At 41.4% G+C, this 72,089-nt stretch overlaps 1 protein-coding gene across 6 annotated transcripts; it reads right to left on the bottom strand.

The window, feature by feature from the left end:
* Positions 1-12,465: 12,465 nt before the first annotated feature.
* RRBP1 (ribosome binding protein 1) lies at positions 12,466-64,994 on the bottom strand. 6 transcript variants are annotated; one of them, XM_072140666.1, is made up of 25 exons: positions 49,862-49,989; positions 36,450-37,190; positions 35,918-36,410; positions 32,240-32,388; positions 30,637-30,759; positions 30,095-30,247; positions 28,488-28,606; positions 27,929-28,082; positions 27,680-27,818; positions 25,283-25,464; positions 25,119-25,156; positions 24,250-24,340; positions 23,273-23,365; positions 22,324-22,416; positions 21,233-21,322; positions 20,917-21,006; positions 20,544-20,636; positions 19,046-19,117; positions 18,430-18,525; positions 18,193-18,276; positions 17,577-17,642; positions 16,542-16,610; positions 16,288-16,377; positions 15,324-15,467; positions 12,466-12,932 (listed from the first exon to the last, which is right to left on the bottom strand). In XM_072140666.1, exons 2-25 carry the CDS (start codon positions 37,167-37,169, stop codon positions 12,894-12,896), a joined length of 3,480 nt encoding a protein of 1,159 aa, XP_071996767.1. In that variant the 5' UTR covers positions 37,170-37,190; positions 49,862-49,989; the 3' UTR covers positions 12,466-12,893. The 6 variants fall into 6 exon arrangements, with proteins under 6 accessions (XP_071996767.1, XP_071996768.1, XP_071996766.1 ...); XM_072140667.1 differs by having other exon boundaries at positions 35,918-36,488; positions 36,528-37,190; XM_072140665.1 differs by lacking the exon at positions 49,862-49,989 and adding an exon at positions 64,853-64,994 and having other exon boundaries at positions 35,918-37,190.
* Between the last annotated feature and the right edge of the window lie 7,095 nt (positions 64,995-72,089).

Here is a 72,089-nt window from a genome sequence, read left to right as displayed (position 1 = left end):
CTTTTGTTAAGTCTTTCATGTCTGTTGTTTAGGTCTTCTGCGATCTGTTCTATCCCTATGAGTTTTAATTGGTGAAAATTTTTATTATGTGCTAGGGTGAGGTGTTTTGATAGACTTTGTTTCAAAAAACCTGACTTAGTTTTTGAGCGATGGCCATTCATGCGCATCCTTAGGGATTGAACGGTGCGACCTACATACTGGAGACCGCATTTGCACGTAATCAGGTACACCACGTATGATGAATCACAGGTGATGTGTTGTTTACACGGATGTGTTTCTCCGGTGCTTGTGGATCTAAAGTGCTGTTTTCCATTGTCGATTATATTGCAACATAAACATTTGGGTTTATTACATTTGAATGAACCAGGGGTTTTTTTACAAGAATTGGACACTTTTGTGTATTGGCTAATATTTTTTAGCTTGCTGGGAGCTAATATGTTTTTGATTGACCTGGCCTTCCTGTAAGTGATACTGGGTTGAAGTGGGAGTTCATTTTTGAGGATCGGATCTTGTAGTAGAATGTGCCAATGTTCTTGTAAAGTTTTTCGTATGGCGTGATGACCTTTGTCGAAGGTAGTAACGAAATTGTAGTTGAAACTATTTGTGTCTGTCTTTTTTTGAGAGGGATTGGGTTTCTTTTTTTCTTTATTAAGTTTATAAGCTGTCTGGATGAGTTTTTTCGGGAATTTTTTCTCATTAAATTTTTTGGATATAATTTTTGCTTGTTCGTGATAGTCCTTATTTGAGGAGCAATTTTTTCGAATCCTGGCAAATTGGCTAAAAGGTATATTTTTAAGCCATTTGCTATAATGAGCACTTCTATAGTCGAGATATCCATTGCTATCGACTTTTTTAAAATGATTTTTTGTAACGATGGTGCTCGAATTGTGACTTATTTCTAGGTCTAAAAAGACCATAAGGTCTTTATTGATGTTTGCCGTGAAATTGATGCCCCAGTTATTATGATTGAGTTCTTCAATGAATGTTTCTGCCTCCTGTACTGTACTTTTTGCGATCAAGAAGATGTCGTCGATGTAACGACGATAGTATACGATTTTTTTGGTCCAGAATTGGGAAACGAATATCACAGAGGACTCGAAGTGGCCCATAAATAAATTAGCGTAACTGGGTGCCACTCGAGTCCCCATGGCCGTTCCCAATATTTGATGGTAGATTTTTTCTTGGAAGGAGAAGTAATTGTGTGTAAGGATAAAGTCTAATCCTTGTAGTAGGAATTGGATTTGTTCTGAGGGAGCATCCAATTGTTGGTTGAGAAAGAATTCTGTGGCTCGTACTCCCAAAGTGTGGGATCCCACACTTTGGGAGTACGAGCCACAGAATTCTTTCTCAACCAACAATTGGATGCTCCCTCAGAACAAATCCAATTCCTACTACAAGGATTAGACTTTATCCTTACACACAATTACTTCTCCTTCCAAGAAAAAATCTACCATCAAATATTGGGAACGGCCATGGGGACTCGAGTGGCACCCAGTTACGCTAATTTATTTATGGGCCACTTCGAGTCCTCTGTGATATTCGTTTCCCAATTCTGGACCAAAAAAATCGTATACTATCGTCGTTACATCGACGACATCTTCTTGATCGCAAAAAGTACAGTACAGGAGGCAGAAACATTCATTGAAGAACTCAATCATAATAACTGGGGCATCAATTTCACGGCAAACATCAATAAAGACCTTATGGTCTTTTTAGACCTAGAAATAAGTCACAATTCGAGCACCATCGTTACAAAAAATCATTTTAAAAAAGTCGATAGCAATGGATATCTCGACTATAGAAGTGCTCATTATAGCAAATGGCTTAAAAATATACCTTTTAGCCAATTTGCCAGGATTCGAAAAAATTGCTCCTCAAATAAGGACTATCACGAACAAGCAAAAATTATATCCAAAAAATTTAATGAGAAAAAATTCCCGAAAAAACTCATCCAGACAGCTTATAAACTTAATAAAGAAAAAAAGAAACCCAATCCCTCTCAAAAAAAGACAGACACAAATAGTTTCAACTACAATTTCGTTACTACCTTCGACAAAGGTCATCACGCCATACGAAAAACTTTACAAGAACATTGGCACATTCTACTACAAGATCCGATCCTCAAAAATGAACTCCCACTTCAACCCAGTATCACTTACAGGAAGGCCAGGTCAATCAAAAACATATTAGCTCCCAGCAAGCTAAAAAATATTAGCCAATACACAAAAGTGTCCAATTCTTGTAAAAAAACCCCTGGTTCATTCAAATGTAATAAACCCAAATGTTTATGTTGCAATATAATCGACAATGGAAAACAGCACTTTAGATCCACAAGCACCGGAGAAACACATCCGTGTAAACAACACATCACCTGTGATTCATCATACGTGGTGTACCTGATTACGTGCAAATGCGGTCTCCAGTATGTAGGTCGCACCGTTCAATCCCTAAGGATGCGCATGAATGGCCATCGCTCAAAAACTAAGTCAGGTTTTTTGAAACAAAGTCTATCAAAACACCTCACCCTAGCACATAATAAAAATTTTCACCAATTAAAACTCATAGGGATAGAACAGATCGCAGAAGACCTAAACAACAGACATGAAAGACTTAACAAAAGAGAATCGTTCTGGATCTATAAGATCAAAAGTCTTCAACCAGACGGACTAAATGAAGTCATTGAATATGTATAATTATTTCACATAATTATCTTCTTCACATACAAACATCTTTTTCTCCCCCTCCGATACAACCCATAGGGTCTGCTTCATTCACTCACCTTCACACGCCACTACTGTCCATTCGGGTCTCTCTAATTTGCAGACAATTCCAAATACATATACATATATATATTCAACGATCTCTCTGCCCTTTCACTCCCAGATGTGCATCCCACTCACACCGTCTCTCCCTCCGTGCGCCACACTCCCGTGCGCCACAATTCAGGTCCTTTTACATACCCCATCATCTATGCCCGTAGGTAACACACATTGATGTTCTTAATCTTTTATCAAGAAATTTATTCGATTTTATATACAAGTCTTATTATCGTTATTATGTAATTTTTTTTTTTTTTTTCCTTTTTACATTTTTTTACAATCAATCTTTATTAACGTTGTTCACGTCACTTCCGACTATGTCATCAGTGACGTCAACCTTTTATGTATTTAAATGCCTATTGTTCCTTGGAAATGTATGTTTATTACTGCACCTGACGAAGGCCCCAGCCCGGGGCCGAAACGCGTAGTGTCTCTCAAAAAATAAAGAAGTTCACATCGTACCGAGTGTATACACTCACTCTACTCCAATAGCAGCGCCTCCAAGAAGCGGGACTACTCCTCCAGCATCTCGTGGTTCTACGCTTTCTCCGCCTAGTCCGACATCTGCTATATGCCCGGACCTGGCCATCCCGCTGGCAGCAGCTCTCATTTGCTATTTACCACACGCTACATTTGTCCATTCCACAAGGTGAGAACCTGACTTTTTTACCTTGCTTACGGTCTTTTAGAAATACACTTGAATCTTTCGCTATTTTTGTCTCCCGCACCGTGGTGAACTGGTGCACTACGTGCACCAACCCATAGCATTTCGTCCAAGAAGTAAAGCTACACAAGCTTGCATGTAAAAATGACACATCTCAGGCAAGATATTACTCTTCTATGCTTAAGTTTAGAGGCTACAGGGGAAGTGTCACCTCAACCCCCCCCCCCCATCTTTAGGTTCTTTATTACCTAGAACAGTAATTCTTTTACCAGTAATGATAGTTTCTCGAACCATGACAGCACCACCAAAGAGAGAGAAGGGTCCCTTGTCAGGAAGAGAAAAAAAAACTGAGCATAAAAAGTAACTTCTCTTCTCTTGGTTCAGGATTTTTAGAGACTTAGAAGAACATCTTTTGATGTACTAACCAAATGGCTCTTCTATGTAATTTTTTGTTTGCTGCAACCCCCATGATCCCAACACCAACGTAACAAAGAACAGCTGGGTGGGATATACCAGGTGCCATCATGGTTAGGGTAAACAGTTCCCAGTAATGGTAATAACCGTTTTCCCCATAAACACGACAGCTACACAAGAGAGAGGATTTTCAGAGAAAATTAGAATTAAGAAGGGATAATGGAAGAGAGCACTTTCCTCCCAAAGAACACATCAAGAGAACCCGCCATATTCAACCAATAAAGTTTAAAGAAAGTGTGTGGGGAGGAACATGTGGCTGGCTGACAGCTCTGTAGACAGGGTGTGGGCAGTGCCCTAGTAGAGTGAACATTAATGTTTTCAGGGGCAGATTCCCCGGCCAGTTCATAAGCCTGTTGGATGTTGTTCCTTTTATTCCTTTCTAAAAAAAAAAAAAAAACTATTATTGTAATATTGGAGAATACTGCATCTAACGTCCAGATTACTGAAAGTTCTTCCTTTCTCTATCTTACGATTTGCACAAAAGGACGGAAGGATAACCTCTTGAGACCTATGGAAGTTAGAGACTACCTTGGGTAGAAATTCAGGATCTGGGTCTAATCCTATCCTGAAATATGGAGGTCTAGAGGAAAGGGCAGCTACCTGTAGTAATGGTCGTCAAAAAGGCAGTCTTGAGAGTAAGAAGTCTAATGGAAATATCACTTAAAGGTTCAAAGGGGGGAGGGATATGACAACATTTCAGAAAGAGAGTTAAATACCAGGGGGAATACTTGACCGAAGGACAGAGTCTCCGTCCTGCTTTAACAAATCTAGAGACCCAGGGATGACTTGCTAGATCTAAAAAAAAAAAAAAACCACATAGGCTGAACTTTTAAAGTAGCTAGTTTCTGTCCTTTTTCAAATCCCCTTTGAAGAAAATATAAAATAAGGCAAATATCTGGGTCAGACATATTCAAAGAATCCTGGCCTATTAGGAGCCCAACTAAGACCTACTTCCAAGTTTCCTGGTACCAACCATCAATAGAACTGATGTTGTATGTCTGAATGGAATTGGGCCCAGGGAACTGATGGAATGGTGGCTGTCAAGAGGGCTCATAGGGACATCGCCACTCTGAGAAAGATGTAAGGGGATCTTTTGACTTTTAGAACACTGGATCTTATTTTTTCGATTTTTTTTCCTAAGGAAGAAAGGATTTTGACACTGGGAATCTAGCCGGAAAAAGTTTGTTGGGTGAGGGGTCCGATGGGTCCCTCGCTGGACCCCCTCGTCGCTCCATCAGACTAATGGGGCAGACGGCCGCACATGACCATTCTGCTTCATTAATCTCTATGGAGCTGACGGAAAGCTCCTAGAGAGGCCCTTTTCTTTTTCAATCAAATACTTTGAGTGTTTACAACTTTTTTTTATAACACAGAATGTACACTAACATCCCAAACCCCTATCTCATCCCTCTCTAGATAAGCACATATGTTCATTGTCTTAAATATTAGCCTTAGTGATCAACGCTAGTATGATGCCATCCCATAGAGAGCATCATTTTCTGTCAGAATAAACACACATAGCAATACATCTACAATTGAAATATACATCTAGTATAACTTTAGGTACAATAATATACTTTAACATATGAAGAGCCAAGGCAAGGCTTTCGTAAGAGCCACAAGTTCTAGCAATATGATACCATAAGAGTTCAACCCAGGAAGTTGCAAAATATTCTATACCTCACCAGCGTTACTGGAGCCAGACCTGGGTGGGGTCCCATAGAGCCTGAAACTTCAGTATAGCATTACGTTTTTAGTATACATGTTTACTAATGTTAGTATGCAAATTTCTTCAGCTGTAAAGACAGAATTTAAAAGTAGAGTTAATCCAAGATAGTGGGAGAGAGAGAATCTTTCCAATGGAAAGCTATCAAGTTACGGGCAAAATATAAGCTCCGACCATTCAATACATTTCCAGTATCTTCAACCGTAAATAAAGGACGACCAGGAAGTTCATCCTCTGAGGCTGAGGAGGCAGAAGAATCATCACATCATAATAGTTATAGCAATCCTTATTTCAGATAAGAGAGGCCCCAGGTGGAATAGGGGAAACACGGGATACATAAGCCCCCACCCCCAGATATCCAAATCCAATAATAGCTCAATATACAAATCAAAACCCAATAAATAACAAATGGATCCTGTCTGACTAAAAACGTTTAAAAAGAGAAATACATTTAATTAATTTTATTTAAAAACATGTAGAACTAGTCCAATAAAGTGTGTAAACAACTTTATTTTTCAGCAGGGATCTGGAGCGACTCTATATCACTGATCTGTCAAAGTTCATCAGCTGAGCCAGGTGGATATAGAGAGAGCAGAGGGAGAGACAAGAGGCGCTGACCTCGTGAAATACGTAATGAGACTGAATGATGATGATGAAAAGTTGCTCACCTTGTGATAGGTAGAAAAGGCATAGGTAATCCCATGTAGCAGCCGACGGTCCCCTGGTGGTATGCAATCCCCGGTCCAGAGTACGGGGTTGTACAGACAGTATACTGGTAATCCCAATCGGAAGACAGGAGCAGATCCGGCGCTTAGGGAGAATGATACAAAACCTCTAGGAACCAGTGTGTGTTCCAAAAATTTAAGGTTTATTATATCATAAAAAGGGTTTAAAAGGGTTAATAAAAATACAAATACAACGCGTTTCGGCTCAGTACATGAGCCTTCGTCAGGTATGGGGTTACATGGTGTATGACAGGTTTATATACAAAGACTGCTGAGAGATAATGAGTACACCGGGATTATCCCGGGCAAAAGCACGAACAGTTACGTCACAAGTTTATGTAACCAGTTTTATACATAGGGATAAAAAAAATACATAACCAACAGGGGGGATATATACATATGGTTCTAACTAGATGTTGAGATGAATGTGAGTGTGGTGTTTTAAAACTAAAATGTGGGGTCTCACCGGGAATTCAAATCGAAGACCGATGCCACCGGAAGTTGATCTGTCAAAGGTACATTGTTGTGCTTGACAGCGGGTTGCCGTGGTACCTTAGACGCTTGCTCTGACGTGGGAGTTGCTAGGATATCCAAGAAGCTTGCTATGACGCGGGAGTTCTACGGAAGCCTAAAGGGGCCAAAACTAAGAAGGAGCTTATGCAGCGCAATATGAGGAACAGGACCGGTTATGTTATCAGGTTTCATCAAGAACAGGAGGACGGAACGGGTAAGTGGTAATGTGAGACATATAAAGAAAAGAGACTAAGGATAAATTGGTGAAAATAAAGTATAATTCAGGTAGATTCTATCATGGCATTTAGACCGTTTGGGTGTAGTGTCCCTAATTTGAAAATCCATTAGGACTCTCGTCTATTGAGAGTTTTCACTCTGTTGTTACATTCTGCAGGTATTTGTTCAATGAGGTAAGGGTTAGTTTTTCAAAGGTACAGTCATTTGCCAATGTAAGATGTTTAGATAGACTTTGGTCTTATGCCTATGGCCGTTCATCCTTACCCTTAGGGTTTGGATGGTACGACCCACATATAGTAGGCCGCATGCACAGTTGATCGGATATATGACATAGTCAGAAGCACAGGTGAGTTCTTGTTTGATTTTGAAGATTTCCCCCGTGTGGAATGATTTGAAGGATGAAGTACCTGAGGTGATCATATCACAACAAAGACACTTTTTATGGCCACATTTCTTTATGCCTTTTTTCCTTTTTACTCCAAATTTATTTTGAGTATTAGCCGGCTTTAATTTACTTGGGGCAAGGATGTTTTTTAGCGTTGTAGCTTTACGGAAGGTAATTTGGGGTCTTTTTGGTATAATACCTTCTAGGTGGGGGTCTTTCAGTAGAATTCCCCAGTGTTTAGTGCGGATTCTTCGTATTTCTTTATTGCCTTTATCAAACGTAGTTATGAAATTGAGTGTGAAGGATTTCTTTGGGGTTTTTTTTTCGTGGGTATCTGTTCTATCTTTCTTCTTTTGTAGAAGTTCATTTTGCTTTAGCATTAAATTCTTTTTGAAGGCTTCTTCTACAAGTCTTTTCGGGAATTTTTTATCATAAAAACGTTTTTTTTAAATAAGAGACTGTTCTTCATAATCATTCGTTATAGTGCAATTTTTTCTGATTCGATGAAATTGGCTGAAGGGAATATTTTTTAGCCATTTTGGGTAGTGTGCACTACTAAATTCTAGAAAGCTGTTGCTGTCTACCGGTTTGAAATGTGTCTTTGTTATAATTTTATCCATGTCTGAGAGTAACAGTAAATCAAGGAATACTATTTCTTTTTTGTTGAGGTTCATGGTAAATTTGATACCCCAGTTGTTGTCATTGAGATATCTCACAAAGTCCTGAGCTTCACAATCCTCTCCCTCCCATATGAAGAATAAATCGTCTATGTATCTTTTGTAGTATTTGTTCATAGACCAGTTGTGTTGAGAGTAAATGAAAAGGGACTCGAAACTCCCCATAAATAAATTTGCATAGCTAGGGGCGGCTTGAGTCCCCATTGCAGTCCCCTTTTTCTGGAGGTAAAACGTATTCTCAAAAAGAAACATATTATGTTCCAATATGAATTTCAGACTATTGGTCAAAAATAAGATTTGGTTATCAGGAAGGGACGTCTGGTTTTTTAGATACCAATTGGTGGCCTCTATCCCCAGGTGGTGTTGAATATTTGAGTATAAAGAAGTAATGTCAAGGGTTAGGAAATGTAGGTTGTCTTTCCATTGAAAGTTGTGTAGATCATTAATCAGAGAGGAGGAGTCTCGTAAAAAAGACGGTAGGTCAGCCACAATTGGTTGGAGGTACAGATCCAAAAAATGTGATAAGTTGCAAGTGAGTGAGTCTATACCAGATATTATCGGATGACCAGGTGGATTTGTGAGGTTTTTGTGAATCTTTGGTTAGTGGTAAAAAATTGGTATCGCAGGATGGTCAACCAACAGAAATTTTTATCTTTTTTATTTAGTATTTTTTGGTCATATGCTTCCTCAATTAGGGTATTATAGCTCTCTGTGTGCGTCTTGATTGGATTAGCATTTACTTTGGTGTAATAGTTACCAAATTAAATGCTAAACCAATCAAGACACACACAGAGAGCTATAATACCCTAACTAAGGAAGCATATGACCAAAAAATACTTTTTTAATTTTCTGTTGGTTGACCATCCAGCGATACCAATTTTTTACCACTTACCAAAGATTCACAAAAACCTCACAAATCCACCTGGTCGTCCGATAATATCTGGTATAGACTCACTCACTTGCAACTTATCACATTTTTTGGATTTGTACCTCCAACCAATTGTGGCTGACCTACCGTCTTTTTTACGAGACTCCTCCTCTCTGATTAATGATCTACACAACTTTCAATGGAAAGACAACCTACATTTCCTAACCCTTGACATTACTTCTTTATACTCAAATATTCAACACCACCTGGGGATAGAGGCCACCAATTGGTATCTAAAAAACCAGACGTCCCTTCCCGATAACCAAATCTTATTTTTGACCAATAGTCTGAAATTCATATTGGAACATAATATGTTTCTTTTTGAGAATACGTTTTACCTCCAGAAAAAGGGGACTGCAATGGGGACTCAAGCCGCCCCTAGCTATGCAAATTTATTTATGGGGAGGTTCGAGTCCCTTTTCATTTACTCTCAACACAACTGGTCTATGAACAAATACTACAAAAGATACATAGACAATTTATTCTTCATATGGGAGGGAGAGTATTGTGAAGCTCAGGACTTTGTGAGATATCTCAATGACAACAACTGGGGTATCAAATTTACCATGAACCTCAACAAAAAAGAAATAGTATTCCTTGATTTACTGTTACTCTCAGACATGGATAAAATTATAACAAAGACACATTTCAAACCGGTAGACAGCAACAGCTTTCTAGAATTTAGTAGTGCACACTACCCAAAATGGCTAAAAAATATTCCCTTCAGCCAATTTCATCGAATCAGAAAAAGTTGCACTTTTTTACGAATGATTATGAAGAACAGTCTCTTATTTAAAAAAAACGTTTTTATGATAAAAAATACCCGAAAAGACTTGTAGAAGAAGCCTTCAAAAAGAATTTAATGCTAAAGCAAAATGAACTTCTACAAAAGAAGAAAGATAGAACAGATACCCACGAAAAAAAACCCCCAAAGAAATCCTTCACACTCAATTTCATAACTACGTTTGATAAAGGCAATAAAGAAATACGAAGAATCCGCACTAAACACTGGGGAATTCTACTGAAAGACCCCCACCTAGAAGGTATTATACCAAAAAGACCCCAAATTACCTTCCGTAAAGCTACAACGCTAAAAAACATCCTTGCCCCAAGTAAATTAAAGCCGGCTAATACTCAAAATAAATTTGGAGTAAAAAGGAAAAAAGGCATAAAGAAATGTGGCCATAAAAAGTGTCTTTGTTGTGATATGATCACCTCAGGTACTTCATCCTTCAATCATTCCACACGGGGGAAATCTTCAAAATCAAACAAGAACTCACCTGTGCTTCTGACTATGTCATATATCTGATCAACTGTGCATGCGGCCTACAATATGTGGGTCGCACCATCCAAACCCTAAGGGTAAGGATGAACGGCCATAGGCATAAGACCAAAGTCTATCTAAACATCTTACATTGGCAAATGACTGTACCTTTGAAAAACTAACCCTTACCCCCATTGAACAAATACCTGCAGAATGTAACAGAGTAAAAACTCTCAATAGACGAGAGTCCTAATGGATTTTCAAATTAGGGACACTACACCCAAACGGTCTAAATGCCATGATAGAATCTACCCGAATTATACTTTATTTTCACCAATTTATCCTTAGTCTCTTTTCTTTATATGTCTCACATTACCACTTACCCGTTCCGTCCTCCTGTTCTTGATGAAACCTGATAACATAACCGGTCCTGTTCCTCATATCGCGCTGCATAAGCTCCTTCTTAGTTTTGGCCCCTTTAGGCTTCCGTAGAACTCCCGCGTCATAGCAAGCTTCTTGGATATCCTAGCAACTCCCACGTCAGAGCAAGCGTCTAAGGTACCACGGCAACCCGCTGTCAAGCACAACAATGTACCTTTGACAGATCAACTTCCGGTGGCATCGGTCTTCGATTTGAATTCCCGGTGAGACCCCACATTTTAGTTTTAAAACACCACACTCACATTCATCTCAACATCTAGTTAGAACCATATGTATATATCCCCCCTGTTGGTTATGTATTTTTTTTATCCCTATGTATAAAACTGGTTACATAAACTTGTGACGTAACTGTTCGTGCTTTTGCCCGGGATAATCCCGGTGTACTCATTATCTCTCAGCAGTCTTTGTATATAAACCTGTCATACACCATGTAACCCCATACCTGACGAAGGCTCATGTACTGAGCCGAAACGCGTTGTATTTGTATTTTTATTAACCCTTTTAAACCCTTTTTATGATATAATAAACCTTAAATTTTTGGAACACACACTGGTTCCTAGAGGTTTTGTATCATTCTCCCTAAGCGCCGGATCTGCTCCTGTCTTCCGATTGGGATTACCAGTAAACTTTATTTTTCAGGCATTGGCCAGCAACTATGGACTAGTATAGCGGTCCTATATAACGGGACAGCCCTTTTATGGGAATTGTATTGCACTGCCCTGATTGTGCGAGCCATAAGTGGTCTAGTAGAAAGTGCTTTGGGTAGCTACGCTAGACCTATAAACAGGCGCTGGAGATTGTCAGTGGCCTAATCTATATATATTCATTTACACCTAACGCCTTTCTGCATCCCATAGTTTATATTTGGATGCGTCCTCAGAGGTGCTGTATAGTATTAGTAGGATGGCGCAGTGTTGTTTAAAACCCAATGTTGTGACCCATGTTACAGAGTATTTAGTAGACATTTACACACAAAGATCGCAGGTACCTCCTGGCTTCAGTATGCATAACCATTAAGTTAACACTCAACCAAAAGCATAATGAAAGAGGGTAGGTGACAATCCAGCGAGGCCCAATGTAAACAATGAAAACTAACACACACATATACATACATACATATATTACACACACATATTGCCAGACAGGCTGCTGTGAACTTGCTCGATCTACCCGACAGGCTGAGGTAGTGTGGATTGCCAGCCTGAGAGAGAGAAGAGTCACAGATACCAGACACGAGTCAGAAAAGCTAATTTGCATATCAGAAAATGTCTGTAATTCAGGTTCAGTGCCCCACTGGCCACTAATATTAGACGATATGGGTAGGACTTGTAACCCTTAATCGACAAGTATTGTTAGTCAGGGCGGTCAAAATCTGGTGACAGGTCCTCTTTAAAGTTGATTTTAGAAGGAAGGCTGCCATGAATAACAAATATAAGAAGTTACTACAGTCACAGTGCCTGGTTCGATAAATAAGTGCCCCCAGCTTATCTTGCTTGATTTTGATGGTAGGTTTTTTTTTTAGGCTTTTTTTAATTATTTCAATTGTTTTTTTTCTAAGTTTGTTTGCAAAAGGTACAGTAAAATTTTTAAATCAAAAGAAGAAAGAGACAGCTTTCATGGCTACATCGATATTTAATGTAATTTGAGCAACCATTAAGTCACATGATTTTATACTGGAGACCAGTTACAATACGGCATTCTCATCTTATTTTACTGCCCTTTCGTCCAAACATTGTTCACTCCAAAAAATAAACAATAAAGAAATTGCACAGAGTCACATACAGAGCACACAGTCTGTCCCTTTTTATAGGCGAAACAATCGATTTAGTCCATTGCTCTGGAAGGTAGATGTGAAGATATGGCGGACTGACACAGTCAGTGGTTTCATCATGGAATGTCTCTTCTTCAGATTAACAAAACATGGATATTATTGGAACTAAAATAATTGGAAGTATTTTGGCTCGCTAAAATATTATTATTATTGAATGTCAAGATAGGAATGTTTAAGGCATTTTGGTAAAGAAAGAAAAAAAAATTGGATCAAACGGATGTTCCACCAGTGATGCCCGAATCTTGCTCCTAGAAAGAAAAAAATGAAAGTAGTAAGAGACATTAAGAGTAAAGTATCTCAGCAGTATAGAATATTTCTTTCCATTCAATAATCCGCGCTAACTGAGCCATAATTGGGAGGTCTATTCCTAGAGACGACCCTTAAAGAGCTGCAAGTCTGGAGGACCTGGCAGGTCCATCCTCTAGAATAGATCACATCTAAATAAGGTTTTATGATCTATTATCAGAACAGAGAAATAAGAGAACCAGTCACTTGATGGGGTCAAATAGGTTTTAGTTTACTAGAAAACGGCCTTAAGAGACTGATGTGGACCCAGTGTTAAATGGGTATTATTCTAGGACAGCACAGGATATGCCAAAAATGAACAATAGATGCAACAGCCACCAAGGGTTGTACAGCTGCAGTGAATTAAGAAGTTGTCATTCATGTACAAAATGTCCATTCGATTCTATGCGACTTCTAAAAATAACCAAAGGGAATTTTATTTATTCTTACAAATCCCAGAGAACTGAATGGTAAGAGCCACATATGAGTGGCCTCTCTCTATTCATTGCAGCTCCAGATAAGGGTTAGGGTCCCAAAAGGTGTAAATCGCATCTATTCAAAGGACATCTGCCACCAGGATGAAGGACTGTATGCAAATGAGGCAGAGGAGCTCCAGGCTCCAGTAACACCTATGGAGCCAGGAGTCCCTTAGGCTCATTTCTATTTATCGTTCAACCTGGTGGTACATGCCCTTTAACACTACTGAGAGGGCACTGCCCCTCTGTATATACATTAGACAGTTCATGAACACCATGAAGTGCTTTACTTCTGCTGCAGGGAAATTGAACGCTTGCCATCAGGTGTCACCAAAACTACCCATTGCCCACATCAAACACTGCCTAATTTTTCTTTTCATTACTATTAAAATTCTGTTTGAGAATTAACAGAGACCCTGCTCATTTATCTTAATGTACAAATCTTTTCCAAATATCTGATTTTTTTTCTGATGAACAGGTCAGCAGAGGCAAAAATCAGCTACTTCTGAATGGTATCTGCCCAAAATGGGTCTGCCCTACTGACATAATCCAGTCAGATCTGTAGGAAGGATCCCTGATTAATAACCCCCCAAATTCTGCTTTACCCAAACAATATCAAATATTTGCCGAATGAAAAGTTATGATTTTCCAATATACTTTCTGTATCAATTGCACACAGTTTTCTACATCTCTGCTTGCTGTCATTCTATGGGAAGCTTCATTGTTTACTTCCTGTGGATAAACACTGATCTGGAGATCTAGATCAGTGATACACAAAAGGGCACTTGTATCATAAGTCTGGCTTTTTCAGTCTTTTTTTGAGATTTTTCTTAGCTTCTCTGTTGGTCAGGTGTATCTTAGTGGGTTTTTTAATTAATACATGTAGTGTTTAGTCTGTAATGATTTTGCGACTTTTCAAAACAAAAAGTCCCAAACAGTCTCCAAAAGAAGCAGAAAGTCTTCAAAAATTGCAATCAGTTTACCAGCCAATTTCTACGCCTGGTTGGGGACAGTCGTAGATTTGCACAAAAATATTTGCAACCTTTTTTAAAGGTCACAACTTTCACATCTAGATTTAGGGGATAACTCCGGGAACACTGCAGAAAACTAGACAATGGCGAACTTTGAAAGGAGACTGTTTTAGGTGCAAATAAAGTCTCACAAGAACCATGAAAAGTCTCAAAAATTAAAGAAAGGCAAGCCAAAAGTTTGAAACCTGTACCCCAATATATATTGAAAGAAAATTACAACTTCTTATTACACAAACAATATCAAATTGTTTGCTGAAAGTGGACAACCCCTTCAAAGAAAATCTTCCCTCAATGTCAAGCCTGTCAGTGACTGTGGTTATCTTATATGTGTTATCCATGGCCTCCTTCCAAAAAAAACTTTTAACATTATGCTAATGAGCACAAGGGTGGTATTTCCAGAGCCCCTCAGTAGTGTTTTTTCACTCATTATTACAATGAGCAGAACAGGTCTCACCCTCCCTTACGGTCTGTGTAATCAAGCAGTATCAGGAAATATGGAGGACGGCGAGATCTTCTGTGCTCATTGTAACAACCAGTGAAAAAACTTCACTAAGGGCTCTGGAAACATCCCCCAAAGACCCTCAGACTCATAAGCATATTTTTTAAAGTTTATTTTAGAAGGAATAAGCCATAGATAACAAATATAAGAAGATTATCACAGTCACGGTGCCTGGATCTGTGAGTAAGTGTTCCTGGTTTATCATTCTTGATTTTGATGGTAGATTTTCTTTAACTCGTTAATGACAAACCCAGTAAAGAAGAAGGCAGGCAGGAGAGCGGTGCTGACAGAGGTAAGAGATATTAGTTAATAAGAAACGGACAGGAGGAAGGAGGAGGAAGTTAGTACCGTCAACTGGAGTCGGTTTTGCAGAAGTTTATTGTGTTCCTTTTCCTTAGTTAGTTGTTCCTGAGAAGCCTTCAGGAGCTGTAACATTTTGTTAGCTGCTTGACCTAAATCCCGTGTTAGTTTTTTTTCCTTGTCAAGCCTCTCCTACAACAATTTTCAGTAGAAGCACAATGTTAGTAATGACCAGACTGGGTGGGAGGACAGACACGTTTCCTGTAATGATGGGCGATTTGTAAAATCCACAGCGGATCTCAGTCTTGGAACTTTAAGAGTATATCCCTGGGACCCCATCACATTGAGGGTTACAAGTGTGGTTTATATTGGCATAGCTGTATACAGGTTATGCTCAGGAAACACAACAAAGGGTAGGTTGAATAGAATGGCAAATGTCAGTGTGTATACATACAACAGTGTTTGATTGCAGGCTTTTTACAATCATACACATAACTCATTTAACAATTTTTGGGGTTTTTCCCCTTGTAAAGTAATGGTACTGAAACCTGAAAACAAGTTACTTGTTAGATAAAATATTTTATGTAGATTTTAAAACCAAAAAAGTGTTATTGAAAGTAGGACTGAGGTTGCTGCTTTTTGACCACAAGATCATACTTGTCAACCACTGAAGTGGTTAATAGTTTCTCCCCCCATTAAGCTCTAAAAAAAAAAAAAAAAAAAAAAAAAAAAAAAGTCCTAGAATTTGATATCTGACGCAGTACATTTTCTGGAAAAAAAAAATATGTATCCTCCCATTCAGCCCTTGCAAGTGTTTGTATTGTCAGGTGCCACCAGTAGGACATAAAATCCTACAGGACTAATGACATCTGACATACAAGTCCAAAGTCACAATGATATGCCTTTGCTTTTGTTACAGGCCCGTACAGGACACAGTTATTGGTGTAGAGGGATAATTGATTTCTACACAGTGATAAAAAAAAACATATGAAATAAAAAGACGACCCCTGACCTTCAGCTGCTGGGCTTCCTCCGTACCACTTGAAGAGTCTTCCACAGTTTTCAGTTTTTCCAGCTCTTGTTGCAAACTATACATCGATTTCTGTGCAATGGAAAATTATGAAACAATTTAGAATTTCAGCATTATATGGTCCATTGTTCTAAATTTCATAATACTGTACACACCAAGTATAACACCAGGCACATACACAACATACAAAACCATATCCAACACTACAGAAAAATAACACTACATTCCATATTCACCTCTTCCAGCTCCTTTGATATATTTTGATCTTCATTCTGATCATCGATACTTGATTGGGGAGCCTTCAGCTAAGTAAAAAAAAAAAAAAAAAATTACAATTAATATTATTGCAAGGCACATTTCTGGATTTAACAAGAAGGTTGTAAAAATCTATCAGCTTAGAATAGAGATATTCTATGGCAACAGCATTAGGGCAATTGCACATGGTGTGGGATTATGTGTGGATTCAGTGTGGACCTGTCACTTACTGCTGCAGATCGTGGTGTGGAAATCAACCTTTGCAATGGGGCCACAGCAGATTCTCTGCATCAGCAACAAGCCAATAGCAGCTTGATTCTGTGGAATGGCTGCAGGATTATCACTGCATGAAGGCATCCTTCATTCCCAAAAATAACTACTACAGTTTCATACATGAAGGTCTATTGGGAGTCCATCAGGACTGCCATTATAAAGTAGATTTAAAGGGGTTAAATGACATCTACAATCAGTTTAGTGATGGTAGATGTGTCCTAGTAAGAAGTTCCTGAGGACCATCTTCCAGCAGGGCCTCGAGCGCTACGGGGGGAGTGCGAACATTATGATACTAGGTTCCGTGAGGCACTTGGATGATGTAGCCTTAGCGTCCCAGGCTAATTTACATAACCTTTACAACGCTATATTTCCACACTCGCAGTTTATAGAGTTATAATAAAAGAAGTCTTGCGGAACTTCTCACTAGGACACATCTACCATTACTAAACTTTAACAAACTATGAACAGTAAAAAGGGGATAAGAGCCAGATAATTAAAATGGGGACCTGCAAATCCCTTGAGTGCCCATGTAGTTCTCCATTCACTTATATGGGACTGTAAGAGATAGCCGACACAGAAGTGACTGGAATGAGCACATCCTTTAGATTTAATTACAATAATTTGCTTCTTCTATAATGAACAGTGTCAATCACATGCTGCCCTCATCAGGTGGCAGCCAATATACAAGAAAAGAAAACAAATGAGAGCAGTGAAGTCCCCCTGGAGGGTGGTCGTTGACTAACCTGGTTGACTTCGGAGCCATGAGAGTCGTGTACGTGATTCTGCATTTCACTTAACTGCTGCCTGAGCTGTAAAAGAAACAAAATCCCTTCTAAAGACTTGTGTAGGAGACCATGCATGTCACATTATGATCTTAGAATGAGGACTGGCAAGCCAAGCCACCTATAAACGTCCCGGAAATATAGTATACCTCTACCGGGGTTGTCCAAGGTTTGCCATTCATTACAAAATTTAACAGGGTTAAGTACAAGACCCTAATAGGGTCACCAATATAAAAGTTACCCTTATAAAGTTTGACATTTGCTGCACGCCTCTTCAACTACTGATAAGAAAGTATATGTGACATACAGTAATGACTGCACGGCCCCTTTAATCCAGCAGGAGACCGCAAGTCTCTGGAAGTCCTGTGGGACAGCAAACTAAGAAGTTTTATAGGGCAAGTAAAATACAAGTGACCCTATAACTATACTTGCCCTGTTAAAAGTTTGCTATAAGTGACCAACCCCTTTAACCATGCCATTGCAAATTGGGGAGGGTAGTTAGGAGGTATATGTTTTTGGCTAACTATGATTAATGCACACATCACTAAATATCATAGTAAATGTTCGTAAATGTTACCAGAGAAAGCTCTTTGCTCTGTTTTCTGGCTTCCGCTTTTGTAGATTCCAGCTGTTCTTGTGATTCCGACAAAAGCTGCCTTAACTACAAAGAGTGGAGATAGTGGGGGAAGAGAAGAAGAAAAAAAAAAAAAGCAATGAGACCTTCAGGTTTCTATCAGTACAAAGCCAATTGCTGGATCCAATTGTACATAAAATGTATTATTAATATGGTTGTAAGCAAGGATGTGATACATACACATTCCACTTCCTTGGAGTATGTCTGACACTCGCTGCTGGATGTATTCATCTGGGTTTCCAGTTGGGCCTCCATAAGAGCAATGCATTCCTTCAACTGAAAAAGCATAATCCATAAGTCACCTGATGTACACACAATGTAAGTAATGCTACGAGTAACACCACCCCCAAAATCAGAATCCTTAGGAATACAATGATACTCATTTTTCCAGAAATATTTCAATATCAATTGAATAGGACTAAATTCCTCTATCAATTTCAATGCCAGATGCAGTCAGACATTGTGCTACTTCTGTAAGGAACATCTTTATTTTAATCTAATCCTGGAAAATAGCTGTGCTGGGAACTTGATGCTAAAGTCAAAAATATTTTATAAAGCGGAGTTAAAGTATATCAGGTGAATGGGGGGGTCAACCAAGACCAGGTTTCAGTGATGATCAGGTAATATGTGTGGAATCACTTAAATGTTACCGTTCCGATCATATAAAATGCAACATGAAAGAAAATAAATGTTAAACCTAAAGATAATCTTCCAAATTTATACACAACACAAGATATCACCATCACAGATATGAAAAAGGAAAATTACTATGGCCGGCACCATGTAGCAGTCATACCTGGTCAGTACTCTGGACATCTAGCTTCAGTCTTTCCACGGTCTCTTCTAAAGTCTTTATTTTAACTTGTGACTAAAAGAAAAATAAACTAGTTAGTAGCGATTGACATTAATGATAATGACAAGTGTAGGTTTCTGATAAACATGAGGGGGTGGACCCGCCTTGATATAGCAGCAAATTTGGGCCATTGGGGATGACATATTAGCTATAGCCTGTGCCAGTTAATCTTGGTATATCCAGCATGACCATGGGGGGCCAACTCGTGGGGAGAACATCAAGCTCCAGAACTTGCCAAATTCGCCCCATTGTTTATGAGTATAGTATTCCATATTTGAAACCCTACAGATACATGTAAAGGACATCTACCATCAGATATACTGATGATAGACTCCTATAAGTAACCTGTTAGTCTTCTTCTCTTGTGCAGTAAACAGGTTTTTTATTATTATTACATCCTGGAATAGTGGTTTTCTTGAAAAATAGAGCTATATAAAATATGAAACTGAGCTGGAGGCGCTCAAGCTTATGTCACCTTAGTGGCTCCTGGCTCCAGGGGCTGATAATTTATTCACGCTCCCTGTATTTTCACTTTAGTCGGTTCCACCTAAGTATTGCTCAGACAGACAGGGGGAGGTCAACCTGTAGACTGAAAGATACAGGTGCCGGGACCCGCCTAAAATATAAATAATGGAGGTGTAAATAAATTAAATCATCAGCCCCTGGAGCCAGGAGGCACTTGGGTGACATAAGCCCGAGAACCTCCAGCTCATGTGCACATTTTATATACCGTATACAAGTAGAGTTTCTCGGTACAAAAAAAAGTGCTGAAAAACCCCACCTCGAGGTGCATAAAAAAAACAAAAACAAAAAACACACCTTACATACTTACCTTCCGATGCTCTCCACTGCGACTCTTCCTTCTTTTTACTCTTAACAGAACAGTCAGACTATGAAGCGGCGCTGCTAACGTCATAGAGGGCTCTGCCGCACAGAGTGCATGGACGGGTCTATGCCCGCTCTCTTACAAATAGAGAGAAGAAGGAAGAGGAGCCGTGGGGGAGCATCGGAAGGGGAGTATGTAACTATTGTTTTACACACCGAGGGGCTGCAAAGCATTTCTTTAATGGGGGAGGGGGCCCATTTTATTACTAGGGGGAAAGTCTGTGGCCAATGCATTTACCACTCTAGGCTTATAAGAGAGTCAAACTGTTTTCCCAGTTATTTGTGGTAAAATTAGGGGCCGCAGCTTATACTCGAGTATATATGGCATTTCTTTTTTTCAATAATGCCACCTTTCTGGGATGTAATAAAACAGGTTAATGCACAAGAGAAGAAGACTAAACAGGTAAGTTATAGGAGTCTATCATCAGTATATCTGACGGTAAATACAGTGCAGTACAATGGCTGTTATTTAGCCTACACGACAATAGAAGAGATAAAAGACATGTAGATTATATGGTGGCAGCAATTTTTGAAATAACATAGGAATATCAGTCACCTTTTTAAGTTCTTCCTCAGATGCTTCCAACTTGACTTTCCACACCTGTTCTTCCTCTTCAACGCTCTTTTGTAGATCTTTTAACATTCCTTCCTATTATCATGAAAACAGAGTGGCCATTATAGTACTGTAGTACAGGACCCCCAATGGTCTCACATTGATGACCAATCCTAATGAAATTTCATTTTCACATCTGGGCCTAGATTGTTCACTAATCCTACCCATTAGATCGAGGTACTGACTGTAAATGACAACTCACCCCATCACTGTGGGGTGGTTAACAGACAGGACCCACTAACCAGAACAGGATTAATAAAACTGAGTAAAAGCCATATCATAAATACAGATTATAGACAAAGACAACACAACTCACTGTTTCAGCAAGGATAGTCCTATATTGTTCACATTCTGCCTGCAGAGAGGCCTGGGCTTCTTCTGCTTCTTTTAATTTAACGGATAAAGCCTGCAAAAGATATTGATTTTAGTCTGTATATTTCTTATAAGTACGGTAACTTTATAAAAATAAACAGTCTGCGTCACAATATAAATTCTGTAGAGATGCAACAATAAAAAGGAACAATGTCGCCGAGTAAAGGCAGTATGTTATAGAGCAGGAGAAGCAGATCGATGTGTATTTCACACACTGAAATCTTTGCTCTTTGTATACTGTGAAATATTACAATACTTACAGAGGAATCTGTCTGGTCAGACTGCTGGCTCAGTTGTTTAAGTACATCTGATGACTTCTCTCTGAACTCCTGAAGCCACTCACTGTATAACTGGAGAGATATGAATGAGAACCTGTCAATCACTGTCAGAGATCTTACATTTTGTATTATAGTTTCCTCCAAATATATAATAAATATCTTGCTGTTGGCAAAATTATCAGAACTTTAAAGATCTATAAAGATTTATAAATAGGACTCCAATATTTCATGAGAGACCACAGGAAGGTTTTTAACTCAAATAGATAGTAGCAGTGAGATATTTGTACATGCAAATTTGGACATAACCAATATCAAATGCTGGCAGAGTTTTTCTGTCGCAGCCAATTCCATCACGCGTGTCCCCTGCCTTAAAGCGAACCGTCAACAGGATCACACATTTTCACATAAGAACAAGTTCCCTTAGCTTAGATAATTTACGGGTCGATAAACATTTATTGAAAAGTACAAAGTACATCTTACATATTTCAACAGTAGTAATAGAATAGGGAATCCAATTTACATAATCCTCCACAGCTCCGTTTAGCTAGATCTGCTGCTCTGTATTTTAGCAGGGGTTCATGATTGACAGAGTAGGGGTGAGAAATGAACACCATTTCTGTATATACCTTAGATTTTTTTTAATACCAATCTCCAATCTGCTTTATCATTAACACTTCTGCTATCACTCACATATAAAACTTGATAAGCAAACTGCTTTGAGTCACTGGGGCGTCTGTTACAAGGCTGAAATCATCATCATTATGTGCTCTCTGCTCTGCTAGACCTTCTTCTCCCCCCCCCCCTTCCTCACGCAGCCTTCAGCTGACCAAGCTCATGTCTGCATGAGGGGAGGGTGATGGAGGAAGAGCTCGTAGGTCAGAGAGGAGGTCATGGCGATATCTGGGCCATGTGACCCAGGTGAACCTATTAATGATTCCACTCGATTTTAAAAGTTAATGTTAATTATAAAACGAGATAATAGGGGAAATGGGCTTAGGGAACACGTCATTAGGTGTAAATGTATGACCTGATGACAGGTTCTCTTCAACACATAGATGAATCTTGACTTGTACCTGGTGAGACTCCACTGACACTTGTGGGAAAAGTTTCATCAATGTTTCTTTAGATTGGGACTGAAGATGGCCAAGCTGTTTTTCAAGATCATCCTGTAAAACCAAAAAAATAAATAAATCACTATAAGGGAGTTACAAAAGTGACATATCTCAGAGACCGTCAGTGGAGACTGGGTGAGCCTGGGGCACATTCTAAGGCGGCTGTTAATTATAGAATTTATCTCATTTCTCTATAAACATGCCACAGAAAATAATTACACAACATGTAAAATTTTCTTCCATGAAATAAGGTCTGATAAAACACCACAAAAGAAAGAGAACATAAAAAAAATAAAACATTTTTTAAAAAACACACCTTAGAAAAATTTAGTTTTTAAAGGAAATCTACCATCAAATTCAGGCATGATAAACCATGGGCACTTATTCATAGATCCAGACACTGTGACTGGTAATCTTCTCATATTTGTTATCCATGGCCTCCATTTCTTCTAAATTCAACATTTACAATTATGCTAATGAACCGGAAGGGATCTGTGGGTCATTACCAGAGCCCCTTTGCTCTGTAACTTCACAAGCTGCTACACTATGTCACCTTCAGCATAATCGGCACTGCCTCTTCCTAATGTAATCTCATGACAACAGAGGAAATATCTGCACACGGGAGGAGCTGAGAGTGTTCTTTTCACACTGTAATATGTTGAACTACAGCACGGACACCCTTCAGACTTCTAAATGTCTAGAAGGTAGGAGGCCATGGATAACAAATATAAGAAGATTAACACAGTCACAGTGCCTGGATCTATGAGTAAGTGTCCCTGGTTTATCATGATGGATTTTGGTGGAAGCTTTCCTTTAAGGCCTAATAAAGGGACTCTTCTGGTACTTAGTTGCACATCATTTTATTCCATGAAAAAAAGTTTTAATGAAGTTTGCGCTTTGTGGCCCATACCTTAGATTTCCGCTCAGAGCTCAGTTTCTCTTCACACGTTTTTTCCACTTTGCCCAGGGCGTCCATCGCCTGCCAGTTTTTCTCTCGTAGTTCCTGAAAGAAAACAATTTTACAAATGTCCAATCATATCCGAGTGTGCCTACTACATAATGCAGCAGCTTCCAAGTATGTGTGGAAAATATATGCTTCTGTATAGATATCTCCATGTTATTTTGTACATGTAGGACAGACTATATGTTTTTGAACAAGGTTCCAGAGAATCCATCCTACACACAGCGGTAAGCAGTTCCATGCCTGCAGCCTGGAGCGCAGAGTGGAGGGATCCTTCCCCATGGCCACCTGCATAGGATAAAGCTATGAGGTAAAGCACCCTCTTCACCCAGTGTGCATTACACACTGTTCTAGCATTGAGGTGTCCAACATCTTTCGGACAGTACTCATACTCTTCAATAGTTCACTGCGCTATGAGCTAGTCAGATGCTTTTCAGCTTCCTTTGATCTGATCAGATGCTCTACTGTGATCCTAGTTTATCATATAACTCTCCTATGGAAGTCAATGGGTGCATGAAAAAAAAAAAAAAAAAAAAAAAAAGGACGGCACTAGAGAGTCAACAGGGTTCGCTCGTAGGTTTCAGTAGACCCCTGGGCAACAGAGCCTGGGTAGGTCCCTTTGGAGTAAACTCACAAGGCAAAATTACAAATTCAGAGACTAAAAAATAAATAAATAAAATATTCCCCAGTTTATCATACCATGTGCTGGCTATCAGAAGACATGTGCCAGATTTGCCAACAGGCAAATACACAGATCAGGACTAGGGCGCAACAATTGTAGAGGAGAGTCTGAGCATTTGTGGCTCACACAGTCCTGCAGTCCTGGATTTGTCTGCATTGCTTTGGGCCAAGAAAGTTCTATTTACAGCCTGGTAATGGATCTGGCAGGCACTATAAGAGAAGGAAACTGACCAGAAATGACTTACATTGTTTTTATTTTTCTGTTGTTCGATGGTATCCTTTAACTCGACAGCCTCTTTCTCCAATAAAGATAGTTGAGTCTCTTTTTCTTGAAGTCTGAAAAAAAAAATATTTTCTTTTAAATAGGCTGTACCAAGTTTGCTTACTATCCCCTAGCCACAGGATAGCGGACAGCAATCCGACTGGTGGGGATCTAACAGCTGGGATCAAGAGAACTGGGTTCCTGTTCTCACTTTTTACCACACACCTAACACTCTGTCGTCTCCGGCACTCTCAAACAGGGAAAAAGTTGTACCCCCAATGAATATTGCAGCTGGTGGCACATGTGCCCTGCTGCTCTATTCATCTCTAGGATGCTGACATCTAACCTAGCATCATACCTGACTATAGCCATAGACAGTGAACGGAGCGGCAGCTCACATGTTTGACCTGCCGTTCCATTCCTTTTGGGGCGATTCTTGTAGTCCACAAGAGCCCGACCAAACAGCAGGTAAGACCCTATCAAGGGGCTAATTTGTTGTGCCTGGACAAACCCTTTAACCTCTTGCCGCACCATGATGTTGCCGAACGTCACGGTGCGGCAGCGAGTGTAGGGAGAGGGCTTATAGGCTACTGGTGGCTTGTAACAGACGGCAGCACTTAGGCCCCGCCATCTTGGCTATAATCGTCACTCCCCATGATGTAATCGGGTAGAGACTATCAGACCCCAGGACTTGTCAAAATCTCCATATACTATTATACTGTTGTATAGCAGTATATGTATGATCAACTACACGACCTAGGGTTAAAGTACCCCAAGAGGACTAAAAAATAGAAATAAAGTAAAAAAAAAAAAAAAAAAAAATTTCTGGTATGTCCAAGATTTATTTATTACCTTTCATGTAATTGTTTAAGTTCTGCTTCTTTATTGTCCTAAAAAAAAAAAAAAAAAAAAAAGATTACTTGAAGAGTTATTCTCTAAACATCTTAGTCAGACATTTCTTGATGTAGTAGGATATGACGACTAGCACTAGATTGCAGAGATAATTGGTCACCAACCTGTTGCTCCATCCCATCAACTTTGCTCTGTCCTGCCTCCAGCAAAGCTTCAATGGACTTTATCCTTTCCAATAGTTGTGTGTTCTCACCGGTGACTCCCTGTAGTCTTTGGTTTAGTCGGTCTAACTCTTCTGATTTTTGTTTGCCCTCAGCTTCATAGGACATCAGTTTAGTTTGAAGATCTTTAAGCAACATAGAAAAATAACCACAAACGTGAGCAGCATTAAAGTCACCTCCCATGAAAAACATTTTTTTAATTCTGATATGAACAGAACATGAGGCACAAACACTGGACCTGGCCGACATACTAGAATTTTTTTGTAGATATAGTTTTAAGAGGGCTTGTTTTTTGTGGGGTTTGTCGTATTTTAGGAATAGTTTGTGGGAGGGTGTTTGAAGTAAATAAGAAAAAAAAAAAACACAATTGCTTATATAAGGTTTTGGAATATGCAATATTTTAAAGTATTATTGTCGGTTGTGTTACTTAAGCATAGTCTATGAGGAGTTACTTCATGGAAAACTTGAGGGATCATATTATTCCCTTGCCAACACATCAACACCCCATAAATATTTTCCTTTCCTCTGTCTAACACCATAGATGTCCCAGTAACTATTAACATGATACAGAAGGAACTTAGCAGTCAACTGCCAGCAGGCATCACACAATCATTGCTTCTGTCCACAAAATACAAGTACTATAACATACAAGTAAAATATGGTGGACCAAGGAATTACAGCAAAATCTCACCTACATTTTAATTTTGTCTATATTAAGACCAAAACATTAGGCTCACAAGTACTACACCTATATTACTTAATATTGAAGTGTAGTGTATAGGCTAGTCATCTAATACATACGTGTGGTTAGTCCAGGTAAATCCATATTTCTCCACCTATGCCTTTGTAGTAGAGGTACAGCCTTTTATTAACAGAATAAAATTCTGTTTAGTTTATAAACCTAAAAAGATAGATCTCAGGAGCGTCTAGTTTGTCCCAAGAACTCGATTATTTTCTAAGAGGCTATGTTCATATCTTGTTTTTGCCCTCCATTGTAAGGATACATTGGATGGTTTATCAAACATATCCTTCCAACAGAGGGCTAGGACATATCCGACTGTGTGCAGATACAGTGGGATATGTCATCCTGTTCCTCACTTCAGAAAGTGGGAGGAGGAGCGAATATCTGTAGAATCCAGTGATAGGCTGCTGCAGATGTCCAAAATGTTTACCCCGTAATATCCCTGTCCTTACATGGACAGTTACATCAGTGGAACCCCCATGAGCGTACGTTCAGCGGAGGCCAGGGATAGATGCAATACAATGGCATTAATGCCTATGGGGACTGATGCATATATACGTTGCTAATCAGAAGGAAGCAGGATGGAAAGATGGAGCTTGCTACATCTTTCCGTCTTGTGTATATACCCCACAGTATGAGACATATACCATGCAGAAGAAAGCAAAAAGGATGCCTCCGTCTGCCAATGCAAGTCTATGAATACGTTCAACGTTTAAGCCAGCAGCTTTCATAGAGTGTATATATAAAAAAAAAAAAAAAAAAAAAAAAAAAAAAAGGGAATGTGAATGTAGACTAAGCTACCAGCAATACTTGTAGATCTACAAAAAAGGAAAGTCAGAATAAAAACTTATGGAGGTGGAGGAATGCCCAACACTTTAAAGGACACCTGCCATTAGGTCTCTGTTACTATTTCTGTCACCTCTACCTTTCGGAACAGCTCACAAGGATTCCATCCCAGCCTTTATCTAGTCCATTCATAGATTAATTATTGTAAAATCATCTTTTATTATGTAAATGAGTCTGGTCACATGGAGAGAGAATGATGTCACCCCTGTTCCCCCTCCCCTCTCCTCCCTGCGCATGTCTGTGTGTAATGCATAGTAAAGCATTGCTAGCGTCTGTGCTTTATCTGCTGACATGCGCCCTCCTCCCATACACGTGTGAGACACAGACATCAGCTACACAAGTACCAGACATGTTCTGCTATAACATGGCTGCCTTGAGCTGTTGTATCTCTCCTATACACACACACAGGCTGCAGGGGTCGCCAGCACCAGGAAGCACATGGAGGAGCCATTACACCATTATACAGGCTGACAGTCAAGCACTGGGGGTGTGGGCTGTGCCTCCCACTCATGAATAAGCCGGACAACTTGAATATGCTAATGACTCATTGGACTTCTCACAGGTCATTTGCATACAGCTTTAGGACCTCATTGCTTAGGTTTACAGGCATGGAGAGGGACAATGAAGGGATAGGGACAATGCTTTCTAATGGCAGTGAAAATATGTTTAGTTTTGATAGTACGGCAATGTGATTTAAGGAAGATTTTATGAATCCTTTATCATATCATGATGAATAATAAGCAGATATTTACCGGCCACGTTCTTCTGCTCTGCTTTGGCCTTGTCTGTGTCTGCGAGTAGTGTTTTGTAACTATTCTGAGACTTGCGCAGTTCTTCACTCACTTCATCCAGTCTCTTCTGTAGTGTAGCTTCACTCTCCTTTTGAAGAGCCTAAAAAGTAAACGTCATCTTAAAAATGTAATAATCCATTGGTCAAACATATCCTGCAAAAATGCAATTGTAACTTGCACATGTAACTCATCAGAAGGGATGCTTCTTACCTGCAGCTGAGCCACTTGTTTCTCATAGACAGAGATTTTTCCATCCACACTCTTCCTCTTCTGCTCCTCCTGCTGCAGAGCCTCCGACTTTTCGGTGAGTTCTTTGGACAGTTTATTGCATTCCTGACGAAGCTTAGCCAGTTCTGTATTCTGCCTAATAACAGCAATAACATCAAACTGAGTAGTACAATGTAACATGTATATGAGTTACTATCTGTCCCATCCCTCCCCACTGAAAGCGGGAATAGGAGTGAACATCGGCAGCAGCCAATTGCTGGGTTCAGAGTGTACTTTTATAGACAGTGATATCACTGGGGTCCTCCCTGAGCATACAATTCATAGAGCCCAGGGGATGGATGCAATACACTACATCCGTCCCCCATAATCTCCAATGGCCTCAACTGAGCATGTACGTTGCTAAGCAAAATGTAAAGGGTGCTGCATAAAGTGTGCTGCCATGAACCGTCCTGGCACATATGTAAATTAAATAGTAGATTCTTATCTTGAATCCAACATATCCCATAAATATATGATCTATATACAGAGTTAAAATACTTACTTGCTCTCAGTTTGGCTTGTTGCTTGGTTTAGTGCATCTCGAAGGATTGAGTTTTCCTGTTGTAAACGGGCAAGTTGTGCTTTAGGGCCATTTTCAAGTTCATCTTGCAGACCCCGAATCTGTTTAGAAAAAATGTTTTAAATCTAGAGGAACGACACACACTCTCACGGCGCCCCACAGTGGATCTGGAAATCGTATAGCGGTGCAGCTTCAGATTTCATGGCAACAGAAATTAATTTACTGTATAATCTCTATTTAACACTTTAATGAGGCATAAAATGTACATAAAAGAAGAATATTTAAATTGGTTTAAGCAAAAAAAAAAAAATAAAAAACACACACACGAAAGGGAATTGTCTCAGTAACACTCTTCCCTGTCCTTATAAGTACGTGTAGTAACTGGTTACACCTGTCTGTAGCTGTACACCGATCATTCTTTACAGTTCATTATTGACCTGGGTGCGGTTTACATGCCTCCTCGTGACTCACTACCTCCATATCTCATATAACTGTACACAGCTTACATTTCCTTGACATGCACTTGTCTTCGTCTCACACATTTATTTCTTTTTATAAAAAGGAGGACTTGTTTTATGACCTTTTTTTTTTTTTTCAACCACTCCCTGACTGGAAGTTGGAGAGAAAGAAATAAAACTTGGTTAATGCAACTACTGTTGTACACATATTAAAGAGAACCTATCGGCAATTTGGGAAACGTAACCAAATCATAACCACACAAGTCATTCAATGAAGCCAAAGTATTACACCCCAGCTTCAGGTACAATGTATGCACAATGAAGCCAGGATGTATTACTGCGCAGGCGCTTGGACCACCAGAGCTGGGCCCAATGAGCCTTAACAACTCTAGGTATGTACAAACGCTTGTTCACAAGCGTTATAGATCGGACTGGGAAACTAAACCCCCATTCTATAAGGACATGTAGTTAATTTGTCCCAAATGGCCTTGACAGGTGATCTTTAAAATGACTGAAGTCAGAACTGATATGTGATATTTACGTGCCATTCATATTACTCATCACTTTACTGAGTGTCTTGCTGCCAATGTTCTGAGCGTTTCCCTATATGGACAGTTACATCATTGTGGACCAACCAAAGTTTATGCTCAGTGGAGGCCAGAGATGGATGCAATATAATTACATCCGTCCCCATAGACTACCATGGTCTATGCTGCGTTTCCTGTAGAGTGTGAGGTGAACTGTGCAGAAAGAGACAAGTTCAGCATATACCCTAGGAGCTTTCCTGGTGAATATGCTGAATGTACCCATAAAACGTCGTGTGAATGTAGCCCAATTTTTTTAAGCTTAGCTACAAAAGCACAGTAATCTACATCGTGAGAGGTAGCCTGAGACATCTCCTGTCTTATCATTGGTTTAGTCTGCTGTGCCATCCCTTCTTCCTTGTCCAATAGACCAGTATCTAAACATTTTCTTGACAGATTTGTAAACAACCACATACAGAGGCAAATAAACCATATTAAGTGGCACCTGTATGGAAGTTTTTAATTCAGTAGAGTTTATTTAATAGTGGTGTTTATCATTTTATAAATCTTATAGTCCAAGATATTTTTCTAAAGCAAAATGCATTACCTTTCCTTGTAGCTTCTGGATCTCCACCAGGTGATCCTTGTAGCTAGCCTGCATTCGGGCTTGCAGAGCATTGTTCTCCTGGTCCCTAGACAAGATCTGCTCTTTGAGTTTGGCTTCAACATTATTAACTTTGGTTTTCTCTGCTGCCAGCTCCTAATACATAATAAAAAGACACAAATCAGGTCATAAAAGGTAATAATGTAAGAAGAAATTACAGATGGTGCTACAATACTGATAAGCAAAAAACACCACGTCCATTTACATTATTCAAATACATTTACAGTAAGTATTTTTTTCCAATAATAAAACTATAATCGCCACTAGGTGTCATTGTTCTATTTCTATATAAAAATGTATCTGCTGAAGGATCTTATTCTAAACAGACACAACTTGGGTGAAATTCTAGAGCAAAAGACAAGTGTACAAGGGAGCCAGAGGGGTTTCCTCGGCTCAGTAACCCACTTTATTTTGTGGAAAGACCTTTTCTATAGCTCTTTTATAGGCTTTACTTGTAGCCCATCACTACTATGCACGGAGCTCACCTTAGTAATGTCACGCAGCTTATTTTTAGCAGCAGCTGCATTTTCGTGTTCTGCGGACAGCAATCTTTCTTTCTCCTCCAACTGCTTTCTTAGGGCTGCCACTGGATCTCCCTTTTGAGTGGCCTGCATTGAGATAAGACGTTAGATATTAATTTGATAACATTATTTTTGACCAAAACTTTCTTAAAACGCAGAGCAGATTGTGTCCTTTCTGCAGGCAACATGTTATAGAGCAGGAGAAGCAGAGCAGATTAAATTTTCCATAGTGCCTTATATGCAAGCAGCATGTTACAGAGCAGGAGGAGATGAACAGATTTAACATAGTGTCTTAGCTCCTCCTGCTCTGTAACAAGCTGCTTTTAGATGATAAAACTCATACAGTATATAAACATCAAATTTGCACACATACTGTAATATATATATATATATATATATATATATATATATATATATATATATATATATATATATATACACATACACACACATACACTCACACCCTTATGCATACAGTATAAACACCATATACACACATACCGCGTTTACATAGAGTACATACAGCATTTACACACAGCACACTTGTAGCAAACGCATACATTCACATGCATACAGTATATACAGCATATACACACATACATACAGTATATACATATGCACCATATACAAAAACACACACATACATACATACATACATACATACATACGGTCGACACACGCGGGAATTTCCGTGATCAGGTGGAAAGTTCAGTGGGCGAGCAGGTGGGCGTCCAACACGCGCGGGAAGAGCTGTAAGTGGGCAGGAGCAAGAGAAATTTGGTGGGCGTTTCGTTTGGTGGGCGGGCAGGCTTGGAGTGCCATGCACTGTGTCACTGGGTGGGTGGTCCATCGTCTGTGTCGGCCGGCGGATGAGAGGCAATGGGCGGGTTATGCATGTAAGGCTATGAGCTTGGCAGGGAGGGGCACGGTATCTTTAAATTATGACTCGGCCATGCGTCACCGGGCCCCGTAGCAACCGCTATGGCTGCTACGGCGGTAGTTACGCCACTGGTATGAAGCATGTTATAGAGTAGGATGAGCTAAGCAGATTGATATTCATATATATTGCTACTCGTAATTGGTTATATACCAACCCCCGCAGTTCTGCAATTTGCTGCCTGCAAATAGGACACTATACAATATGCTCAGCTACTCCTGCAACACATTGGAGATCATTTTCAATGTGATGGCTCCTTTCAAACCCCCCGTATATAAAATGTTGTGTAACTTTCGAAATACTTGATTGATTTATTGTACAATGGTTTTTCTGCTTCAATAAATAATTTTATGAAATAAAAATTCGGTAACATCGTTTCTATGAACTCTTGTGCTTCTCTTTGTTATTTCTCCTAGAAATGTATGAGCAATTAGCAAAGTGGCTGAACCTTCACCGTCTGACGCTGTCCAGTATCAGACTATGAAAGGACACAACAATAAATCGGAATCCTGACACTGAGAACAAAGATCATTGGGCAGAGACAGTATGGGAAATTCTTGGATATACTGGTACAAGGCAGTGCATGGAAAAGTGATAGGAGGCTGTAAGCAGAGGAAAGAAGCGTATTACTGTGTGCCAGGTATCCTGCTTGATGCCGTTTCTCTCGGTCAGGATTTCAATGAGCTTCAGTGCTTCTCCTTCACTGAGCACCATACTGCTGATGGTAGAAACTAGGGTCTTGTATGGGAGGTACAGAGCCCCATCCAGGTCATTGGAAACTGCAAGACAAAATAAAGACAAGTCAGTTGCAGATATGCAAATTGTAATATTGAACTTTTAATGGTTTCATTAAAGGACATTACCATCAGATTTACAAAATGCTTGTCAAATTTGCTCTTTTATTTAATCCTGGGACATCTTTATAAAATATGTAAATGAGCCAAAGGCGCTCTGTCCGACATCGCTGTGTACTTCTTGGCTCCGCAGGGTTGTACATATCCAAGCCCCACTCAGCCACTGTTCTTCATTGTCCAGCCTGCAGAGCCGCAGGCAGCCGGCTGGATAGTATGACTTGAAGCCAGCGGGCGACCTCACCAGCTGTCTGCGGGCGGGAAGAGGATGAACAGTGGGAGAGGTGAACACGATTATACTGTAACCCGGAGAAGCCAAGAGGTGCTCTGCTGATATCGGCTGAAACGCCTCTGGCTCATTTACATATTTTAGGAAGTTTTTTTAGCGGAATAAAGATATCCCCGGATTTAAGAAAAATGAGAGCATCACCTAGACAAGGTAACAAGCATTTTGCTGCAGACACCTACCATAAAGAAGGACTGTATGGAAATGAGCCTGAAGGGCTCCATAGGTGTTAATGGAGCCTGGAGCCCCTCAGGCTCATTTGTATACAGTCTTTCTTCCTGGTGGTAGATGCCCTTTAAAGGACATCTATCCCCAAGATCAAGGATATATTAATTATTATTACTGGATAGTCTGTGGTGCAATGTGATGTTGGTGCATGGAGTGAGACTCAATGTCCTAGATGTGCTCAATCGGATTAAGGTTTGGGGACGAGTCAGTCCACATCTTCAATGAGCGAGATTTATCATCAAGTTTCTGATAAATTGGCGAATTGGCCAATACTGGTTTTCTCAGCGAATGCCAAGCGTCCAGCTCTGTGTTGGGCTGTGAGAACAACCCCCTTCTAAGGACGCTTTACAGATCATGGGGTACATATACAAGCAGAATAATTGCTGCTAATTGCTGCTCTGTTCTGCAGTGATCGGGTATGGCCGAACTCCAAACCAAATTCCATTTACCATGTATTGATAAATAAGGATCAGCCATCAATATTTTAGTCGAGAAATTCCTTGGTTCTCCTGTACATTAGCAGGTCCCCCACACACTGGGGCAGGAGGGTTATAGCAAGGCTGAATAAAAGACTTGAAAAAGTCACAATTCTTTGCACAAATTTCAACTCCCCTTCTTATGCTACCAAGAGGATGATGAGGGTTGTGAAGTGGGCTGTGCCCGACACAGGTTATAGCGTGTTTATTACCAGGCCGGAGCCTCTTAATATATTGGCATTCTACTTAATGAAAGGTTTCTGTGTTTTTGCAAATCATCTTAGACCATGATTCACCATCTTGGAAACACATGAAATCTTATGCTGCACAAGAAATCCACAAAATGGGGGGAGATGAACACAATGAGGGACATCAGTTTGCCCCGCTGGTGCAGTCTGTGGCTGTTGTTTATGTTATACCTAGAAGTCGGTCAATTCCCTCCAAAGTCAAAAAGGTCACCGCGTGAGCAATTTTTTTTTTTTTGTACAAAGTCTTATGGGACCATTGTGACGAAAACCAATTAACACAAATATAGAGCAAAATGAACTGCAAGATGAAATTAATATGCCGTTTCATTCTGTACCTAAATAACCCTCTTTTATATTAAGAAAGAACATTGTGGGCCAAAGCTTTTACACAGGGAACACTGGGCTCATTCTGCTGACCTGTCATTAAACGGTCCTGAAAGGAAGTTCCCATCAGACTATGGCTAGAATTAACCCAAGCCAAAGAAAAAAAATAAAATGGTCAATTTTATTATTGTTTTGCAAAATCTAAAACATTGTTTGAAGTGTCACAATGCGTTATGCAGTCTATAGCTTAATAACTAGCAATGAAGTGTATGGGAATTTTGACAATCTCATACGCACACTGCGGACACAAATAAAAACTAAAAAGAAAATTAGGGACATGTCCTGCTGCTTGTCACCGTTTTATACACTTTAGAAACCAGCCTATTGCGATGGTTTCTGACATGTTCAGGGAGTTTCCTACTGATAACTGTCCTCATATGGAAGATACATCACTGGAGTCCTTCCAGAGCTTATTCTCAGCGGAGGGCAGGGATGGATGCAATTCTCTTGCATCCGTCTCCCATGGATTATTATGGCCTCTGTTGAGTGAATATGTTGCTGCGCGTTTCCTGTAGGATGCCTCTTTCTGCCACTTAAAGGGAACCCGTCACCACTATTTTCACAAATACAGCTAGTGACAGGTTCCTATAGAGCTCTAATAACTATTTGACACCCTGCTTGTAGCTAAAAATTATGCCCCTGAGATTCCCATATATTCAACTTTATAGTTTTATCTGGTAACTAAGCATGGCTACATGTAGTCCAGGTGGGCGTGGCCTCCTCGGGCTGAATCCAGCAGCTCCTCCCCATCCCTATCTCTGTATGCTGCTATAATGTCATGTGACCAGGGTGACATCATCGCAGGTCCTATAGCTTTTGTAGCATTAGGAACTGTACACTATGAAATCACAGCATATTTTATCAAATGAAATCACAGCAGCCTGCATGGAGAGGAGTGGTAGTCCATGGAGGCTGCTGTGATGGTTTTATGTGGTCAGATATGTACATGGGGTATAGTTTTCATATTAAGTAGCTCAAGGACCTTTGATGATGTCACCCTGGTCACATGACATTAGGCCACGCCCCCGTGGACTAGCTCCAAAACTGCATAGATACCAGGCAAGATTATAACTCTGATTTTATGGGGATCTGAGGGGAACAATTTTTAGCTAAAAGCAGGGTGTCAGATAGTTACTAGAGCTCTATAGGAACCTGCCACTACCTGTATTTATGAAAATAGTGGTGACGGGTTCCCTTTAACGTTAACAGATACATTCGGTGTATAAGCAGGAGCTTTCCTGGTGTATATGCTGAACGTATCCATAGAACGAGAAATTAATGAAGTCTTACACAGTCTTATGCAACTGATATTTGTAGCTGACTAACAATGTAATGTTACAATCCATGTAGTCGATGCATTAGCAGCAGAACATCACACTACTAATTGTTCAACTAAGTCATTAGTTGTCATGTTAGCAATATCAGTGCACGCTATCTGTCCTAGAAAGCAACGGCTTCAATTTCATAGATATCAATAATATTAGTGTGTCCCAGACACAGTTTCTGTGCGGTAATTAAAGCCTCGGGTTATTCCTCTTTCGCAAAGTGATTATAAAACCACTCGATGTTCAGGAACTAAACATAGAACACAAACCAGCAATTCATCAACGATGGAAGAAGAGTTACAGGGAAATACATAATTGTATATACACAAACACATGCACTAACCATAGTGTTTACCAGACGCAACTCTGATCAAAATCATTCATGGGCAACTGGCCTCCTTCTTAAAAGGTAAAAATCAAATGACTAACTATACAAAAATTATCTACACACAAAAAGTTTTACAACCCCTTCCATAAAACAAGCAAAAAGTTGAAGACAAAGCCACTTACCGGGCTCAGATTTCTTCTTTTGTGCATTCTTCTTCTTTGGCGCTGGCTCTTGTTTGTGGTTTTCTTGGCTTGTTACAGGTTCTGACTTTTTAGGTGGTTGTGCCTGAGTATTGTTGGCTGTGACCTGTGCGTTTGGCTTCGAGCTTGACTTTCTGGCAACTGGAGAAACAACTTTTTGGCTAGGTTTAGCTCCAACTGGGGGAACAGCAACCACTGGCACTTCTTTGGCAGGTACCTCCAAAACTGGAGGAGATTTTGAAACAGCCTTTGTAACAGTCACAACCTGAGCCTGAGATGGTTCAACTTTTTGAACCTTTTTTTCCTTTTTCTTCTTGTCCTTGGGTGATGGCGCAGCCTTTTCCGGAGCTGTAGCAACAACTGGTGCTACAGGAGCAACAGCCTTTTCCGGAGCTGGAGCTACAACCTTCTTTGGAGGGTTGGAGGGAGCCTTTTCTGGAGCTGCAGCCACAACTTTTTTGGGAGGGTTCACAACCTTTTCTGGAGCCACAACATTTTTGGGAGGGTTCACAACCTTTTCTGGAGCCACAACATTTTTGGGAGGGTTGACAACCTTTGTTGAAGCCACAACATTTTTTGGAGGGTTGACAACCTTTTCCGGAACTGGAGCCGCAGGTTTTTTTTGAGGGTTAGCAACCTTTTCTGGAGCCGCAGCTTTTTTTGGTGTGTTAACAGCTTTATCTGGTTCTGGAGTCGCAACTTTTTTGGGAGGGTTAACTGCCTTTTCCGGTGCTGGAGCTGCAACTTTTTTTGGAGGGTTAACAGCCTTTTCCGGTGCTGGAGCCTTTTTTGCAGGGTTTACAGCCTTCTCTGGTGCCGGAGCTGCAACTTTTTTTGGGGGGTTGACAGCCTTTTCTGGTGCAGGAGCCACAACTGGTGTAACAGGCAGTGTGGCCTTTACCGGAGCTTTAACCACTTCCACCACAACTTGTGGTTCCAAAACAACTTTTTTCTCTTCTTTAGTTTCCACAGGAGGTTCATACTCAGGCAATTTTCCATTGGGTCTGTCATCCTTTTTCTTTGATTTTGCTTTCTTCTCAGGGAGTTTATCTTTCTTTTTCTTAAGCAATTTGGGTTGGGTCTTCTCCTGCTCTTTACGTTGCTTGGCCAAAGCTTCTTCATAAGAAGTTTCCTTCATAGAAAAAGTGGACACTAGGACAATTGCAATGGCTGATATAACCATGAAGCCTCCAAACACAATCACCCCTATCGTCTGAGGATCATATATATCCATGTTGGGTTTTTTTAGGGATACCTAAAATAGAATTGGAGTCTGTTAAGTAAAACTATAATAAAAAGGTAAAAAAGTACAAAAGTACATCAGGACAAACCAATAGGAGATAAAAAATAAATATATATGTTTTTGGTCTGCATTCTAATTTTTAATCATTTCAAGGCCCAGAGCGCTCTATGTCAGGAAATTAAAGTTATCTACAAAAGGTCATTTGTAGGTTGGTATTTTATTAGCATTTACCCTGGAAGCTTTCTGCACATGTTGCATCCTATAAAAAAAAAAAAATAGATATATATCTATCTCTATGGATTGAGATCAGAAGCGAGTAGTGCAATTCCAGGAAAATATAGAAAGGAACCGATCTCATGGAAGCGGCAGGTATAATGTTCTAGAGCAGGAAGAGCAAAACTAATTGTTTGCTTGATCTGTAGTCCCCTTTGTTTAGGAGTCCAGTTATGACCGCAGACTCCACTGGACTCCCAAACAGAGAAAGCAGAAATAAAATTCAAGTTTTTTTGCCATTTAAATAAGAAGATTCAAAACATCCATCACTTTACAATACGCACATAAGTACATCATGGGGGAGATTTATCAGAAGAAGTGTCTGAGGTTAAACAATTCTAGTTGCCCATGGCATCCAGAGATCAGCTTTAAATTTTATAAATACCTACGGGAAAATAAAAGCTGAGCTCCGATTGGTTGCCGTGGCGACCTGGAACAGTTTTGCTTTGAAACACTTCTGATAAATGTCCCCCATTGTATTGTAGATACAGTACAATCTAGTAATGTTAGAACATACTGGACGGGTTGGGGTCAATAATATCTGCTGGAAAGCAATTGAAGGTTTTATTTTTTTTTTTAACATTAAAGAATGTACATCCTCCCAACTCCAAGTCACCTATCAAATAGTTACCATGTATATAGCGTCATGCTGATATGTTTCTACATCTCTAGTGTTAGGCTAACATTTGCATGAGGACACTAATGGAAGGTACTGCTGTGTAATCGTGCAAAGCATAAATACCCTATTTACCAATTCATTTCCATAGGAAAACATGTAAAATGTGGATCTTTAAAATAGCTATAGCACTAGTTTTATCTAGCAGTATGTTAGTGCAGTCGTAGCTACAAGTGATTGAACAATTTTATGTACGCATGTGGTTGGCATGGATACATTTCCGTAGGCATAACAAGAAGTAGATATAAGTTTTAGTGGTAAAGCCACAAAAAAATTTGGTTGTGTAGGTGTCCTTTTAAACAAACAGTCTTTACTGCCGCCCACCACAAAAGTCTACAGTGACCAGGTGTGTGCGTCTTTAGGCCTGGGCCCCAAATGTCCCAGAGTTCCATTCCCATGTAACAACTATCTGCACCCTCCAGATGGAGAGTAATAGTTGATTACTGTACAAGGCCCATGAGGCTGAGTGCTGTCACCACACTTGCAGGATTGCATTGCCAAATCTGTGGCAGGGATTTCAGATGGAACCGCACCAGTCCGAGCCTAGGGAGCGGGGAGCAGCTGACAAGAACAAACGACTGGACCTTGAGGAGCAGAATGAGCCAAGGAGAAGACGCAGAGGCCAGAAATAGTGGGTGGAGCTAAGGAGAACGGAAAAGAGAAAGCCAGAGGACAAGGGAGACCTGGACAGGTGAAACCAAACAGGGGTCAGAAGGTGGTGCGCGCCAAATTAAGAGGGCATTGTATTATACAGTGCGAGTGCCATACGGATTTTGTTTTTGATTTGAGTGAATACATCTGGGGAGTTGAAGATGTACCAAAATCTAAGTATTGTCCATTAACCTACATGTACACTGGGGTCTGTGCCACAGATCTTTTACGAAACCAGCAACTCAACAGCATTTTCTAAAGCCCTTAATCCATACATTTCTAAAGAATAATTGCATAGTGCATGGGAAAAAAAATCCATGTTCTAGTTCTAGACGTGTATGAACCCTGTGGATGTATATAGGGTGATCATCACAAAATGTTAAGCAGCAAAATAACATCGGAGTTTACCAATAACTCTGCTAACCATCAAATATATGCCTACCATATTCCTTTATTATGAGGCATTCATATTTTGGGGTCATATGTGCTGGGACAAAAGATGTCGAATATTTTTTTTTTTTTAAAGGAAATCTTTGTGCATCATTGCAAAATATAACCACAAAGGCTGATTTATAGGCCTCAAGGGAACTTTTATACATTGGTCTGTGCCAGTGATTTGGAGCTTGGTTCTAGACATACGGTATTTGAAGTAAATGCTCTCTGAATTTTTGAGCCTTTTTTTTCCAGGACAGTGCCGTGTTGACCTATACGGGAAACCCAGGAAATTTTCTTGAAAATGGTAACACTAGCTGCACTGTGCCTTGTCTGGAGGCAGACACTTGCAGCAAGACATGTCTGCCAACACTCAGGCGACGTTAGCATCCAGCCAAAACAGACACATGCTCTTTTACATGGAAGTCTACCTGCCGCTCAATTATTTGGATTTTCATGGTAATAGGAGAAAAATGTATTTTGTAGACTTGGAATGAAATAATATGAAAAGTAGCCTTTGCAATTATTTTGATCTTTAAGTCTTAGTTTCTCACATTACAGAGATTATAGATAGTCTGAATGTTTCCCCTATTTAGTGCTACCTTTTGGGGTGGTCGAATAAGAACACAATCATGGAGGAACATTGTCTAGTAGCCAAGTTATAACTTCTGCTCTTCAGAAAAATGTTATATTATATACCAATTTTTATTAATTTATATGGTTTTGAAATAGCTTTATATATAGTCACTAAGATTTAGTTCCCACATTTTACTGCCTGAACCGCTTGTGCTGTAGATTACAGAATCACAAGCCACCTGAAGCTTTCTAAAAGATGTTTTATATCTTAAAGATGACACCAAAACCTTGTTTCTAGGCAACATAAAACTGAAGAATAGAGGCGGCTGTAGAAACACTCCACCTACATGTAGCCTCTAAAAGTAACTCCTCTCAGGCAAAGTATGGCCAACTATGGACCACTGCTTACTTTCACAGGAATTGAGATTTTTGTTTTTATATAGGTAAATGAGCAACATTTCTCATAAAATACACGTGATACATAATAACATAATATACGTGAGCCGTCCCCATACACCCGCAGCCAGCATGTGACGTAATACGAATGTTGGTAAGGGGTTAGAGGACATCTACCAAAAGGATCAGGGATTGTAAACCAAGCTCACTGAAATACTAGCAGGACACGCTCTTCTTTTTATGCACTTGTTTTTTTTAAGAAAAAAAGGCTTTTAAAATTATGCTCCATTAACACCTTTGGAGCCCGGAGCCCTTCAGAATTTTAAAATTGTTAAAATCATGGCTTAAAAAGGTAAAAGAAGGGCGTGTCCTGGTGGCAGATGTCCTTTAAGAGGTTAAAGGGCTTTGCCCACGAAGCAAAGTTAAGCCATATCCACTGGACGGGGCCCGACATGCTAGTGGGTGGGGGGTCTCAGTCCTGATCGCGAAAACGAGGGGTCCGTAAATAAACTAGAAAGGATATTTCATACCCTGACTGAGGGTACTGCTAGTTTAGTCCTGTAAAAGCTGGTGACAGGTTCCCTGGGGAAGAATAAGAAAAAGAACCTTATAAAATGCAGAAAGAAGGGTTTTTTTCCCTTTATAATACAGTATATCAGAAAGTTTCATATTTTTTTTTCTATCATTGGTTTATGCAATAGGTTGAAAGTTTAGTTCCAGGCGTTCATGTATATACAGGAGAGGGAAGGCACCACCAGCCAGTGCATGGAGAGTCTATTGTGAGCTATTGCCACCATATGTAGAAGACCGAATGTTAGTTTTAGATCAGCCATCAGCATATAATGAACATGACATTCTGTATAGTGTAGCATGAACACGGCCATTAGATCCCCCATAAGTCAGCTGTGACTATTCTACAGGGGCCAGTAATAACGATGTGTGAGTTATATGGCAATAAAGTACTAATTTCTACTTTTATGATCTGGAGCGCAGTCTCTAAAGACTGAAGCAGCGGTGCCATGTGCACTGCCGGTAATTAAAGAGTCCCCAGTGACGTCGCCGCTTTAGATTGTATTAGTCACAAAACACACTCGAAACATTTGCAAGCTCCTGTGCACAGAGGGGAAGGATCCAATGCAAGCCCCTCTAGGACCCAATATCAGCTCTCCCGATAGGTCAGTTTTACATAGTGGGTGAATTCACACCCGATTGTTAACTTGAGAAGGTCTAATATCCCGTCATAGTAACTACCATATATACACTCGAGTACAAGCCTAGTTTTTCAGCACAAAAAAAAAAGTGCTGAAAACCCAAACTCGACTTATACTCGAGTAAAATATAGGTTTTACCAGGTTTTTGTGGTAAAATTAGGGGCCTCAGCTTATACTCGAGTATATACGGTAATTGTATTTCCCAATACACCAGTGTTCTTTAATTTGACTAAATAACCAATATTGATCTGTCATATATACAGTGTGGCCATGTGTGATTCACAATGACAACTTTAAGCTAAAATCCCTATCCATTTTTATATCACCATGTGTTGTGTTTAATGCCCAGGTCACGTATCTGCTTATCCTATACATAGAACAGAGTAGAGCTCTGTTGTTTGGTCTTTTTTTGGGTAGTCTAGTAGATAGATGTAGATGAAAGCAGATTACTATAGAGCAGGAGGATCTGAGCAGATTGTACCATCTACAGCATGTCATAGAGCAGTAGGCGCAGTGCAGACTGATAAATAGTGGGAAAACAAAATTAGTTAACAGGCGTTTTGATGACATGCATGAAACCAATCTTTTGAGTTTCGATGCCATCACGGTTTCAGGGTAGGATTTTAAAAAAAAAAATTTAAAAAAAAAAGGAATAGTATGACCCCATATACTGTACATGAAGCCATATTTTGGGTAGGTTTTTTATTTTAGACGCTACAAGTAAAAAAAATGTTATTACTGATTTCAAGTATAAAAAAAAGCCCTATAAAAATATAAACTGGAAATGTAAATGTCTTCTCTAAGAGGAGGTACATTATAACTTGCCAATTTCCTTCTCAGAGACCAAAGTTCATTTCAGGAGGTTCAAAGCTTTCTTACGACTCATATCTTGACTATCTTCCGCCTACTGGCTCATGTTTACAGGACTGTATTATCTCCAGGAACTTTTATTACATGACAAGGGATCATTCATTCCTATGTAATATGATCACATCTATGCAAAGAAGTGTAAAGGCGTCTTACACCAATGTGCAAAACTGATTTTCGCTCCATTTTAATACTTTAAAGGGAATCCAACAGCAGTTTTTTATCACACAAAATTGTAAACATTGGAATTAGCCTAGGAGAGCTGTAATAACTGTGTGTTATAAGTAGCTGGACTATAAAACAATTGCATTCATATTCCAGGCTTGTAGCTGTTTTTTAAGCACTCTGGTGCCCTGGTGTGCAAGATGTATTGAACAGCTCCTACACAGGGCTATACAGGCAGTCCCCTAGTTAAGGACACCCGACCTCTAGTTACAGACGGACCCCCCTGTCCACTGTGACCTCTGGTGAAGCTCTCTGGGTGTTACTATAGTCCCAGACTGCAATGATCAGCTGTAATGTGTCTGTAATGAAGCTTTATTGATAATCTTTGGTCCCATAACAGCTAAAAATTTTGAAACTCCAAAAAAAAAATTTATTTTTGTTAGTGTTTTAAACCGCGGTATAAAACACTTTTTAAACTTTATAGCCGGCGCAGGGAGGTACGCGCTCCGCGGTGCTCCGAGTCCAGCTACAATCCTTGAATACAAATATATTTCTTTCACAGTAAGGTTACATAGGTCTCCAAGGCCAATACCTAACATTGTCAGTGGTTTTGATCATACAAAATTTCAGACAAAGTTTCTTTTACATTGGAATTATTTTTCAGTGATCTATAAAAAAAAAATGTGTTAAATTCATCAGATCTGTGAATGGTTTAATTAGTTTAATGCTAAGTTTCTGTTTTTGTGTGATATTAAAGCTTACTCAAAATAATTATATCAAAATATAGTCAAAAGAAATTGCTTCCTATTGTCAAGCCAAGTGAAGCTCTCAGGGGGGAAAACAGCTCTACGTAACCAGGAGAGACCAATTGTGGTACAGTAACAGTCCCATCACCACCACTAGGACTGCAAACCTAAAAAGAAATTCCAATCAAATTATTCTAACCATGTCCATAAAGACACAGTCCTCCCATTCTGTATAGAAATGAAGGCCTTTCTTGCCGTGTTAATAGAGCATGTCCTTTCATTAATTTAACCATTGTCTGAAACATCACACTATACCCATGACTGGCTCCACCACAACTTGTACCAATCATTTCAAATTGTCACGGTAGTAAAGGAAATCTACCACCAGGGTGAAGGATTGTAAACCAAGTGCACCGACATACTTGTGGTGTGCCCCCTGTGGCAGGATCTGCTCTTCTTTTAGCTTCTTATTCCCTGATTTTTACAAAAAAGGATTTTAAAGGTTCCATAGATTTTAATGGAGCCTGGTGCCCCCAAGGCTCATTTGCATAATTTTAAAAGCTTTTTATTCTTAAAAACAAGGGCATAAGAAGCTTGTCTCTGCCAGAGGGGGCACACACCAGTATGTCAGTGCACTTGGTTTACAATCCTTCATCCTGGTGGTAGATTTCCTTTAAACTAAAAAAGTATCCAGACTCATAATGAAGCTGATCTGCCAACAATAGATGAAAAAAGTTGGACAAATCAGTTTCTGCATCACCTAGGGATGGGTGGTTAACAAGTGCACCTCATACAGAGGCCTCATACAGACAGCCGTGTGCCTAAACAGTGAAAGTTTGGGGACTTTTTAGACCGGGTGGAAATGGGAGGACGCTGTATTTCCATCAAGTATGAGTACATTTTGAAGTAGGTCCTGTTCCTGCCTGTATTTACGGCCTGTGCCATCCCATAGAATTCGATGGAGCTGTGAAAAATACTGATGCCACAGGGGAGATTTATCATCAAGTTTCTGAGGTAAAACTGTTCCAGTTGCCCATGGAAACCAATCAGAGCTCAGCTTTAATTTTATAAACAGCTGTGGGGAAATGAAAGCTGAGCTCTGATTGGTTTCCATAGGCAACTATTACAGTTCTGCTCTAAGAGGCTAAGAGGCTTTTGATAAATCTCCCCCTATGAACCGGTTTGCAGGTAGCCCAAGGCAATTTGTAAGCGGACAAGCACGCACTGACTACAGGATGTGATGCTTGTCCTCGTGGTGTACACCCCACAAAATTGGGCTATGCCAACTAAATAGCCCAGGGAACAGTTTCATGGTTGTGAACATTGAAACTCTGCTTACATAAGACAATTTGCAGATTTTAAAATCCGCAGAATGATAAATCTCTGGATTTTCTGCAAAATGTTATTTCATGACGTGGAAAAAAAACAAAAAACCTACATGTAAAACATGCAGATCTGTCACGGATTTTGTAGTACACTACACCCTTTGCTGATATCCTTAGGCGGTTGTAAATGACTAGTGCAAAGAAATGCCAGCGCAATGCTTGGCAGCAAATCAACTTTCACACAGAAACAATGAAGTAAAAAAATAAAATTAAAAATAAGGAAACTATAGAAATTCTTTGCCAAATTTTCTTATTTTCACTGCCTCCCAGGTATGGCCCAATGAAGATGGGATGCACTACTCTGTCTTCATTGAATCACTATGCTGGCATCAGGAACACAGTTGCTGAGCACGATTCACCTTATGGGAATCGCCTCTAGGAGATTTTTTTTAATTCTTTTTTTTGTATTGGATGTTACAGGGTCAACATTAACCCAGATCCATTAAGACTTGTAATAAAATTAATGTACAAAATCTTCTGCATGATTTCCCTTTAAGAAATAAATTGATCATTAAATTTTATATTTCATGACTGGAAAACAAATGTCACTTATTATTGGGTGTTTGTAAGCAAATTTACCAAGAAAATCTTTACATTTACAAACGGAAGAGGCAATAGACATCAAAGTAGCACTCCCATCAAAGGGAACCCGTCACCAGGGACCTCATCTTTCCTAAAGACAGATTACAGAAGCCCATTAAAGCTGCAGTGCAAAATTGCCTCTGCCGTTTCTAAGCAATTACATTACAATATAATTATAATTACACTTTCATCCTGATAAAATCCTGGGGTAGTCACAGGGGCTGAGCTTTGGTTTGGATGCATTTCAAAAAACAACATGTGACTTGTCTGAGCTGCTGGCTGCCTCCATCTTTGTGCTCCTGTACAGCTAGTCCCTCCCCCACTGATGACAGGCTGACCAGGCCGTGACCTCGGAGAAGGAGCAGGAGCACAAAGGTGGGGACTAAGCTCTGAGGAGTGAGTAACACAGACAAACCACATGTTTTTTAAAATGCATCCAAACCAAAGTCCAGCCCCTGCGACTACCCCAGGATTTTGTCAGGATGCAAGGTAAGTTATAACACACAATTATATTGTAATGCAAATGCTTAGAAAAGGCAGAAAGGCAGATTTGCCTTGCAGGTGTCATGGGCTTCTGCAACTGGTCTTTAGTGAAAATGAGGTCCCTGCTGACAGGTTCCCTTTAAAGGAAACCTACCACCACAAATCTACCTATAAAGGTAGATTGGGTGGTAGGTGGATCAATGGGACGTGAGGATAGCCCTTTTAAGGGCTAATCCTCACGTCCCCGCACTGTTTTATAAACTTTTATTACTTATATATGTTAATTTACTTATGCGGCTACCGGGGCGTGGAGTAGCCACATCTGAGGTTACACGAGGCGGCTACTCCACGCCCCGGTAGCCACATTACCCCTCCTACTCACCATGTTCGGCGCGCAGCTGCTCGTAGCTGCGCGCCCTCGTCCGCCGATCCTGCCGTCTGCGCATGCGCAGAACAGCAGGCCCGCGCCTGCGCGGTCACTGCTCTGAAGCCGGGGCTGCGCAGGCGCGGGCCTGCTGTTCTGCGCATGCGCAGACGGCAGGATCGGCGGACGAGGGCGCGCAGCTACGAGCAGCTGCGCGCCGAACATGGTGAGTAGGAGGGGTAATGTGGCTACCGGGGCGTGGAGTAGCCGCCTCGTGTAACCTCAGATGCGGCTACTCCACGCCCCGGTAGCCGCATAAGTAAATTAACATATATAAGTAATAAAAGTTTATAAAACAGTGCGGGGACGTGAGGATTAGCCCTTAAAAGGGCTATCCTCACGTCCCATTGATTCACCTACCACCCGATCTACCTTTATAGGTAGATTTGTGGTGGTAGGTGCCCTTTAAGGCTCCATTCACATGCACGTGTGAGCAGCAGTGAGCCACAAACTGGGTGGAGGAGGGGGTGTACGCTGCTCACTTCTTCCCTCTCCATAGGTAGCTGTATGGTTGAATGGCACCTAAATCCATTGAATATTGCAACTGAATATTAGAGAGGAGTCTAGAATGAAGACTTTTTCTTCCATCCATTCATATAGAAAATGTATTAGAATATGTTGAGAACAAGTAACTTGCTTACATATGGTGAATTAATGTAAATCTACAATCAAAATCCAGCAATAATAAACCAGGGGCACTGACTCATAGATCCAGGCACCGTGACTGTGGTAATCGTCCTATATTTATTATACATGGCCTCTTTACTTCTAAAATCAACTTTTAACATTATGGCAAACAGTCAGAAAGGCTCTTGGGGGTGTTACCGTGCAACAGCAAACCCCCCCACCACCACCTCCCTCTACATGCTGTAATCTTACAACCCCCAGAGCCCTTCTTCACATTAGCATAATTAAAGGGCATCTACCACCAGGATGAAGGGCCGTATGAAAATGAGCCTGAGGGGCTCCAAGCTCCATAGAGGTTAATGGAGCCTGGAGCCCCTCTGGCTCATTTGCATACAGTCTTTCATCCTAATGGTAATTATCCATTAAGTGTCAGTGATGGTAGATTTCCTTTAACTTAACTTTTTTTTTTTTTTTTTTTTTTAAATGTAACCTTCAACCAAGATATTCTGAAATGCAAGCGAATTCCTGCAGAGACAGGAATGAGGAGTTTCAAAGTGCCGCTGAAAGAGAATCCCTTCTGACGTACTATGAGTTTTCAAAAATCCATTTTATCACTCACACTCTCTCCGTTCACCTCAACATATCGTTTTGATCTTCATAAATAAAAAAAATAAAAAAAGTTATTTAAGCTTAACTAAATAAAAAAATAAATAGTGCACACGCCATGATAAATCCCACCCATGGTGTCACATTAAAGCTCACATCTGGCTTAAGTGTCTGTCAGCTACAGAGCCCAGACGGTTATTGGATTTTTATCTGCAGCTTACATTTCCAACTTGACTCATCTCAGGCAAAATATGACTCTTCTCAGTTTATTTTGGCAAGACTTTGGAGAAGATTCCACATAAAGAGGGAGCGCTAGAAATGACATTTCCTACCATACCTGAGGGGGATATTAATTTAATTCGTACAAATCTGGTAACAGTGTCACTTTAAGTGTAAGGTCTCTTGCCCACAAACTACTTTATCGTGCGATTGTTCTGACCGTCTCTTGTGCTATGCACATGTCTGATGCAATCCTGTCCAAGAAAACTGCAGTATGTAATACTGCGACACCAAGACAACACTTGGATGCAATGCAATAATACAAGGTAAGATTTTCATGGTCCATAGCTGAGTGTTTTGTGTCTTTATACTCTTCCTTATTTTTATTGGAGCCGCTGCTCACTGCGGTTGTATACAGTGGCATAACTAGAAGATGATGGGCCCCAGTGCAAAGTCTGTGCCAGGCCCCCGACTATAATGTATGGTTTATAGTACTAGTCTTCTCATATGATACCATAAGGCCCCCAAAACCTCTTGGGCCCTGATGCGACCGCAACCTCTGCACCCCCTTAAGTTACGCCCCTGGTTGTATATAAAACCTGCCCCTAACTACAGCTTTCCTTCTTCCTAGGCCTGAAACAGGCGTGCAAGCTGTGATTTGGTCTCAGTCCCCGGCACAGAAGCAGGAATTGCACCTACTCCAGGTCCGAGCACAGGCTAAAGCGCAGTTCTACGCCCGGCAGGACCTAGAAGAGAACTGAGCCAGGTGTACAATGTGCCTGGCAATGCGCCCATGCTGCTGGTTATCTTTCAAAGGGGTCCTGATAGATTTGGCGGGTGTCGGGGTGGGGGTTTGGATCATACACTTGCACATAATGCACCATCCCTGTGTTTCTACATACTAAAGAACCAAATTTAGGGACATCTGAAGAGACTCCCCACCTGTTGGATGGTAAAGGGTGGCGCCGGGACATTGAGCAGGAATAGCTAAAGCAGGTTCAGATGCAGGCTAAAGCTCAGTTCTATGCCGGGGGAGACCCGGCACATGATGCACACCCCCACCCAAGTTTCTACATGATATAGAACCAAATATAGGGACATCTGAAGGGGGACACACCTTGCAACTTCTAAAATTCATCATAGGCAAAATATGACTTTTTTCTGCTCACATTGAAATGACTTTGAAGGTAATTTCACATAAAAGAGGGAATTCTAGAAAGGAAGTTTCATACCTGACCTGAGAATAGCTCAATGGGGTAAAATCTGGTGGGATGTCAAAAATAATGTCACGTTATATATACAGTCATTCATTGTAAAAATCTATAAAAATTATTGGAAACTAAAAATGAAGGCCCATGTTTGCTTAATCTTGAAAAAGATTCATTGTATCATTAATAATTCAGAATAGATCTCTGAATGTTCAGTGATCCCATCCTGATTTCTATATATTAGGGTTAGATCACGATGATAAATTAGGCAGTGTCCTGAAACTGAGGCCATAAAGTCCCCCAGAAAAGCAGCAATTGCTCCATACGATGAAAAAGATCAAAGCAGATGTGAATCAGTGCAGCAGCGAAGAGCAGACAGAACCGAGGCCCCGCCCCCGTGCTAATGACGCCCCGCCCCTCCATAGGATGCAGATCAGCCTGATCTTTCCAGACCGCTAGATGGGTTAAGCAGACGTGTCCCTCCGTGCAGAGATGTGGACACGTAGCCTCCTTCAGGATCACGACACGGCAGATGTGTGGGGCAACCCTGACCCCTACCTGCCAATGCACAGGGATCTGCTCCCCTAATCCTGGCCAAGATAATATCACATCCACAACAGGAGGGAAGCGTCCAAAACTTTTCAAAAAGTTGAATAGAGCTCGAGATCAGTGCATTTTTTGGGATCTCCCCAAACTGACACGTAGAGGGAGCAGACACCACCCCCTCCCTGCTACATATGCCAAATCCATATCAAGCCTCAATATTACCGATCCCAAACTTTTTATAGGTTCTATTTCATTCATACCCGGCTCTTCCTATGTCCCCATCCAAATACGTGACAGCTGGGACTTTACATTGACATCGCTACAATACTGTTGGCTGGTACTTGTGGTTCTACTTCACACTGTGCTAACACATCGGCCGATTATTGTATTAGATTGTTGGCAATCAGTTCTGTAGACAGAGGTGATCGGGATAGGATATTGGGAGAATGGAAGAGATTTCTGCTAAATGATCAAGAGGAAATCAATTAAGATCGATGCAAACTCATCCATCAACGATTTTACTGATCGCTGGGAGAGAATTGCACGTGCGGTGTGTGGGCTGCTTGTCATGTGCCGGGGGTGCACGTACAAGCTGGCTGCTGTCACTTACCTGCTATGCTATGGAGCTGAGTGTCCTGGACAATGTGCTACCTGGAGCAGTGTCTCCCCTCTCTCTGAGCCGGCTCAGCCTCTCTACTGACTCTCTGGAGTCGTGGCACTTTTCTTTTCACTCCCTTTTTTTTTGTTCTCAATGAAACTTTATTGCACGAGTCAACGGACAAAGGTTCAATACGGTGACTTTTCACAATCCCTCAGAGTTGTACAATGTAATTAGTCACTACAGTATTTTATAAAGTAGATAAAACATAGATTTTCTTTCAAACTAAAAGAAAGCAGGAAGTCCTCATTATTTGTTGAATTAACAAATAATGAGGACTTGCTGAGACTTATAGAAGTGTTTAGAATAAATTTACAAACATAATTCACTTTTGAATGTCCTGCCATGTGCTTTCCTGTCATTAGACAAAACATTAAAATGGTTTAGTAGTTTGTAGTAGTAGTTAGGTTTTACATTTAATTGTTAACCCCTGTCCAAAGTCCAATCTGATCGGTGGGGGTTCAACTGCTGGGGTCCCCAATGATCACGTGAAAGGACTCTGCAGTCAAGCGTGTGTCCTGCGGTTCAGTCCCATGTCTAACACTGTTAGGATATTATGTGCACATGTTGAAGAGTGGCTTCGGGATTTACCCAAGCAGTAATCTTATATATCCCTTACGTCCCAGATTCGGAAAGACAGTCCCAGACTTCAGGCTCCATCATGCAGTAGACATGAACATATAATCCAGCACACCTCCAGCCCTTCCTTGTACGGAACCGGCACGGCACCCACCTTGTTCGAGAAGGTATAGGTCACAAATAAACAATTCGATGGTCCAGCCAAATTCCAAATGTCGATGATCTTTATTTCATTAAAATCTTTACATCCACAGTGCAATTCCACCTGGTGGGAAAAAGAATTGCACTGTGGATGTAAAGATTTTAATGAAATAAAGATCAACGACATTTGGAATTTGGCTGGACCATCGTATTGTTTATCCATCATGCAGTCCCTTATAGGAGAGGCTGCTTCCTCCGGATGCTTGAAAACAGTGATGTGCTATCAGCTGTCGTTCTCATCATTGAGCCCCTACTACTGTTGTGTGCAGCAGAGGCCAGCAGATGCTATGTGTTGATGTCATCATGCCTGCATGGCAGCAAAGAAGGAAGCAGGACTGCTGCGTGGGAATGGGGAGAGGTAAGTATTTTTTATTTTATTTTTAATCATAGAGCAAAAGGGAAAGGAGGGAAGGAGGCCACTATGTATGGATGAGCAGGGTGGACAAAATGTACATGCAGGAGGCAGGGCCACAAAATAAAGCTCCCAATCCTCACGGTTTGCAGCTGCTGTCCCGCCATCCCGGGTGGTTGGAAGGAATGTCCCTCTCTCCCCTGCATTGTGCCGCTTCCTCTTGGTCTCCTACATTATAACTATAGAGCAGCTGGAACATCTGGGCCAGGAAGAGAAAGGATCAGCCCATGCTACCTCCTCACATGTCTTATGGTGTCATGTGAGGAGGTAGCTCCTCCCCTCGTTTCCACACCAGGGGAGGAAGTGACGTCTGCGGGGAAGTGACAGAAAGTAAGTAACAGTGTTTTTTTTTTTTAATGACAGTGGGCCACAGGAGGAGGCTGGAGGACAGGGGGCCACAGTAAGAGGATTCTGGAAAACATGGGGCCGAAGGAGGAGGCTGGAGGATAGGAAAAGGATAGGAGACAGAATGAGGCTGAGGACAGGAGGCCACATTATGAGGGGTATGGTGAACAGGCGCCACACCATGTGAGAAAATGTGGGTGTAGGAGTACAGATAGTATTATGTATAAGTTTGGGGAGTTAAATAAAAGTGGAAAACCAAGTGTAAACGGAGGATAAAATAAAATAGGGTTTTTTTATGTTGCAGACTTGCATCAGGGGGTATTATTCAAGTCCATGGGGGGGTTGGCATTATACTTTGTGGGGGCCATTAAGGTTGAGATTATACTATGCTAGCGGGTGGGGCAACGGGCGTTGTTTAGAAAAAAAGGGAAAGGACTTTTCCCTCTTTCTCTTGCCCAAAAGTTGTGAGGTATGCCACAATATATGGAAGAGTGGTGCCACAGTTTATGGATGAGGGTGGGCTACAATATATGGAAAAGCAGGGATGACAAAATGTACATGAAGGAAGAGGGCTACAATGTCTGCTGAAGGAAGGTCCAGAATGTATGGAGAAGGTGGGCCGAGCGTTGTGCTTTGCAATTTTCATGCCTCTACATTTAATTAGTGAGAATAGGCACATTATCTGGGGTCCAAGCAGTTAGAGCCTCCCAGAACAGATTATACCCTATCTTGTGAATAGGTTAACAATCAAAGTCGAGCAAAGAAACAGGAATAACGATCCATTAAAATCTTTGTCTATTTTCAACATATTAAAAATGGCAGTTGCAGCACATAGCTCTCAGCATAACAACCAACGCGTTTCGACAGAAAATGTCTTTATCAAGGTCTGGTTACACACAAGTGGTAGGGCAGGTGAGTAAAAAAAACACACCCATTTTTAACCCTCCGTTACATAGATAAAATCATAAAAGAAATTCTCTTATCAAATTGCTCCCCAAATACATTTATATACATAGTACATCAATAGGAATACAGAAGAGAATGCATATCACAAAAATGTGTCAGTAACAGTGTAATAAATCCTTCTTAGATTAATACCCTCCGGTTGGTGTGTTTGTAGCATGAAGATCCAGAAGGATTCACAACTAAATAACTTTTTTTCTTGATCTCTCTCTAAACACTTTTTCAATTCCTTGCCTGAAAAATGTACGGCTATCCTAAGGGTGATGCCACACGTGGCGTTTTGAACGAGTTTTGGGCCCGTTTTTAAGCAGTCCGTCAAAAACACATGTGTTAAAAATGCATGAGTTTTTGACAAGTTTGACCAATTATCTTAATTCAAACCTGTCAAAAACTGATGCGTTTTCAAAAAACGCATGCGTTTTTTAATGCATGCATTTTTGTCGGACTGCTAAAAAACGGGCCCAAAACTCATTCAAAACGCCATGTGTGGAATGTGTTTCACAGCTGCTTACACTTCTAAATATGGAGAAAAACAGATTCATACCATCCAAAAGCATGGTAAACATACAAAAACGCTTAAAACGTTTAAAAAACGGTCCAAGAGCTGTGCAAGAATACACCATGTGCCAGCACCCTAATTGTGGACATTGCAAAAGTGTCTAGAAAGAGCTGAAACATTTACTTTCTGGTTAGTAACATCTGAAAGATGCCTTCTGATACAAACCTTTAATGGACCTGCAGAACATATTGCTTATTGCAGAGCATGTTACTAAATAAACTACAACTTACAATTAATGTAAGTTTTTATTGGATAAGTATTGCCTGTAGTACATGATCTAAAAGAAGTACTTCTGTTAGTGTGGCTGCTCTCGTATAGCCACACTTTTACGAGCCTTTTGAATGTAAAGTAAAGGCACTGATCACACTGGGAGTAGTTAGCTCCGTTGTGGTGGTGGCACACGTGGCGTTTTGAACCCGTTTTTAGGCCGTTTTTAGTCATGCGTTTTCAGATCGTGAAAAACGCACACGTTTTTGAATACACATCAGTTTTTGTCCCGGAAAAAGCCTTGCCAGTGAAACCCTGGGTCGGGCGGACATGAAAGCTAGCATCCCGTTATGTGACTTGTGATATGCGCATTTTTAATTGACTCTTGTGAGTATGATGAACTTAAATAAATTTTAACTTTGTTGGAATGTACCACACCATCTGCCTGCATATTTTCTTCCAGCTACAATATAATTAAAAGAGGATAATGAAAGTGCGAAGGTGCTAGTCTGAATGGTGACATACTTTCGGCAGGAGAAACTAAGGATTATTGCCGTTCATCGGTGGTTAAAGATGGAATAACGAGGGAGAAGAAATTGGGAGCTCCGGTCATAGTGAAATATTTTTCTCTATTTCTTTGGAATTTTGCTGTATTGTCTGGAATATGAAGTCATGAAGGTAACCCCGACCACTATCTCCTTGATGTTTTTTGTCTCTTCTGAAATTCTCTTACAGGAACATTGCACAATCAACTTATATGCTCTGTAAAATTGTGTGGTAGTTTAATTCCTTTCTGATAGTCGGTTTTTCAGGGATACTGCTTCCTGAGAAGTAGACATTGTAGACCATATGTTAGGCTACAAGTCCGTGACACACAAAAGAACAGAAAATGTAATCCAACGTGTGAAATGATCATCTCTGCTCCAATGACGCTGTGCAATGTTGGAAGATTTTCTACCTCAATGGGGCACATTTAATAAGCTCTGTGCGCCAGTTTCTGTCGGACTTTGCAAGTGATATTCAGTGCAAACTTCTTGCACAGGTATTTTGGTCGCACGTGATCGGTTTGTGGCTGCACTATTCTTCATGCAACACAAATTTCTGCACTGAATGGGGCTTTCTGGGGCTCAGTCGGACCGTGCACCAGATTTAAAATGCAAAGTCCAACAGAAGTGTATGGCATGGCCCATGTTAAAGGTGCACCAAAAAACCTTGGTGCGCTCTATCAGAGCAGTGCAGTGGGAGCCAGATTCATGAAGACAGCACCAGAAATCCTGAATCTGGCGCCCTTTGCAAACTCCACAGGCACACTGCTCATAGTGCACACTGCACTGTTCTTAGTAAGAGGGCCAATGTGGACAAATTTCCTGGTCCCTCTAGTCTAGTAATATAGAGCAGTGTGGACCTGCAATTCACATGTGAATCCAATGGTCTTATGGTCTTCCAAAGGGTTCACAGGTAACTGCAAAAGGGAATGGACTGCTTAGGAGGTAACAATTTCCATTGTGCCTTAAAGGGATGAAAACTGGCCCACCGAATTTACTATGGCCTGAGCCAGAATACCAGTGCAGATTAAACCAGGCAGGTACTGTGACGCACCAGTCTTATTATATTCCCCCCAGTGTATATATCAGTTGCTAAGACTAACTTACATATGTTGGGCCACATCCAGTCTGATATTGGGGACCTTTTCTATGGATATCTTAGCAATACTTTTTTCCTTAAACAATATGCATCTACATTTGTTCACTTTAACCAGAAGACAATGCTCTTATTTGAATACAATGTATACCTAGAACCTAATGAGCAACATTGTAAAATTTGCAGACCATTGACTGAAACCTGAACCATCTGACAACCATCTGCTGAAATGCAGCAAATCTTGGTTGACAATCAGATGTTGTTACATGCAGTCTGTTACTTTTCATAAGTTTTCCAGAATGACCGATTCTGACAGGTTTCATGCCGTCCTCTCCGAATTTGGATGTCCTCTACTATAAAATCTGCCTTTACAAATCTGTGGAAGCACTGAAGACTTCAGATACTTCCCATATACAAATAAAAGAGGAGACAGTTTAGCAGAGCTATAGTGGTAACAGGGGTACAAGCCAAAGCAGCTTCTATGTGGCCCGCAGTGTCAGGGGGCCCTGGCATCTGACCTGACTCACTAAAGACTTCAGAATGAGCACTATTATATACATGTTATGCTGCACATTGCACTGCATAGTGGGGAAAATCTACTAAGAATGTGGGAAGCTGCACTAAAAGTGTTCGGCCCGTGTATAATGCTCATTGCTACAGATCCACTAAGAACATGCACCAGAAATCATCAATGTGTGTTGTATGTCTGTATACGGTACTGTATGTATGTGTGTATTTGTGATATGTACATGCTCTATAAGTGTGTGCATATGTGCTGTGTATATGGCACTGTATGTATGTGTGTATATATGGTCTGTATATATTGTGTGTATGCTTATGCTCTGTGTATATGGTGTATAATACTGTATGTATGTTTATTCTGTATGTGTGTATATGATGTATGCCTGTATATAGTACTGTGTGTATATGTGTTTATATGGTGTCTATATACTGTATGTTAGTTAATACTGTATGTTGTGTATATACTGTATATGGTACTATATGTATGTGTGTATATATGGTTTGTCTATACTGTATGTATGTTTATGCTGTATGTGTGTATATGGCATGTTTATACTGTATACCTGTGTGTATATGTAGCATGTATACACTGTATGTATAATAAAATGATGTATATATACTTTCTAAGGCATTTAAGGTGCTAAAATGTGCAACACCCTCGTCGAGGCAAGGCAGAGGAGTGTTTGCGAATACGTCCCACCATGTAGCTTGCAGCCTGTGTAGGGTCTGATCAGCCCCACAGCATGTCACTACATAACACTAGATAACACAGATGAGTACTGCAGTGGTAGACCCTGCCTGGTAAGGCAGGAGTTAATTGTTTCCTGTGATGTAATATGTGTCAGCCAATCACCTATGTTCCACTCTGTTTCTGTGAGCTGAGATGTAATTGGAGGAGTAGCCACCACCTGACCAGTGGGGAGTAACAAAACCCCTGGCCAGGAATGTTCTAGAGAGCAGTTAGCTGAGCAGTAGCTCAGAAGCAGACTGGAGTTACTCCAGTATAGACTCTGCGGAGTCTGTGCAGCTAGCATACCAGACCAGAGCAGGAAGAGTCTAGCCCCTGCCTGAAGAGTGGAGCTAATAGCTAGTATAGTGAGGAAAGGGGTATCATCCTACCTTTAAGGGTGATACCTGAAGCAACCCAGGACAAGCTGATGCATCCTTTTAGGACACAGCTATCTCCCAGCCTGCCATTGCATCCAGGCTGATGATCTAGATCCTGTGGCTCCCTCCAACTGCATCTCAGCACTCCACCATTTTGTTAAGGCACGTTGCTGCGGTTCCTGTCGGTTCCAATAAAGAACTGTAAGTTGTTTTTGTTCAACCTCTGCCTCCGTCTGGTCCCTGCTACTACGGCTGCCATCATCACAGGCACCCTGTCCACTACACAGAGACTTATACTCTAGACACCAAAGGGTCGCCCCAGGGAGAAGCGCTATAGCAGCCTCTCCCTCATCATTTCTTGCCAACACCACCCTGCTGGAGACCTGCCAGGATGTAGGACAGCCCTCCGGTTCCTCATACCAAGCACCGTGACACTAGCGTGCCTAGGCCGCAACCACCAGCCACTCAGGTACTGCGGGCCCCAGCTGTCTCCAGGCCCCGAGAAAAGGCTAGGCCCCGGTGGGGGATGTTGCAAATGCAAAGGTAGTGATAAGGTGTTACAGGATTAGAAAAATACATTTTGTAAAAAGCAGATAAAGGCAGCAAAAATAGAGGCTCAGAGAAATATTGCCAAGGAGAGCAAAATTTATTTTTGGAGTATAGAAATGATAAGAAACAAAAGATGGAGAGTCTGGGCCCTCTGAAGAATAACCTGGGGGTCATGGTGGAAGGAGATGAGAATAGGGCTAATCTGCTGAAAGTCACCTTCTCAAGTGTCTTTACCCAGAAAAATTCCCTGGTGGAAGAAATGATGAGGAATAATGTAAATTCTCTTTGGAATGTCAACAGTTTAAACCAGGAAGAGGTATGGCAAATCACCGGGGCCAGATGGCATACACCCCTGGGTTTTGCATGAACTATGTACCGTGATAGACGGACCGTTCTTTTTAATATATGATGGTTCCCTGAGGACTGTTTCTGTTGCACAGGACTGGCACATAGCAAATGTGGTACCAATATAAAAAAGGATTAAAAAGCGATCCTAGAAACTACAGACCTGTGAGTCTAACTTCTGTTGTGGGGAAAATATTTGAAGGATTTGTTAGAGATGTTATCCTGGAGTATCTCACTGTGAATAACCATACAGCCCAGCATCAGCATGGGTTTAGAGGGATCGGTCCTGTCACACTAATCTGATTGGCTTCTATGAGGAGGTAAGTTCCAGACTGGACCTGGGGGAGGCTGTAGATGTTGTATATTTGGACTTTTCCAAGGCATTTGACACAATACAGCATAAAACCTTGGTATATAAAATGAGACTACTGGTACTAAGGGAAAATCTGTTTATTTGGGTAAGTAATTGGCTTTGGGATAGAAAACAGACGGTCATCGTTAACCCCTTAACGCTCTGCGCCATAGCTCTACGGCGCAGAGGTATAAGGAGTGTATGAAGAGGGCTCACGGGCTGAGTCCTCTTCATTCTGCATATTGCAGAAAACCCCCACCGCTAATAACCGCGGTCGGTTGCCATGGTAGCCTCGGGTCTTCGTTTGACCCGAGGATACATGGCTTCTGCATATCCATTACAATGAGCCTGTGTATAGTGTGCAAAAATGCCATATATTGCAATACAGAAGTATTGTAGTATATGGTAGGAACGATCTGACCATCTAGGGTTAATGTACCCTAAATGGTCTAAAAAACAGTGGAAAAAAAAAGAAAAAAAAAGTTTAAAAAAGAAAAAAAATTAATAAAATATTAAAAGTTCAAATCACCCCCCTTTCCCTAGAATGGATATAAAACATAATAAAGAGTAAAAATCACAAACATATTAGGTATCGCCGCGTCCCAAAACGCCCGATCTATCAAAATATAAAAACGGTTACGGCCGGCGGTGACCTCCAAGGCGGGAAATGGCGCCCAAATGTCCAAAATGCGACTTTTACACCTTTTTATATCACATAAAAAATTAAATAAAAAATGATCAAAATGTCACACAGACCTCAAAATGGTAGCAATGAAAACGTTGCATCATTTCGCAAAAAATGACACCTCACACATCTCCGTGCACCAAAGTATGAAAAAATTATGGCAAATTTTTTTTTTTCTTTTTTGTACACATTCATTTAATTTTTGAAAATGTATTAAAACACAATAAAACCTGTATAAATTTGGTATCACCGCGATCGCACCGAACCAAAGAATAAAGCTGAGGTGTTATTTTGAGTGCACAGTCAAAGTCGAAAAAACTGAGCCCACAAGAATGTGACGCACGTGCGTTTTTTTTTCAGTTTTTCCACATTTGGAATTTTTTTTCAGCTTCGCAGTACACGGCATGTTAAAATAAATAACATTACGGGAAAGTAAAATTTGGTGCGCACAAAATAAGCCCTCACACAGGTCTGTACACGTAAAAATGTAAAAGTTATGGATTTTTGAAGTTGGAGAGCGAGAAATGAGCGGAAAAACCCTGCGTCCTTAAGGGGTTAATGGTACATTCTTATATTGTGTTGACATATCTAGGAGGTGGTAACACGGATCAGTATTGGGGCCACTTCTTTTTAATATTTAAATAAATTAATACTTTAATAAAAATGCCCATAAGTACCAAAACTTATAAAGAGACATATAATGCACAAAAAGTCAAAATCATAACACAAACCCCACATATAAAGTATCACAGCATCCGTAACAACCCGTAGAATAAAATTAAATAATTATTGAACCCGTACAATGAACGCCGTAAAAACAAACGGTTAAAAAAACGCCCAAAATTATTATTTTTATTTATTTAATCACACAAAAAAATGCAATAAAAAGTGATCAAAAACATATGTACTCCAGAATGATACTGTTGCAAAGTACAACATGTCACACAAAAAAAACAAGCAATCAACCAGCTCCGTAGCCAAAAAAGTAAAAATGTCATGCCACTTTATAACACACTTATTACAGATTACCATTGTGAACCATAAGACATAGTAATGTCATGTACATTAGGAGGTTAGTCAGTAACTACAGTACTGATCAGACAGAAGTCATTTACATTTGACTATCTACTCCTTTGGGTGCAAAATTGAATGACAACTTCTCCTTTCCATGACCCATTACTTTTGTTTTTATTGAAAATTTTTATCATTTATCATAGGAGTTAAACCTGTTCTAGTTAGAAAACAATTAGAGTTCAGCTTTAATTTTATAAACAGCTGTGGGGAAATGAAACCTGAGCTCTGATTGGTTGCCATTGGAAACAGTTCTGCTACCAGAGACTTCTGATAAATTTCCCCCAATGAGTGTAAAGGCATGAAAAACAGTGAGGCCTATACTAAATAAAAAGCTGTAGATGTTTTTTTTTCTCCAAGATGGAGGCTAATGAAACTAAAAGTCAGCAAAACTTTGAATAGAAAGAGAAAAGGGCAGTACAGTGGCTTAGTGGATAGCACTAAAGCCTTGCAGCGCCGGGGACCTGTCCTCCGGTTTCCTCCCATACTCCAAAACATACTGGTAGGATGATTAGATTGTGAGCCCCATTGGGGACATGGAATGATCTGGCAAGCTCTGTGCAGCGCTGCGTAATCTGTGTGCGCTATATAAATAAAAGAATTATTATTAAGTGCATATTCAGGTGAGACATGAAATGGTAATGTGCAAGGTGCTCACCTTTTACCAAACAGAACATGATATATAATTGAAACATACCTCCCAACTTTTGAGCAAGAGAAAGAGGGACACAAAGCCCCTCCCCCTTTTCTAAGCCACGCCCATTGTCCCACCCACAGGCTTAGTATAATATCTACCTTGATGGTGCCCCCATGGTACAACGCCCCTTAATTTGGCCCCCCCTTCCCGTGGACCAATATAATATCCCCCTAATGCACCTCTGCAACATGTAAAACATATAAGACCCCTCTTTCATTTTATTCTGCCTTTACATTTGGTTTGGAACTTTTATTTATCTCCCCAAACTTACACATAATACTATCTGTACCCCTACCCCCACCCCTCCTCATATGGTGTGGTCCCTGTTCTCTATCCTCCTCATTCTGTGCCCTTCTGTCCTCCATCCTCCTCCTCCTGTAGCCTCCAGCCTCCTCCTGTAGTCTCCTGTCCCCCAGCCTCCTCCTGTAGTCTCCTGTCCTCCAGCCTCCTCCTGTAGTCTCCTGTCCCCCAGCCTCCTCCTGTAGTCTCCTGTCCTCCAGCCTCCACCTGTAGTCTCCTGTCCTCCAGCCTCCTCCTGTAGCCTCCTGTCCTCCAGCCTCCTCCTGTAGCCTCCTGTCCTCCAGCCTCCTCCTGTAGCCTCCTGTCCTCCAGCCTCCTCCTGTAGCCTCCTGTCCTCCATCCTCCTCCTGTAGTCTCCTGTCCTCCATCCTCCTCCTGTAGCCCCCTGTCCTCCAGCCTCCTCCTGTAGCCTCCTGTCCTCCATCCTCCTCCTGTAGCCTCCTGTCCTCCAGCCTCCCCCTGTAGCCCCCTGTCCTCCAGCCTCCTCCTGTAGCCTGCTGTCCTCCAGCCTCCTCATGTAGCCCCCTGTCCTCCAGCCTCCTCCTGTAGCCCCTTGTCCTCCAGCCTCCTCCTCCTCCTGTCACCCAGCCTCCTCCTGTCCTCCAGCCTCTTCCAGCCTCCTCCTCCTGTACCCCAGTCTCCTCCAGCATCATTCTGTCCCCCAGCCTCCTCCACTTGTACCCCAGTCTCCTCCAGCATCATTCTGTCCCCCAGCCTCCTCCTCCTGTACGCCAGCTTCCTCCAGCATCATTCTGTCCTCCAGCCTCCTCCTCCTGTACCCCAGCCTCCTCCTGTAGCCTCCTGTCCTCCAGCCTCCTCCTGTAGCCCCCTGTCCTCCAGCCTCCTCCTGTAGCCCCTTGTCCTCCAGCCTCCTCCTCCTCCTGTCCCCCAGCCTCCTCCTGTCCTCCAGCCTCCTCCAGCCTCCTCCTCCTCCTGTCCCCCAGCCTCCTCCTCCTGTACCCCAGTCTCCTCCAGCATCATTCTGTCCCCCAGCCTCCTCCTCCTGTACCCCAGCCTCCTCCAGCATCATTCTGTCCTCCAGCCTCCTCCACCTGTACCCCAGTCTCCTCCAGCATGATTCTGTGCCCCCTAGCCTCCTCCTCCTGTACCCCAGCCTCCTCCAGCATCATTCTGTCCTCCAGCCTCCTCCTCCTGTACCCCAGCCTCCTCCAGCATCATTCTGTCCTCCAGCCTCCTCCGCCTGTACCCCAGCCTCTTCCAGCATCATCCTGTCCTCCAGCTTTTCCCCCAGCCTCCCCCTCCTGTACCCCAGCCTCCTCTAGCATCATCCTGTCCCCCAGCCTCCTCCAGTTTCCTCCTCCTGTCCCCAAGGATACCAAAATTATAGGTTTTATAATGATTTGATACTTTTACAAAAATTAAAACCTCCTCTGCATTTTGCCATCTTCTGATGCTAATAACTTTTTCATACTTCAGTGTACGGAGCTGTGTTTGGTGTCATTTCTTGTGAGATCAGATGACATGTTCAATGTTAACACTTTTAGGACAGAACGGCCTTTTGAACGCTTTTTATTACATCTTTTATATTTTGCAAAATGGCAAAAAAGTGTCATTTTTCACTTTGGCCACTATTTTCCGCTATTTTTTGGGTTTAAACTCTGGGAATAACCGTTATTATATTTTGATAGATTTCAGACACGGGGGAGAGGAGCATGCAACCATCAGAGTGACACCCCCTTCCCCCTGGCAGGGCAGCGGTCACTGGTTCCGCTAGCGTCGTGTTTTGCCTCGGCCCGATCACATATGCATTTCCAGAGACACGCATGCGATCGGGTTATCGATTGCATCAGTTTCCCAGGAGCATTTGTGATCGAAAAGAGGTCCCCCTGTGCGTTAGCGGTGCGTTATGAACGCGACGCTAGCAGAACGTGTGACCGCGGCCTCAGGGGTTACCCCCAACACATTGTAGGAATCTCCGATCGCGGGCGTTAGTGATCTGGCACCGGCTCCGTTTAGCAGCCGCTGACAAAAGCAGGATGTAATACTAAGTCACCCTGCAGCAAGTCCTTGCCGCTCGTGTACTACATCCAATGTTGGAAAGGGTTTAACCCCTTCAGGACTCAGTCTATTTTGGCCTCAAGGACGCGGCTCCACTTTTAAGAAGTTTGTTAACCCTTTAGGTGTTTTATAGGAGTTAAAACTAAATGGAGGTGCAGTCTGCAAATTGAAATATTTTTTCACAATACACTCATTTTGGGTGGAAAATCCAACATTTACAATGGATTAAATGAAAAAAGGCTCCACAATCGTCGCCACGATTATGAAAATACCTCATTTATATAGATTTTTTTTCCCGATTTTTACTGAATAAAAAGTAATTTGGCGAAAATGTTGTTAATTTTGGCATCACCGTCTTTTCATAGGCATAACTTTTTTATTTTTCGCCTCACAAATCTGTTTAAGGGCTTATTCTTTGCGAGAAGGATTGTTCTTTTTAGTGTCTTATTTTAGAGTGCATAACATTTTTTAAATCACTTTTTAGAGCATTTTTTATAGGCTATTAATTAAAAATTATCTTTTTTTATAGCGTTTTTTTATGGGGTTCACTTTGCGGATCTGATAACGATTCTGTTTTATTATGCAGATTGTTACGGACGCAGCGATACCAAATATGTGGGGTTTTTGTGTATTTTATTCAATTGTACTGAATAAAAACTAATTTGGAGAAAATCTTGTACATTTTAGCATCACCATCTTTTCATATGCATAACTTTTTTTATTTTTTTTCGGCTGACAAATCTGGTTAAAGGGCACCTACCACCACAAATCTACCTATAAAGGTAGATCGGGTGGTAGGTGCATCAATGGGACGTGAGGATAGCCCTTTTAAGGGCTAATCCTCACGTCCCCTCACTTTTTTGGTAACTTTTATTCCACATATATTTAAATTTACTTATGCGGCTACCGGGGCGTGGAGTAGCCGCATATGAGATTACATGAGGCGGCTGCTCCACGCCCCGGTACCCACTTTACCCCTCCTACTCACCCATCTTCGGCGCGCAGCTCCGCATAGCTGCGCGCCCTGGTCCGGCGACCCTGCCGTCTGCGCATGCGCAGAAGAGCAGGCCCGCGCCTGTTTCGGAGCAGTGACCGCGCAGGCGCAGGCCTGCTCTTCTGCGCATGCGCAGACGGCAGGGTCGCCGGACGAGGGCGCGCAGCTATTCGGAGCTGCGCGCCGAAGATGGGTGAGTAGGAGGGGTAAAGTGGGTACCGGGGCGTGGAGTAGCCGCCTCATGTAATCTCATATGCGGCTACTCCACGCCCCGGTAGCCGCATAAGTAAATTTAAATATATGTGGAATAAAAGTTACCAAAAAAGTGAGGGGACGTGAGGATTAGCCCTTAAAAGGGCTATCCTCACGTCCCATTGATGCACCTACCACTCGATCTACCTTTATAGGTAGATTTGTGGTGGTAGGTTTCCTTTAAGGGCTTATTTTTTGTGGGAAGAGTTGTTCTTTTTAGTGGTCTTGTTTTAGAGTGCAGAACATTTTTTTATCACTTTTTAGAGCATTTTTTTTAAAAGGTATTAAAAATTATCTTTTTTTTGGAAAGTTTTTTGCGCTTTTTTCTCCGGCGTTTACCGTGCAGGTCCAGTAACGATTCTTTTTTTACAGATTGTTACATACCAAATATGTGTATGTGTGTGTGTGTGTGTGGGGGGTTGTGTTTTTGTGTGTTTTATACTTTATTAAGTGTTTTTATGGGAAAGTGACATTTTAGGGGCTTATATTTTCATGTATTTATTTTTTATTTATTCTAATGTGTAAACTTTAGTGTTTTTACTTTTTCATACTTGAACTTGAACCAGTGATGTTCTGATCGCTGGTTCAAGTCCAATACACTGCTCTACAATACTTCTTCATTGTAGAGCAGTGTAAACTGTCTTCCATGGAGATTGTGCAGCCCCAGTGCACTTGGCAGTCCTCGGGGCTGCCCAGAAGAGGAACACCCTTACACGCCGTGATCATGCATGACCGCGGCGTGTAAGGGGTTAACACCCGCGATCGGAGTCGGCTCTGATCGCGGGTGTTACAGCGCGGTGTCAGCTGTGATAGACAGCTGCCAGCCGCAGCTTCTGGTGCCGGCTCTGTTCTTGAGCCGGGGCCAGAAGCGGGACGCTATACTACGTCCCGGTGCGCTAAGTATCTAGCCACAGGGACGTGGTATAACGTCCAGGTGCGCCTAGGGGTTAATAGCTCACTGATGGCTATATCCCTCTTGGTGTGGAGAAGGGAAAAATAATCGCAATGTCTGGCGATTCACAAGACATTGCGATTATTTCAGGGCTTGTATGTCACAAAGCTGCCATACAAGCCCTGATAGATGTGTCCTGTCACACAGCACACACAGCTACAGGTCAGTGTGGGGGTCAGGCTGTGTCCTACCTCATCCCTGCTGTGCAGATTCTCCTAATGGACGTCTGTAGCCTCTGGAGGGGGGCACATCACACAGGCTGCCCCCCTCCACCTCCACAGCTTCAGGAGCAGAGGGTCTCCGGGTCACACAGCAGCCGCTCTCCAGGAGACCCTCCTGAAGATTCCTCCTCAGACATCGTGGCAGCACATACAGGAGGGGAGGAGGGGCCGTGCTGTGCTCTGCGGTGCTGGGAGCTCACGATCTCCAGGTGACACTTCTCCCCCCTGTTGAATCCTCCTCACACATCCCACGGCAGCTCACACAGGGGGAGGGGTGGCCCGGGGGGAGGAGAAGGAGGGGCAGTGCTCTGCTGTGTTGTGAGTTCTGACTTCACAGCCTCCGCGCTGCCTCCTCTGTCTCTGCAGCCGGTGTGTCCCGGGACCAGGAGACGGGACTCAGTCTCTTGGCCCGGGACAATGCAGAGAAAACCGTGACAACCTCCCGGGGCGGCGGGACACAGCTAAAAAACCGTGAAAGTCCCGCCGAAACCGGGATGGTTGGGAGGTATGTTCAAATAGGGCTTTCAATACCCCAGAAAATTGTATATTAAACATCCATATGAGCATTGGTGCACAATAAAGATGATGCTCTGTCTCCCTTCTGAAACAGTGTTGCCTAAACAGGACCTTTGGAGCACTCAAAGGTCCTGAAAGTTTTTACCAATGTGAGATCCCCTTCCTATTCACAATTACAATAATAAATAATAAATCTTGCCCCCACAGTGTCCCTGCATTAGCCAATAGTTATGCTGGTAACCCCGTTAGCCAAAAGACAAAGTGTCCCCACAGTATCGAATATGGTAAAAGTGCCCCCAGATTATTCAATAGTCACAGTGTCCACACAGTAGCCAAAAGTCACAGTGCCATCACTGTAACCATAAATTGCAGTAGTAGTAGTTGCACAGAGTCACAAACACAACAGGTCAAAGGTCTACACATGGGGGGACATTCATTATATGTCGGCATATGATGTAAGTCTCCCCCTTTATCTCCATCTCCTGATTTTTACAGCCGCCATGCAATTCTACCCCAGGTCCTGCATGGAATAGAAATGTTCTATTACCTGCAACTGTTCAGGCCTGAACAGTCGCAGGCAGGGGAATAACTAGTAAAGGTAGTGCCCCATAGCAGGCTTCTGAATGGGGCCCCTTCCCGTTTGAAAAAATGCATATTACATTGCCCTGAGTGGGGGAGGCTGCAGTGATTTGTGGAACTTTCTCCCATTGCATCTCTGGAGCTCAGCTTCAGCAATCTTGGGGTTCTTCTGTACCTCTCTCACCAAGGCTCTTCTCTCACGATTGCTTAGTTTGGCTGGACGGCCAGGTCAAGGAAGAGTTGTGGTCATCTCAGACTTCCATTTAAGGATTATGGAGGCCACTGTGCTCTTAGGAAGCTCCTTAGACATCATGATTCTCATGTGCTCTGACATGCACTTTGAGCTGTGAGGTCTTAAAGAGACAGGTATGTGCCTTTCCTAATCAAGTCCAATCAGTTTAATTAAACACAGTTGGACTCCAATGAAGGAGTAAAAGCATCTCAATAGGATCAGAAGGAAATGGACAGCATGTGTTAGTGTAACAGCAAAAGGTTTGCAATACTCATGACCATGTGATATTACAGTTTTTCTGGTTTAATAAATTGGCAAAAATATCTTCATTTCTGGGGGGGGTTTTGTCAAAAAATTTCTGGCATAGGGTATATCTTTATTGTACATAGGGAACTTTATAAAGGCCTCAGTTCTGTTGCTGTTGCAAAACCATAGCAGCAGCAGTCCAGTGGCCCAGAAACAGTTCACAATAGAAGCAGAGCTCTTGAGCAACCCGCAATGTAAGAAAATTGACCAATAAAATGGCTACAGGCAAGTCATGACAAGGGGGGGAAACTTTGACTGTGAGGAGGAGCCCTCTGACTACTGGCAACTGGGGGGGGACACTATGGCTATTGGTTGCTGGGTACACACTGTGATAATATTAGCTACTTTTGAGGTACCATTAATATACTGATTACTGTGGGGGCCTTGTGACTATATTTGGCTATCGTTGGAGCATTGTTACTATACTATTCTATTACCTACTGAGGAGGCATTGTTATTATATTGGCTACTGTGGGGGACCTGTGACATGGTGGCTACTGTGGGGACACTGTTACTATATTGTGTACTGTGCAGAACTGTTACTATTTTGTCCCACAGTAGGTGGGCGCTGTTAGTGTATTGGCTGCTGTAGGGGTGATGTAACCCTAACTATATTTTCTACTGTGGTGACATAATAGTGATCACTATGAGGGCAGCAGAACAGTATAATCCTGGAGGAGATGATGATGATGTAAGGAGACTAAAATGTTGCTAAATCTGCAGAGATTATTTGTTGGTGGAAGGAGCTGGCATAGATGTGGAAGAATGAATGAGAAATTCTCTGAGACATCATCTGTGGGTCGCCAGATTTATAGAAAGTGCTGGTATTACCCATTACAATTACAATTCTGCACCATCTCCTGCTCCTATGAGAAGGAATAAATAAAGACAGTCTTATACCAAGTCAGATTTATTATTTAACATCAGATAATGTGATTAATCTTGTTCAGCATAAGGCTGTCTGATTCTGATTGGTTCTGATCCTGTATTTATGTTGTAATCTTGGATTTAGTAATGTATCTACTGTACATACTCAAGTATAAGCCAACCTGAGTATAAGCCAAGTCCCCTAATTTTGCCACAAAAACTGTGAAAACCTATACACTTGAGTATAAGCCTAGTGTGGAAAATGCATTGGTCACAGCCTCCCCCAGTATATAGCTAGCCAGCATATGCCCCCCCCAGTATATAACCACCAGCCCCCTCCCCGAATATATAGCCAGGACCTGTCCCCTAGTATATAGCCAGCCCCTGCCCCCCAGTATATAGCCTGCCAGTTTATATCCCCCCAGGATATAGCCAGCCCCTGCCCCAGTAAATAGCTAGCAGCCCCTGCGCCCCAGTATATAGGCAACCCCTGCCCTATTATACAGGAAGCCCCCTCCCCATTATACAGGCAGTCCCTTGCCCCATTATAAAGGCAGCCCTGTCTTACAGCCAGCCCCCTGCCCGTTACACATCCCTCCCCCCGCCCCGTTATACAGCCGTCCCCCACCCCTTTATATAGACAGTTCATTAAAAAAACTAAGTGAATACTCACCTTTCCGGCGCCCCTGTAGGTCTTCTGTTTGATCTCTCTGTCAGCAGCAGGTACATGCGGCACACAGCACTGATGTCAGCAACCGCCACTGACATCAGAGTGTGTGCCTGACGAACAGAAGACGTGCAGGGGCGCCAGGAAAGGTCGAAGGACTCGAGTATAAGCACATTTTTTTTGTGTTGAAAAGCTCGGTTTATACTTAAGTATATACGGTATTTATTAATCTGGGTTGCAGCGTTGTTTCTATGTACTAATCTTGGTTCTGGTCCAGTAAATATGTATTATTTTTGGTTATGGTCCTTTAGCTAAGTAGTTATCTTGATACTGTATGTATATTTTTATGATTTATCTGTACCTATGTATTAAGTTTGGTTCCAGTAACATATCTATGTAGTAAGAGGTCCGGCTTTTCTAGTGTACAGTGCGGCAGTGTTTGTTAGTGTTATCGGATGTTTCCGATAACGCTAGTAGTGTAACACTGCTGCCTCTGTTTTAGCACTAGTAGCTGCTTACTTTAGCAAACTAGTGCTGTTTTTATAGGTGACCGGTCCTCTTAAAGGAAACCTACCACTTGAAGTGGCAGGTATAAGAAGGAACTACCGAGCACCAGCTCAGGGTGAGCTGGTGCCAGAGCTTATTTTTGTTAGTGTTTTAAACCGCAGTATCGCGGTTTAAAACACTTTTTAAACTGTATGGCCGAAGCTGCTTCGGCGCAGGGAGGTACGCGCTCGGCGCACCATGCGCGCGACCGTGCACGCGGCTACATAGGAAGTGAATGAGAGCCGCGGGCACGCATGGTGCGCCGAGCGCGTACCTCCCTGCGCCGAAGCAGCTTCGGCCATAAAGTTTAAAAAGTGTTTTAAACGGCGATACTGCGGTTTAAAACACTAACAAAAATAAGCTTCGGCACCAGCTCACCATGAGCTGGTGCTCGGTAGTTCCCTCTTATACCTGCCACTTCAAGTGGTAGTTTTCCTTTAAGTGATTTTTTTAAAGAAAAGTTAATATTGAATAACATTGCGAAATAAGAAAATATAAATAAACATGGTGTCATGAAAATAAAATTGAAGAATTTAAAGGGGGGATTATCTTCCCCGAAGGAGTAAATCAAATTTAGTTGGTGCTCCAAATGGTCACCACCTAAAAGTACTACTTGTTTTGTAAAAAAAAAAAAAAAACTTAATTCAGCAACATACATGGAAAATAACAAAAATTATAGATTTTCTAACTTGCCATAAAGAAAAGTAAAAGATTTGCTTTGTCCTGGAGGCCATCCTATAAGGGTTAATGGTGCTCTATGAACAGGGCCGGTTCCAGCACTGGGCATACCAGGGCAAGTGCCCAGGCCGAGAGCTGCTGGAGGGGGGCCCATATATGGCTGTACATAAGAAATCCATGGGGGTAAGGGGGGGCTGTATATAATGAATCCATAGGGGATGAGGGGGGCTTTATATAAAATAACCATTAGGGGGCTGTTTGGAAAGATAGACTAGGGAATATTTTAGGGAACAGGAGACTGTTTAGGTTTCTGAAATTTTAATGCCGCCACATGAGTTCACTACAAAGGGGCCCACTAAGGCTCTGTCACCCAGGGGCCTTCCGAAATCTGAAGCCGACCTGGTCTATAAATAGTAATAATAATACACAACTAGAGTAAGGACAAGTTTGGATGGAGCAGTGGATATGTATAGTATACACACTTTCAATCCTTGCAGATTTTATGAGGGTAATGGAAAGAGCTGAGTGGATTGAGGAGGAATTTGAATGCAGCGATAGAGAGAACTCTGACTGAGGTTTCCAGTGAGAACTTGGAGGCCAAATGACATGATTTTATTAGTATAAATTATATAGCAAAAATTATAGAGCCCCTTCCAGTGAGTACCCCTGGAAAACTGTGGCCAGTTTTAAAATAATAAAACTAATACTTACCTGCAGATGCTGTGCCTGCCACTTGTCAATGAAGTCAATCGCTGTTCTGGGGGGTCTTCCACTGGCAGCGTCTTCTTTCCAGGGACGCAGATGGCTTTATCACGCAATGCCTGTGATCACCCACATTTAACATAGCAACACACCGCCCCCACTCAGGAACCTAGCATGCCGCCTGAGGCGGGATACTCATCTCATCTCATGGCAGATGCAGCCCTGGGTCTAGCAAAACTAAAACCAGCACTGGACTGGATGTGAACTAAACACTTATAGGAGACTCTGTTCAAGGTGATTGGAGCAATAATCTATCAGTTGACCGTTGCTGGACCAGAGCATACTGCAGGAGGGTAAGGGTGTGGTACAACAAACTCACTCAGCAAGCTTAGTGCGTGTTCACACAGGGAATAATAATAATAATAATTCTTTATTTATATAGCGCACACAGATTACGCAGCGCTGCACAAGCATGGCAAATTGGTCCCTGTCCCCATGGGGCTCACAATCTAAACAACCTAACAGTATGTTTTGGAGTGTGGGAGGAAACCGGAGTACCCGCGCAAACACGGAGAGAACATACAAACTCTTTGCAGATGTTGACCTGGGTGGGATTCGAACCCAGGACCCCAGTGCTGCAAGGCAGAAGTGCTACTCACTCAGCCACCGTGCTGCCCATTAAATGTAAAACAGAAAGAGAAAGTTAGTGCCACCTAAGCTGCCTTCTGGGAACGGAGTCAGACAGTAGGTGTTCTCCTTAAGGAGAGATTGCCTATTAAGGCCACTTTAAAGGAGTGTGGAGACTTAAAGCCATAGATGCTCCACTAGGGAATTCTGGGAAGAATGCAAATAAGTTTTCCAAGGTGTTAAATGGAAAACAATGCCTCCTTTTGCTACCTTGAAAGGCAGCCCCCTTAACATCAAGTATGACTTACAAGAAGTCTAAAAACATGGTGTGGGATTAAGCCAAACCAGTATATCTATTCCATAAGGAACAGACTCCCAACTGTAGACAGCACTGTTTCCACAGCCAAATCAGTTCCCTACCCTGAACTGAGGAGACCCAATCAGGTCGAAACAGTGCTGTCTACAGTTGGGAGTCTGGTCCTTATGGAATAGATATACTGGTTTGGCTTAATCCCACACCATGTTTTTAGACTTCTTGTAGGTCTTGGTGTTAAGGGGGCTGCCTTTCAAGGTAGCAAAAGGAGGCATTGTTTTCCATTTAACACCTTGGAAAACTTATTTGCATTCTTCTGGGAACAGAGGAAATCTTTGGCATGGATGTTACACTGTGGGAGCACAGTTACAATTTGAGGTGCTATGTCTGCAGAATTACTATGGAGGCACTGCCTGTTACCATTGGAGCCTCTATGGCATTAGAATAACTATTAGGTTTGGTTCACACCTGGTTTCAAATCCATTGTAAGGATGTGTCAGGGGATTCCTTATGTACCTTTATTCCACTTTCCGTTCTTTCTCGCCTCTCTCTCTGATTAAATGTTTGTCTGTCCACTCTGTTATAATGTTTTCGGGTGTTTACGTTGCACACACCTTTCCTCTGTTAACCCCTTTCTGTCTAAGCCATTTTAGGGCCTTAGGACCAGGCCTGATTTTTAACATTTGCCCTGTGTCATTATAGAAGGTTATACCTTTGTAATACTTTAACATATCCAGGGGATTTTGAGATTGTTTTCTCATCATACATTGTACTTTAAAGTACCGTAATAGAAACATTTTGATATCTTTTGTGTTTAGTTATGAAAAAAAAATAAATTTGGCAAAAATTTCTAAAACATATTCATTTTCAAAGTTCAAAGTTTTCTGCTTTTCAGGCAGATAGTTGTAGCACCCCAGCAACTTTATAACTAACATTTCCCAAATGTCTGCTTTATATTGGGGTCTTATGCATCCTCTCTCTTTTTTAGGTTGTTAGGAGGTTCAGAATTGTGGGTGCAATTTTTCTCATTTTTATGAAAATCTCCAAAATCCTTATTTAGAGGCACCTGCTCAGCTTTAAGTGACTATGAGAGGTCTGTGCATAAACCTCACAAAAATTATGAAATTTTCACATCTAACTTCATAAAAGCACATAAAAAGTAATCAAAAACAGT

The sequence above is a fragment of the Engystomops pustulosus genome, chromosome 3, assembly GCF_040894005.1.
Source record: "Engystomops pustulosus chromosome 3, aEngPut4.maternal, whole genome shotgun sequence".
NCBI classification, from domain to species: Eukaryota; Metazoa; Chordata; class Amphibia; order Anura; family Leptodactylidae; genus Engystomops; species Engystomops pustulosus.
Note: the sequence above shows the minus strand (reverse complement) of the source record. Positions and strands in the feature narration are given on the sequence as shown.

Coding starts and splice junctions, on each gene's coding strand:
- RRBP1 (XM_072140665.1), bottom strand. CDS start 37,169: ATGGATATATATGATCCTCAGACGATAGGGGTGATTGTGTTTGGAGGC. Junction 18,277..18,429: donor ACTCCAAGGAAGTGGAATGT/GTATGTATCACA, acceptor CACTCTTTGTAG/TTAAGGCAGCTTTTGTCGGA. Junction 16,378..16,541: donor TATCAAAGGAGCTGGAAGAG/GTGAATATGGAA, acceptor TCCATTGCACAG/AAATCGATGTATAGTTTGCA.